General features: G+C 45.1%; 3 protein-coding genes, 1 non-coding gene and 2 pseudogenes across 5 annotated transcripts; 5 read left to right on the top strand and 1 right to left on the bottom strand.

Annotated features, from left to right (window-relative positions):
* Positions 1 to 20,172: 20,172 nt before the first annotated feature.
* On the top strand, positions 20,173 to 23,925 carry LOC136516103 (small ribosomal subunit protein eS6-like). The gene is made up of 4 exons (XM_066509497.1): positions 20,173 to 20,426; positions 23,245 to 23,302; positions 23,393 to 23,501; positions 23,588 to 23,925. The coding sequence occupies exons 1-4, from the start codon at positions 20,173 to 20,175 to the stop codon at positions 23,923 to 23,925; spliced, it is 759 nt and encodes a 252-aa protein (XP_066365594.1).
* A 627-nt stretch (positions 23,926 to 24,552) lies between these two features.
* On the top strand, positions 24,553 to 28,716 carry LOC136518304 (phytochrome-associated serine/threonine-protein phosphatase 3-like; annotated as a pseudogene).
* A 1,296-nt stretch (positions 28,717 to 30,012) lies between these two features.
* Positions 30,013 to 30,131, top strand: LOC136519314 (U5 spliceosomal RNA). Its single transcript, XR_010774863.1, has one exon. It is a non-coding gene; the product is annotated as a U5 spliceosomal RNA (small nuclear RNA).
* A 2,767-nt stretch (positions 30,132 to 32,898) lies between these two features.
* Positions 32,899 to 35,630, top strand: LOC136516916 (WEB family protein At5g55860-like). 2 transcript variants are annotated; one of them, XR_010774148.1, is made up of 3 exons: positions 32,899 to 33,470; positions 33,597 to 35,258; positions 35,500 to 35,630. XR_010774148.1 is itself a non-coding variant. In XM_066510419.1 (2 exons), the coding sequence occupies exons 1-2, from the start codon at positions 33,345 to 33,347 to the stop codon at positions 34,998 to 35,000; spliced, it is 1,530 nt and encodes a 509-aa protein (XP_066366516.1). In that variant the 5' UTR covers positions 32,899 to 33,344; the 3' UTR covers positions 35,001 to 35,363. The 2 variants fall into 2 exon arrangements, 1 of the variants encoding a protein (XP_066366516.1); XM_066510419.1 differs by lacking the exon at positions 35,500 to 35,630 and having other exon boundaries at positions 33,597 to 35,363.
* On the bottom strand, positions 35,596 to 38,597 carry LOC136516917 (uncharacterized). Its single transcript, XM_066510421.1, has 5 exons — positions 37,990 to 38,597; positions 37,542 to 37,715; positions 36,327 to 36,419; positions 36,098 to 36,247; positions 35,596 to 36,005 (listed from the first exon to the last, which is right to left on the bottom strand). Exons 1-5 carry the CDS (start codon positions 38,482 to 38,484, stop codon positions 35,874 to 35,876), a joined length of 1,044 nt encoding a protein of 347 aa, XP_066366518.1. The 5' UTR covers positions 38,485 to 38,597; the 3' UTR covers positions 35,596 to 35,873.
* Positions 38,598 to 62,774: 24,177 nt separating this feature from the next.
* On the top strand, positions 62,775 to 67,837 carry LOC136518594 (lipid phosphate phosphatase 2-like; annotated as a pseudogene).
* The last annotated feature ends 3,968 nt before the right edge of the window (positions 67,838 to 71,805 follow it).

The raw sequence follows: 71,805 nt of genomic DNA, 5'->3' as shown, positions 1-71,805 counted from the left end.
CCGAAATTATGATCGGGGATTTTGGGTTCAGGTACTTTGGGTCCGGGTTCGGGTAATTCAGAATCGAGAATCGGATATCGGGTATTTTCCCACTACAAAAAGCTAAATGGATGTATTTGAATCCATTTCTTATGATTATTCTTCATCCAATTCCATATTTGTATTTAAAAAAATGAAATATCCATCGTTACCCGTATCCGCAGATAACAAAGTACCATCTAATTTTTATACTTAATTAATAATGTAAATCATAATTATTCTAATATAACTTGTTCAAACTATTTAAAAGTTATCCCTATGCCTAATATGACTAATCATAAAGGGATAAAGGTCAGGTTTAATTTATGATAATTTTAAAACTTATAATATGATAATTTAAAACTACTAAAAGCATATATTTATGATTTTTGATAATTTAATACTACAATTAATGATATGTAACGTTTAAGTTTAACTAACTTTAACATGACTAATCATATTAATGTTAAGTACTTTAGTTTATTTATATATATTTTATTTTTATTTTTTTGTGTGTTTAAGTTTATTTGTAGATAAATATTTATGTGTATTCAAATATTTATCTATACTTTTATTGATTATTAAAATATTTATTAATAAATATGTTAAGAACATAATATTAATTTTAAGCTAATTTATATGTTATTAGTTATCAAAATTAAGTAGATACCCAAATGTAAATTTGAATTCGAGACATCCATTTTATATCATTTCGTAGTAAAATTCAAATTAAAATATAATAAAAAATCTTATTTGAATTGGGTTCTGTACGAATCCAATCAAATCCATCATTTGCCATGTTCCCTTGGTTGATAAGTCATGGCTGAAAATACTGTTGACTGATTTGTTGTGAGAGAAAAATACTATTCGTTGGCTGAAAAAGTACGACTTATAAGCCAAGCGAACAGGGCGGGCATCCGTCAACACTCATGATAGCAGGTCGATCAAAGTGCGAAATATCCTTTGAATCGAATTGCAATCTGTTCGTCTCTAATGCTCCGGGCGGGCGCCCGTCTAATTGGATGTTGTCTTTCTGGCCTACGCGGCCCACCAAGGCCTGCCTCCTCTCTTTACGTCATTCATATTTTTCTCTCAAAAATATCAACCCACTTCCTTGGCCATCGCACGTTTTACGGCGCCGTGCGGCTGTCCGTCCACTCCACGCTGCATTTATCGTCGCAGCCATCTCCCCGCACACACCCCACCTTATGTTGTTCGCTTCTCGCTCCTGCCCGTCGCACGTGCCCACCCGTGGCTCTCGCTCCTTGCTCCCGCAATCCCATCCACACCACTCGCTCTCGTGCCATCGGACGTACCGCACGCCTCTGCTGGTGCTTGTGGAGCCGTCGCACGCTTCAGGTCGGTCCCCGGCAGACCCGAGGGCACCCATGAGCGCGGGCCATGCTGATGGTGCTCGCGCCCCGAGGTTGGAATCAACCGGCCCCGACCTCCCCTCCCATATGTTGAAATTTTATGTTTCTAAGTGTTTCAGATGTATCAGAGACATGATGTAGGTGTTTTTTATGGATGTTGCAAAAGTAGATTAGGATGTTGCATATGTTGCAAGTGTTTTAGAGGCATGTTGTAAGCATTTGTTTAAAATGTTTTATCTATTTTAGACTTATATCACAAGTGTTTTTGATATGGATGGTACACATGTTTCACACATACTCCCTTCGTCCCTAAATAACTGCCATTTTCGTTTACCGAGAAATAACTTTGACTAATTTTATATAAAAATATTAATATTTATGGTACATAATTAATATCATTAGATAGATCGTTTAATCTATTTTTATAATAAATTTATTTAGAGATAAAAATATTGACATGTTTTCTATAAATCTAGTCAAACTTTCGGCACGAAAGAAAAACAACAGTTATTTATGGACAGAGCGAGTATGTTGCAAGAGTATGTTTGAAATATTGTAGGAATAAGTGTTTTCATGTTGCATATTTTACAAATGTTTTATCTGAATGTTGCATATGTTTCACACACATATTGTAATTGTATGTTCTAAATGTTTCATCTGCTTCAGTCTTGTGTTGCATCTAAGTGTCTAATGTTTCAAAGGTAGAGAGTCCTGGGGGGCACGACCCGGGCGTCGGGAGATGGGGCGCGACGAGCCGTGGGCCGGTGGCTGAGGCACGCAGCGCACCTAGGATCCTACGGATGGGGCGTGCTTGTCCTTATGTCGGCTCTCGCCTCCCACCTGCCTAGAAATAGAGGAGGGGGTCAGGGGAAGGAGTGGCGAGCGGGGCATTTCCTGTGTACGCACGGGCTTTTGGACTCGCAGTTGCGGAGAGAGAGGAAGGGGCTAGGGAGAAGGCGCGTCGCTTTTCGTGGGCGTGCGTGACAAAGGTGGCATTCGGCCACACTCTTTTGCTCGAATGTCCGCGCGCTAGTGTGGCAGAACCGTCCTAAATAACACGCTTTCGGAGACGCTTGTCTTTCACTAGACACTAAGCACCCCGAAAGTTAGCTACATCGGATAGTTCCGTCGAATCCACCCCAAGAGAGAACTCGAAACAATCCATGTTTTACATCCAGAATTTAATAATGAGTACGAGCTTATAATACTTAGTCCATTTCATACAATAAGAGTTCTTGAAAATTATTTATTACAATACCAAAGTTCAGAGTGCGATAATTAAATAGCGGAATAAAACCACACAAGAGCTACTCCTCAAGCTGCACCTGCAAGAGGGGTAAAATAAATTCTGAGTACACAATGTACTCGCAAGACTTACTCGACTAGTAGGAATAGTTTTCCGACTCTCAAGGATATGATAGGCAATATGGGTTTGTTGTTTTCTTTTTGTTTGCGAAAAACATTACTAGAAGTGCGTCCTTATGATCAAGTTTAATTAGTAGTCATAATTAATTCATTAGCTAACCATCCTAGGTAGCACATGTTCTACTTTCAAGCAAGGGTTAAGCAATCAGAACCATTTCATTATCTTTTATCTTCTAGTTCTTACTATGGTGCTAGACCATAGCCAAGTCATACCGTCTCATAAAAATGGCGATTCGCGAACCAATGTATCCCAGCTGGGTATCCTAAAACACACACCCCGTTTGTACCCTAGGCACAAACAAAACTAACACATTCTACTCCTATCATGGGGTCTAGGTCCCCATCTAAACTTGGACTTCAAGCCCCCACACTTGAGACCCGGTCTCAATATGGTGCTTAGACCTTCACCTTTTCCGGCCTCCAATCAGTCGGTCTAGAAAGAGCAGGAACCCACGACAAGAGCGTAACGAGTCTTCCCGCTCCCATAAGCAAGTATGTGCTTAGGATAATAAGTATGTGACCTGACTACCATCCATAGCAACGGACGATCCTTAATCGACACGAATAAGGAAAACAGTGTAACCAAGCTAAGCCCCATTGGCCACGGGACACAACCTGTTACACCCACCAAAACACATACCATATCCCTACTCGGTCTCCATTTTTTCTTTCATTATTTTAACCTTAGAGTAAATATAATAATCACTTATTGTGAGTAACAGCAGGTTACTCACGCTACCGAAAATCTAAGCATAGCATCTACTCAAACCTGCACTAGTAAGACCATAGGACAGATATATCTATGCATGTGGTTTTTATAAAATTCTTGTAACGTAAATGCACAACACATATATATATAGTGATTATAAAAAATATGGGTTATGCACCGGGGCTTGCCTTTGGCAGGCGCGGTGTCAGCTGAGTCAGTCGTCGGTGGTTCTAGGACTTTCTCCCTCACGAGAATCTCCTCCTCGTACTCCTCTACGATCTCCTCGAACTCGTGATCGTCGGTGGTCACTATCTCCGCCAACTCGTTCTCTATATGCATGCGATGATGATACAACACTTAGCATTTAGGTAGCAGCAACTCTTAAACTAAGAAGACACATACTAAGATACTAAGCTAGCTCTAATGACTAAGATACTAAGCTAACTATCATCTTTACCAAGCAAAGTGTTGAATTCAACTAACAAACCCTTAGCTTGGCAAATTAAGGATATATCTTTATTGGTACTAGTGATTTAATGTATATTGAAACAAAGATCATTTAAATACCCTAATGCTTAGTCTATTCTAAGGCTACAAAAATTACAATGAGCACATAATAATACAATCAAGCTACCATAAAAATTTCAGGACTAAAGCTATCACCAATTTACCACAAAAAATCCTACAATATTTAACCTAATAGTATTGAGCACTCTCAAATGATTTTATAGCTCCTAGTATCGACATGTATATATATGAACTAAATACACTAACAGATAGAGCACAATTTCAAGAACCTAACAAAATTAGTTTCACAATTTTTGGACACCTACATGATTTTATATTAATTACCAAAGATTAGCTCATAAATTAAATTAGAAAACTATTTCTAATTTCTTATGAAAACAGGAAAACGAATTCTCTCGCGTGGCCCACACACGTGGCCCACGCGACACAGTGCGCGCACAACGGCCCACAGGCGCAGCCCATGCGAGGCCGGCCCACGCGGAGACGTCCCGCACCGGGGAAAGCCCGCGCACACCGGCAATTTTGCAAAAGAGACCTCAAACTTATCCTGAATTACAACTAAGTGCTAACACTATTTTCCCCTCTCTCAAACCTTCTCACTTAACCCCCTAGATTTCCTAGAATTCCCCCATGCACACCCCCGGTGACCAAGTGCACGGCGCCCGGTGACACAGCGCGGCTGCGCCGGCCACCAGGGACCTACGGTAGACCACCTAATGGGCTGGTCAACATCTCCAACCTGAGCGGTTACGCTAAGCGACAGTGCAGGGTGACATGACTTGCTAGGGAAGGCCACAGCGGCGCGCGACCATCCACGACGACGGCGCCACTATTCTGGTGAGTTGGGGTAGCTACGGGCCTAATTGGTTAGCGCATGAGCATCATGAGGCTACCATGGATTAGGCCAAGGTGATGGTTGGGGCGGAGGATGATGGAGGAGGGCTGGCCACATACGGTCGAGCCATGCGGCGGCGCACTGTGGCGGCATTTTTGCGTCAGCGGCGATGGGGAGGCAGTAGTGGTTCCACTGGCGTGCGCAAGGTGGAGAGGGACACAAGGCGAAGCTAGTGATGTAGATGAATTGGTTCGACAGGGATGGTAGGAGGGTTGCCCTCGTCCATGGCCAGACGCGGCCTTATCGGCACAGTGGCGGGAAAAACTCCAAATTGGAGCTTGGTCGTGCTTGCTTCAAGGCTGGGTAGGGTCAAACACCGAGAGGACGTGATGGTGAATCCATGGATGCAATGAATTAAATGGAGGTGATGGCTCGCTAGGTAATTTGATGGCATAGCTCGAAAGCAGCAACAGAGGGAGAAAGAGAGAAAGAGAGAGACAGGGCGGCAAGTGGGCTTGTCTCATCCTCGCCTTGGCGGCATGCGGTTGGCATGATTGTGGAGGCCAACATGCATACGCTAGTAGATAGGCACGCGCGTACACGATCAGCGTGGCCCGCGCATCACAGTGCCATCAATGACAAGGTGACGGCGAGCCTAGCTACATGCGCACGATAGAGGCGGCATCACACTGGGCAGGCAGTGGCGCAGAGATGCAGAGGGAGGCATGGACATGACGGTGAGGTGACGGTAGTGGCTTGCGGCGTGGCATGGGGTGGGTTGGTAGTGCGGCAGCGTGGGGGGGGGCAGCGACAGCACCACCTGGCTGCGCAAGCAGCAGCAGTGCCTCCACGCGCCAGGAGCCAGCGGTGGCCAGGCCACAGCCAGGCCAGAGCAGTCGTGGCCAGCCACACATGGTAGTGCATGTGCATGTGGGATAGCCAGTGTGGCAACGCCGAGCGCCCGAGCGTGGTGACCGCGCGCACACGGCCAACCAGTCCGAGACCGTGTCGTGCACAAATTTTAAAGCGCCTATAAAAACTAAACGGTTGTTTCTAGACCTAAACCATCTTCACCATACTCAAGATGGCATATGAGACTACCAAATTGAGCTATAACACTACACCACCACTTAATCCAATCTCTCAAAATAATTTGCTAAACATAGCAATGTCTAGCTGTTGACAAACTTGGAAATTTTCTAAGTTTTTGAGTTGAGCTTGATTTTAATTTGTAATTTCTAGGCTAGTAGAAATATTAGTTAGTAATATCATTTTTCAATAGCAAGTATTTTGCTGTTATCTACAAAGTTCATATTCCAATCTTTATTTAAGCGCCACATATATGTTCTATAGCATTTTTGTTCAATAAAAAATAGTTTTAAACCCTACTTGATATATATGAGCTATTGAATCAACTTTCGTTTAACATTTTTATTAGTCATTTTAGGTTACAAGAAACTGATCTACACACTTTATCACATGCACTAACACATAAATATGATGCTCATGATATGTTTTAGTAAATGATTTAGGGTGTAATGCCGAGGGTGTTACAACTCCCCCCTTAAACAAAATCTCGTCCTGAGATTTCATGTGAGTGCCTAGTGTAGGAAAAAGGGTAAGAGTGAGCTTTTAACATAAACTATTACCTCAGCATCCTGGGGAGAAGATGGGGATAATGCTCTAGAATATAACTCTCATGCTCCCAAGTTGCTTCATCCTCAGAATGGTTTTGCCACTAGACTTTATAAAATTTCACCACTTTGTTCCTAGTGACTCTCTCTTTTTCATCCAAAATTTTGACAGGATGCTCAATATAAGAAAGATCAGGTTGGAGAGGGAGTCTTTCAATTTCCACCACTTCATCAGGAACTCATAAACACTTTTTTAGTTGAGAGACATGAAAGACATTATGTACTGCTAACAAAATATCCGAAAGTTGGAGACGATAAGCAACAGTACCACACCGTCCCAAAACTTTATAAGGTCCAATATAACGAGGAGCTAACTTTCCACGGACTCTAAACCGATGCACACCTCTCATCAGGGATACCTTTAGGTACACATGGTCACCAACTTCAAACTGCAAGGGCCTTCTCCTCTTGTCCACATAAGCTTTCTGACGGTTCTGAGCCGCTTTCCAATGACCCTAAATAACACTGACATGTTCTCTTGCTTCTTTGATAAAATCAGGTCCAAAGTACCCACGGTCACCCACTTTAACCCAGTTAAGAGGTGTCCTACATTTCTTACCATATAGGGCCTTGAACGGTGCCATTCGAATGCTCTCATGATAGCTATTGTTGTAGGAAAACTCAGCTAAAGTCAAGCATTCATCCCATTTTTTTGGATAAGAAATGGCACAAGCTCTCAACATGTCTTCAAGTACTTGATTGACCCTAGGTAGATCTTCAGAAAAGACATCCAGAAACTCACAAACCACAGGAATAGAGGCAAGGTCACGAGAGGCTTCAGTATGAGCAATTACTGGTAGGGTGGAAACTGAAGACATAAGGAGAGACATTCTATCCTCAGAAGAAGGAAGCTTCAACTCAACAACTCTCTGTCTAAGATTCAGGACTACCCCATAGTTTCTCAACCAATTCATTCCCAAAAGTGCATCTATGCCTTGCCTAGGCAACAACATGAACTAGAGACGATTAGAGTGGCTAGCACTAGTCTCACAGTGTCCGTTCGAGTGTTAACACACAACTGCACACCTAGGGTTCTGATTTTATAGGTAATATGAATAGTCATAATAGATATATTGTGCCTATGTGCAAACCCCATACTCATGAATGAATGTGATGCACCAGAATCAAATAATACATATGCTGGAAGAGAATCAATGGTGAACATACCAGCCATCATAGGCTCTCCCTATAGGATCTCCTCAGCCTTAGTGAAGTTAACCTGTCCCAAGCGGCTCACAGGCATCTTCTTTCTGATGATAGTCCTTTTAACCAAACAAGAGTTGGTTGAAGGCTGAGAAGACTGAGTAAGCTGGTTCTGGGAGCACTCACGAGCATAGTGGCCTTCCTTGCCACACTTGAAACAAGCACCTAGCTTGTTCCCCTATTGTTGACAAGGTAGAACTTGTTGTCCCTAAGGCTATTGCACCTGCTGTGTAGGTGCATGGTACTGAGTGGGAGGTGCCTGGTGAGTCTGCTGAGTCTAGCGAGATGATTATCCACCTAGAGAGTGATAGGGCACCCTCCTCACAACATGTACCTTCTGAGACTATGGGTGACTAGAAGACCCAATGATCACCCTCTTGTGCTTCCACTTAGCCTGAGAGTCATGCTGAAGTCCCTCCATAGCAATGACAGCATTCATCAAAGCACCAAAGGTCTGATAGCCCCCTGTATATAGCTTCTCTTACAAGATGCAAGAGAGACCATGATTGAAATGGTCCATCTTCTTCTCATCAGTATCCAAATGAGTCCCAGCATATTGTGCAAGATGGTTGAACTTGTTCACATACTCCATCACAGTCATGTTTACTTGCTTCAGTTCTAGAAACTCAGACAGCTTCCTATTCAGCAAACCAGCAGGAACATAGTACTAACAAAAAGTGATGGTAAACTCCTACCTAGTCACATGGTGGTCCACAGGCTGCATGGCGTTGAAAGTGTCCTACCAAGCACTGGCAGATCCCAGAAGCTACTGTGCGGCAAAACACACCTTCTGCTCGTCAGTCACATTGAGCAGCTGAAACTTCTGCTCCAAAATATGAAGCCAATACTCCACGTCTAGAGGCTCAGCAATCGGCGTGAATGTGGGCAGGTGAAAGCTCTAGTTTGGTTTTGGGAATTGATAGAACCCCAAGTGCTAACCTAGTTTATCAAGTGATCATGGTATAGGTAGCACACTCCAAGTGGTGAAGCAAATGAAGATCATGACATGATGATGGTGATGCCATGGTGATGATCTAGTCCTTGGACTTGAAAAGAAGAAAGAGAAAAATAAAAGGCTCAAGGCAAAGGTATAAATGGTATGAGCTATTTTGTTTTGGTGATCAAGACACTTAGAGAGTGTGATCATATTTAGGTTCGATAGCTATACTATTAAGAGGGGTGAAACTCGTATCGAAATATGGTTATCAAAGTGCCACTAGATGCTCTAACTCATTGTATATGCATTTACGATCTAGTGGAGGGCTAACACCCTTAAAAATGTTTGTGAAAATATGGTAACACATGTGCACAAGGTGATACACTTGGTGGTTGGCACATTTGAGCAAGGGTTAGAAACTTCACTGGTGCCCTAAACTTAGGTGAACATGGTCACTATAAGTGACCGAACGCTGGTCTCTGAAGGACCGGCATGTCCGGTCAATAGCAGCAGAAGAAAGCGCAGCATCGATCGTCGACCGGACACTAGTGCTGAAATGACCCGATGCTGACTGGCTGTGTCTGGTCACACTGACATGGTCATGCATAGGGGAAACACCAAGTGACCGGACGCTGGGTGAGTCCAGTCGAGCATGACCAGACGTGTCCGGTCATGAAAAGTCGTCTCTAGATGCTTACTAGAAACGACCGGACACTAGGGTTCAGCGTCCGGTCACTTTGAACTGCTGCGTCCGGTCGTCACTTGATCATTGAGATTGGGCGATCAACATTTGAAGAGAGGGGACACATGGCACGCATCGCATGATCGGACGCTGAGGTCCAGCGTCCGATCAATATGACCGAAGCGTCCGGTCACCCCGTGTTGTGCCTAGTGAAGGGATACAACATTTCTTGGGGGCTTCTATTTAAGCCCCATGGCTGACTTAAGCTCACCCTCTTGGCCATTTGTGTTGACATAGCAACCTTGTGAGCTTAACCAAAGCCCTCCCACTCATCTTCATCATTAATTCATCATCTTTGTGAGATTGGGAAAGAATCCAAGTGCATTGCTTGAGTGTTTGCATCTAGAGGCACTTGGTGTTCGTGTTTCGCTGTAGGATTTGCTTGTTACTCTTGGTGGTTGCCGCCACCTAGATGGCTTGGAGCAGCGAGGATCGTCGAGTGGAGGGTGGTGATTGTCTCTGGCTCCGATCATGGTGATTGTGAGGAGTTCTTGACCTTTTCCTGGTGGAGAGCCAAAAGGTACTCTAGTGGATTGCTCGTGGCTTGTGTGATCCTCATCTTGTGTTGGTTGTGTGGCACCCTATTGAGGGTTTGGCGTGTGATGCCAATTAGCGCGTGAACCTCCAAGTGAGTGAATCACCACAACGAGGAGTAATTTGCCGGCAAGCAAGTGAACCTCGGTAAAAATTATTGTGTTCATCATTTGATTCCGAGGTAATTGGTATTCATTCTTATGATTGTTTGGCTCCTTCTTTGACACGGCGGTATAAACAAATTGCTCACTTTCTTTACATTACCGCAAACTAGTTGTCAAGCTCTTTAGTGTAGCTAGTTGTGAGAGCTTGTTAGTTTGGTTAGTGTAGCTCTTTAGTTAGCTTTTGAGAGCACACTTAGTGTAGTGTCATAGCTATTGTGTGGATAGAAACTATACAAACTAGAATTGTGGTAGGTGGCATGCATTTTTAGTAGGTTAGCGCAACACTTGCTTTGCCTCATAATTGTCTAACCGGTTTGTTAAGTGTTGTTGTAAAAAAATTTAATAGGTATTTACCCCCCTCAAGCCATTAGGACCTTTCAGCAGGTGTGTCCCTGTGGGGGGTATGGCCCCTGGTATCCTTAAGACAAGACATGAGCTGCACCATCAAAGGTGATCTGGCCCACAAGATCAAGGCATGCACGGCGCTGCTCGGCGTGCACCGCAAGACATTGTATAGTACCAAATAGGATACTTTACTTGTAACCCTGTCCCTCCAGACTATATAAGGAGAGACAGGGGTCCCCTAGTGGACAAGATACATAGATCTATCTACTACATCTCAATACAATACACCAAAGATAAAGGATATAGGGTATTACGTCGATCAGACGGCCGGAACCTGTCTAAATCGCTGTCTCTACGCCTTGTGTCACCATCCGGTTCCTGATCACGCGCATCCCCACCGACAAATCTACCATCGCGGGATGCCCCTCGGTGAACTACCGATGGTATTCTATTGATAGTTGGCGCATCAGGTAGGGGTGTGTGTGAAAGGGTCGAGATGGCGACTAGAGGGGGGTTGAATAGTCTTTTCTAAAACTTAATCGCGTTGGCTAACCGAAACAAGTGCGGAATTATAACTATCGGTCTAGCTAAGACTACACCCCTCTAACTATATTCACTAGCACCTTTCAAAGATACTAATTAAGCAACAAAGGTGCCGGGCTTACTAGAGCTCTCCTAACCAATTCTAGAAGCAAGGTCACACAAACCTATGCCACTAGTACTTTAAGCGACAAGGGAGCTCCTACACATGCTAGTAAGCAAAAGCACAAAGCCACCTAAGCTCACTAGCAATGCTCAATAACAAGGCAACTAATGCCAAATTAGAGAGTGCAATTACTTAGCTACACAAACTAAGTAATATGACTAACAAGGTTACACAAACCAAATTAGCCACACAAGGAGCTACTTCTATGCTACACAAGCAAGAAGGTAACTAGTAAGCTACACATGCTAACCAATTATAAGAGCAACAACACAAGCTTAATGTATATGAAAGTAATCACAAGCTTGTGTAACGGGGATGCAAACCAACGAGAAGAACAAGGTTGACATGATGATTTTTCTCCCGAGGTTCATGTGTTTGCCAACACGCTAGTCCCCATTGTGTCGACCGCTCACTTGATGGTTCGGTAGCTAATTGGCATCACCCGCCAAGCCCGCACGTCGGGCACCACAAGAACCTACCCCAAAGGTGAGGGTAGCTCAATGACATGCTTTACTAAAGTTGCTCTTTGCGACTCCCACGTGGTGAGCACAATGCCCCTCACAAGCTCTTCTCCAGAGCGTCGCACAAGCTTCTTGCGGGCTTCGACAGAGACCACCACCAAGCCATCTAGGAGGTGGCAACCTCCAAGAGTAACAAGCACCACCGGCTTGCAACTCGATCACCTAGTGCCACTCAATGCAACCTCATGATGCAATCGCACTAGAATCGCTCACTCACACAATCGAATAATCACTATCAAGTATGTGTGAGATGAAGGGCTCCTAAGCACTCTCAAGCATGGACACAAAGTCCCCCGAGGTGCTCAGCTCATCAAAGCTACAGCCATGGCCAAAGGCCACTTCTATTTATAGCTCCAAGGGCTAAACTAGTCGTTACCCCTTCACTGGGCATTTTTTGGGCCGATCGGACGTAGCACCGGACGCTACACCGGATGCGCCGATCGCGAATATCGGACGCGTCCGGTCACTATACTGGACGTGTCCGGTAGCTGCCAGACCGCCATGTGTCCAACCGTTGCCTCCAATGGCTCTCTAACACGATGACCGGATGCTCACCCGCTGTGTCCGATCGAGTCCATTAAGCCTTCAGGGCCGATCGGACGCGTCAGTTAGAAACTAATCGGACGATGAGCCTCAGCGTCCGGTAGAGTCCAGTAAGCACCCACGGACGACCGGACTCGTCCGGTCATACTAGACTGGACGCTGCCAGCGTCTGATCGACCGCTCTACCAAACACTATCTTTTCTGCTTCACAATGGACACGTCCGGTGTGGCGACCGGATGCGTCCGATCACTGAGTACGCCGCCAAATACCGAACGTGTCCGGTCACCATACCGAACGCATCCGGTCACTCTGTAACCAGCGCGACTCACTCGTTTTCATCACCAACTTCTTCTCCTTTGCAAATGTGCCAACACCACCAAGTGTATACCATCATGTGTATGTGTGTTAGCATTTTCACAATCATTTTTCAAAGGATTAGCCACTCAACTTGCCACGCCACTCAATCCTAGCGATGATGCAAAGTTAGATCACTCGAGTGGCACTAGATGACCAATATGCAAACAAGTTTGCCCCTCTTGATAGTACGACCATCTATCCTAAACCCGGTCATAAACTTCTCTACACACCTATGATCGGTGAAATGAAATGCCCTAGGTTATACCTTTGCCTTGCGCATTCCATTCCATCTCCTCCAATGTTGATGCAACACATGCACCAACATGATCAACAATGATATGATCCACTTCATATCATCATGTGATCATATTGGTTCATCGATTTTGACTTCACTTGCTCTTCACCGTTGCCATCGTCCATCGGCGCCAAGTCTTGCTCAAGCTTCACCGCCACGCGGTCCATCACTCCAAAGCCTTCGACTTGCCCTTCACGCTGGCAACCGGTCCATCAAGCTAAGTCTTGTCTTGATCTTCTCCACCTTGATCACATGACTCAATGTCATATCTCATATGCAATGAGCTCCTTCATCATCACATGTGTGAGCTTTGCAACATCTCCAAGCCATTTTCACCTTTATGACATATGTTGCTCACACACATGTACCTGTGGACTAATCACATGTGTATCTCACATAAACACAATTAGTCCACCTAGGTTGTCACTCAATTACCAAAACCAAACAAGGACCTTTCAGTGTGCTTGATCCAATGGCGAGCTAGATGGACCTCAAATCAACAGCGTGTTCTCGTCAATAATCTTGTGGAGATCCATGTCGGTCGACGACAACAATTCATCGCTAGCTACATCAGCCCCCGCAACAGCAGATCAGATCTCAGAACCACCTCTGAGGTCACCTTCACCAACAACTCACCGCCCACTAGGTGTTCACCATCAACGCCAACCAGATAGCGCCATACGTCACCGACCAGACGCTCCGTCTAAAGCTAAGTCATGTTTTAATATTCTTTTAAATATTCTCCAATTTTTGTTAATCACCATAATGTTTCTCTGAGCTGTTTTTTCCATATTTGCTATCGAAATGATTTTCTGAACCCCTGAACAATCATGTTGATGCTAGGACACCTCCAGAGATAGCCATGTCTTCAGCTCCTCCCTACATGTGCTATGGGCTCCGCGCTCTGCGTTATGGGTGGTCGGCAGTGGCTCCTTGGTCACACCTGTTCCTCCTACACGTGCATGGGCTCCGTGCTCGATGTTAGGGACTATGGGCTAGCTAAGGCTAGAGACTCAGCTACACACTAACTGATCGGACGGTTTATATTAAATATAAATACATTTTCGCTCCAACTGATCGCCAAGCTACATATGCTATTTTTTCACCATTGCTGATGTTTCTCTAGAGTTCATTTATTTTTACATCATGTACTACCCGTTCTATATGTTTGTATTGCAGGATCATCGTCCAGGTGATCGGATCACCAGGTGCTCGGGCTTCTCCATCGATAAACTGGTTAGACCGCTCGGTTCATGGACTCCATCATCAACCAATTGATCAGACTATTCGCCGGTCGCTTCTACTCAATGCTCACTTCGCCGCCGACTAGTTGACTAGACTATTCGCAGCTCGTGCTTCATCGCCAACTACGCCGGTTACTCCTCAGCGCTTGGATTCTTTGTGCTCGAGGACTAAGTGGGCACACTTCACCACACGAACATCGTCAACTATGTCAGTGCTCGGACCTCGCCACCTATGCCAGGGACTCCTCGTTCCTCGGTGCTCGGACATCGCCGCCTACACCAGGGACTCCTCGCTCCTCGTTGCGCGGTCATCGCTAGTGATGCCGGGGACTCCTCGGTGCTCGGTCATCGCTAGCGACGCTAAGGACTCCTCGCTCCTTGGTGCTTGGACATCGTCGCCTATGCCGGGGACTCCTCGCTCCTTGGTGCTCGGTCATCGCCAGCGACACCAAGGACTCTTCGCTCCTTGGTGCTCAGACCTCGCTAGCTTCACCAAGGACTCCTCGGTGCTCAAACATCGCCAGCTTCGCCGGTGACTCCTCGGTGCTTGGACATCGCTACCTACATCGGGGACTCCTTAGTGCTCGGTCATCGCCAGCGACACCGGGGACTCCTCGCTCCTTGGTGCTTGGTCATCGCCAGCGATGCCGGGGACTCCTCGCTCCTCGGTGCTCGGACATCGCTAGCGACGCTGGGGACCCCTCGCTCCTCGGTGCTTGGTCATTGCCAGCGACACCGGGGACTCCTCGCTCCTTGGTGCTCGATCATCGCTGGCGACACTGAGGACTCCTCATTCCTTAGTGCTCGGACATCACCAGCGACACCGGAGACTCCTCGCTCCTTAGTGCTCGGTCATCACCAGCGACATCGGGGACTCCTTGCTCCTTGGTGCTCGATCATCAGCGATGCTGGGGACTCCTCGCTCCTTGGTGCTTGGTCATCGCCAACGACGCCGAGGACTCCTCACTCCTCAATGCTCAGTCATCGCCAGCGACACCGGAGACTCCTCGCTCCTTGGTGCTTGGTCATCGCCAGCGACGCCGGGGACTCCTCGCTCCTCGACACTCGGACATCGCCAGCTTTACCGGGGACTCCTCGGTGCTCGGGCATCGCCGCCTATGCTGGGGACTCCTCGGTGCTTGATCATCACCAGTGATGCTGGGGACTCCTCGCTTCTCGGTGCTCGGACATCGCCAGCGACGCCAAGAACTCCTCGGTGCTCGGATATCGTCAGCTACGCTGGGAACTCCTCGCTGCTCAAACGTCACCAGCTACATCAGGAACTCCTCGCTGCTCGAACATCGTCGCCTACGCTGGAGACTCCTCGCTCCTCGGTCCTCGGACATCGCCAGCGGCATCGAGGACTCCTCGGTGCTCGATCATCGCCAGCGACGTTGGGGACTCCTCGCTCCTCGGTGTTCGGTCATCGCCAGTGACGTCAGAGACTCCTCGCTCCTCAGTGCTCGGTCATCGCCAGTGATGCCAGGGACTCCTCGCTCCTCGGTGCTCAGACATCGCCAGCAATGCTGGGGACTCCTCGCTCCTTGGTGCTCGAATATCGCCGACGATGCCGGGGACTCCTCGCTCCTCGGATCTTGCTATGTCTCGTCGGTGTGCTATCAAGCTGCTCCATGTTGTTTGGATTAGGGTGCTGATCTTGGATAGCACGTCTAGGGTCTTGATACGCACATATCAGACAACATTAGCAAGCTTTCAGACTTCTTTTTCTTTGACCCTGCTACAAGATTCATTCTTCATCTTATAGTAGGCTCGGGGACTAAGTAGGCACACTTCACCTTACAATGAATGTGCTTGTTCTCATCTCAAGGCTATGCCCGGGGACTGGCTGCCTGCTCGGCTGGTCTTCTACTTTCTGACCCTAGCACCATGCGACTACGTCACCTACTGTCAGGCTTGGGGACTAGCTATGGGGGGTATGACCCCTGGTATCCTCAAGACAAGACATGGGTCGCACCATCAGAGGTGGCCCAGCCCATAAGATCAAGGCATGCACAGCGCTGCTCGGCGTGCACCGCAAGACATTATATAGTACTAAATAGGATACTTTACTTGTAACCCTGTCCCTCCAGACTATATAAGGAGAGGCAGGGGTCCCCTAGCAGACAAGATACATAGATCTATCTACTACATCTCAATACAATACACCAAAGACACAGGACATAGGGTATTACGTTGATCAGATGGCCTGAACCTGTCTAAATCACTGTCTCTGCGCCTTGTGTCACCATCCAGTTCCTGATCACGCGCATCCCCACCGACAAATCTACCATCGCGGAATGCCCCTTGGTAGACTACTGATGATATTATGTCGATAGTCCCTAAGAAGTCCTGATAGGAATAGGGCCTCTTAGGACCGTGGGCACCACCCCTATTCCTGCCATTGCCACCGGGGCCTCCACGGGTGAAGCACCAATAGCCTATGCTAGCATCTCTAGGGCATGGGCTGACTCATGATGAGCAGCCATCATCTTAGCATAGGTCATCGGAGGCGGTGGTGATGGCGAAGGAGGAGGACCAAGGAGTGGGGCCTCGTGGCTCTCCCAGTTGGCATTGCTATTATCATTGCCATGACCATTTTCGCCTTGGTCTTCACCAAGACCACGGCCTATCCCAGCACTAGTGCTCTCGCGACCAGACCTCAGGTTCATCTATAAACAGATAGGAACCCACCGTTAGGGACAAAGCCTCCATATTTAGAAACAAAAGGCTAGAGAGATGATAAGGCCCAATAAATGGTTACTAGCGTGACTTTTCCTTAAGAGTTAAAGCATTTCTCTTTATTCATTATCCTATCAATTTACTATCCAAAAATTATATGTGTGGGGGGGTTTAGTTTAAACAAGATTATCTTCTCATAATGCATGGGTCGACCTATTCATCCGCTCAAGCCAGAATATAGCGGCATTCGTATAAATTTTTTGGCACATCGTACTCTCACTTTTCGTAAGCTAATGATTCTTACGCAGCGTAAGTTAGTGTACATGTAGAAGATTGATTAGATAAAACTAGCACCACTATCCAAGATAGACCATATTACTAGGGCTTATACTTATTTAAGTAATTTATCGCATCCTACTTTTTGCAAAGCTTTTGTTGGTCAAATTTTAGGTTTTAAAAAGAGTTTTTAAACTCATAGACTTATTATTAGCTCTCATACCACCTATGGTAGAACCGCCCGAAATAACACGCTTTTGAAGGCGCTCGTCTTTTACTAGACACTAAGCACCCCGAAAGTTAGCTACATCGAACAGTTCCAGCGAGCCCACCCCAAGGGAGAACTCGAAACAATCCATGTTTTACATCTAGAATCCAATAATGAATATGAACCTATAATAGTTAGTCTATTTCATACAACAAGAGTTCTTGGAAATTATTTATTACAATGCCAGAGTTCAGAGTATAATAATTAAACAGTGGAATAAAAATAAACATCTAGCGGAAACGATACAAGGATCCATCTGTGCCCACCAGAAGAATCCTTCACACAAGAGCTACTCCTCAAGCTGCACCTGCAATAGGGGTAAAATAAACTCTAAGTACACAATATACTCGTAAGACTTACCCAACTAGTAGGAATAGTTTCCTAACTCTCAAGGATATGATAGGCAATATGGGTTTATTGTTTTCTTTTTGTTTGCGAAAAGCATTACTAGAAGTGCGTCCTTAAGATCAAGTTTAATTAGCAGTCATGATTAATTCATTAGCTAACCATCCTAGATAGCACCTGTTCTACTTTTAAGCAAGGGTTAAGCAATCGGAACCATTTCACCATCTTTCATCTTCTAGTTCTTACTATGGTGTTAGACCATAGCCAAGTCATACCATCTCACGGAAAACGGTGATTCACGAACCAATGTATCCTAGCTGGGTACCCCTAAAACACACGCTCTGTTTGTACCCCAGGCATAAAACAAGACCAACATATTCCACTCCTATCACGGGTCCAGGTCCCTGTCCAAACTTAGATTCCAAGCCCCACACTTGAGACCCGGTCTCAATATGGTGCTTAGACCTCCACCTTTCCCCGCCTTCAATCAGTCGGTCCAGAAAGAGCAGGAACCCACGACAAGAGCGTAACAAGTCTTTCCGCTCCCATAAGCAAGTATGTGCTTAGGATAATAAGTCTGTGACCTGACTACCATCCACAGCAATGGACGGTCCTTAATCGACACGAACAGAGAAAACAGTGTAACCAAGCTAAGCCCCATTGGCCACAGGACACAACCTGTTACACCCACCAAAAACCATATCATATCCCTGCCCGGTCTCCATTTTTTCTTTCATTATTTTAACCTGAGAGTAAATATAATAATCACTTATTGTGAGTAACAACATGTTACTCACCCTACCAAAAACCTAAGCATAGCATCTACTCAAACCTGCACTAGTAAGACTCATAGGACAGATATATCTATGCATGTGGTTTTCATAAAATTACTATAACATAAATACACATCACATATATATATATATATTCAGTGATTATAAAAAAATAAGGGTTATGCACCGGGGCTTGCCTTGGGTAGGCGCGGTGTCAGCTGAGTCGGTCGTCGGTGGCTCTAGGACTTCCTCCCTCATGAGAATCTTCTCCTCATACTCCTCAACGATCTCCTCAAACTCGCGATCGTCGGTGGTCACTATCTCTGTCAACTCGTTCTCTACATGCATGCGATGATGATGCAACACTTAACATTTAGGCAGCAGCAACTCTTAAACTAAGAAGACACATACTAAGATACTAAGCTAGCTCTAATGACTAAGGTACTAAGCTAACTATCATCTTTACCAAGCAAAGTGTTGAATTCAACTAACAAACCCTTAGCTTGAGAAATTAAGGATATATCTTTATTGGTACTAGTGATTTAATGTATATTGAAACAAAGGGCATTTAACTACCCTAATTTTTAGTCTATTCTATGGCTACAAAAATTACAGTGAGCACATAATAATGCAATGAAACTACCATAAAAATTTCATGACTAAAGTTATCACCAATTTACCACAAAAATTCCTACAATATTTAACCTAACAATATTGAGCACTCTCAAATGATTTAATAGCTCCTGGTATCAATATGTATATATTTGAACTAAATATACTAACAGATAGAGCATAATTTCAAGAACCTAAAAAAATTGTTTTACAATTTTTGGACACCTACATGATTTTATATTAATTACCAAAGAGTAGCTCAGTAATTAAATTAGAAAAATATTTCTAATTCCTTATGGAAAAGAAAAATAAATTCTCTCGCGCGGCCCACGCTGGCGATTTTGCAAAAGAGATCTCAAACTTCTCCTGAATTACAACTAAGTGCTAACACTATTTTCCCCTCTCTCTCAAACCTTCTCACTTATCCCCTTGGATTTCCTAGAATTCCCCTGCACACACACCCCGACGACCTAGCGTACGGCAGTGTGGCGGCCGGTGACACAGCGCGGCTACACCGGCCATCAGGGACCTACAGTAGACCACCTAATGGGCCAGTCACCATCTCCAACCCGAGCGGCTACGCTAAATGGTGGTGTGGGGTGACATGACTTGCTAGGGCAGGGTGCAGCGGGCGTGACCATCCACGATGGCGGCGCCACTGTCCGGTGAGCTAGGATAGCTATAGGCCTAATTGGTTAGCGCGTGAGCATCAGGAGGCTACCATGGATTAGGCCGAGATGATAGTTGGGGCGAAGGATGATGGAGGAGGGCTGGCCACATACGGCCAGGCCATGTGGCGGCGTACCACGGTGGCATGGTCGTGTCAGCGGCGATGGGGAGGTGGTAGTGGTTCCACTAGCATGTGCAAGGTGGAGAGGGGGGCAAGGCAAAGCTAGTGGTGCCGGTGAATTTGGATCTTTATCGGGATGACTCAACTGATGATTCTGACCTGGAGTTGCCTGAGTCTGATGGAGAAAACCAGGAAAGATTGAGGTTCAAGAGATTCAGAGCTGAAGACATGGAAAATCCAACCTTTAAAATACGCATGGTCTTTGAATCACCTGAGCTTCTCAGGAAAGCTATCACAGAATACAGCATCAAGCATAGGGTAGAGATCAAGATGCCTAGGAATGAAAGGAAAAGGATCAAGGCTCACTGTGAAAATGGCTGCCCTTGGAATCTTTATGCTTCAACTAATAAGAGGACTGAAGGGTTGATGGTGAAGACTTATTTTGGACAGCATAATTGCCAGAGGAAGTGGAAGTTGCGGAGATGTACTTCAAAGTGGCTGGCAAAGAAGTATGTGGACTCCTTTAGAGCTGACTAGAAGAAGGAAGCAACCACATGAGGTGGAAGGCAAATTTGGTCCCAAGATGTTTAAGCATGGTACAATCATCAATTGTTCTTATTATGGAACAGAAGGGCACAACAGGTCTGGCTATGAGATGAGGAAGGCTGGGATTAGGCCTAAATTGTAAATTGTTAGGAATCCAACTATGCCATTTCACATTGAAGAAGAAGCAACCCAGGTGCATGATTTTGAGGTTCCCTATGAAAGTCAGGTAGCACCACCTATCCCAACTAAATACATGGTGTTCTATTTGACACAATAGGACTAATGGTGTTGTACTTCCTGCTTTGTAGGTTTCAATGCAATATGGACATGGGAGCCAGCCACTTCTTTTACAAATGATAGAGACCATGCTATCTCAACTAGATGTAGAGGTAACTACCTTTCCTGCCGATTACTTGCTACATGATGCAGTTGTTGACTACATTTGCTTGTTGTAGTCCTCACAAGGCAGCACATGAAGGCTACAGCAGAAACCATTGCCAGATTCAAGCTTCATTCAATCTAACTTGCCAACCACACGGCCAGTGCCCCCTACCACTGCATCAAAGGAAGGAAAAGCAAGGATGAAGCGCATTGCAACATCTAGACAACCTAAGCCACAGAGGAAGTCCAAGAGGGTTGTAGGGTCAAAGAAGAAGCCATGATCATCTATGCTTTTGTACAGTAGTAGTAGACTGCTATGGCTTTGTGATGTCTATAAAGCAGCTTTGTTTAACTGCTTAGTTTCTTTTGGTTCTTCTAGAAACACGGGGAAGATAGTGAACACACATCATCTTTTGGTTTACCTAGATACACAGGGTATTCTGGTAGTGCACATTGTATAGTTGCAACACTACATCTTTTGGTCTACTGGTATGAAAGACAATGTACTATATGACTGCTTGATCAATAGTCATGACTGCATTACTCTGAATACTCTCAACCAAATCCATTACACATGATATCACTGCTGAATACATCATCTAGGACTACTGATTACAAAAACTTGATGGTCTCAACAAAGTGATTAGAGGACTAATTACAACACTACAACCAACTACTTAACTAGTAGCACCAATAGAACAAGGATCAACACAAATAGTAAACCAACACAGGCCATGAATATTGCCTTCAGCAAATTGACTACTTCCTTCATCAGTTCTTCTATAGCTAACAATTCCTTCTTCACTAAGCCCATGCTACTAATTCCGCCATCACTAGTCATGTTCCAATCAGCTGCTTCATCCAATGCCGTAGGAGCATTTCTTGCAATAGCTTGCACCAGTGCTGTGGGAGCATTGCTTCCACCAGCTTACACCTTTGCTGCAGGACCACTGCTTCCACCACCTTGCCCAAGTGTTGTAGTGCCAATCCTTCCACCGGCATGAGGACCATCAATAATCCATAGGAAGCCTCTTCTCTAAAGCAAGACAACGTAGTCTGCTTCCCAGTACCAAAAAGGACAGCCGGATCCATCGCGCTAGAAGAAGCAACCCAAATTAGCATCTTCACATATGAATCCTGCGCCCAAACCACGGCCAGCTAGCGTGCCACGTCACGGGCTTTTCGCGGCCGTTCGATCGGGCGCGCGGACGGCCTAGATCGGGCGAGCCGTGGTCTTTTTGCAAAAAAAAACCTCGAACTTTAGTCGAATCAACCCGCAGTCTAGACCTCCTCCCTTGAACTTTACCGAAATCAACCCTCAATCCAGGCCTTTTAAATGCGTGGCCTCCTCGCTATAAAAAAGAAAGAAAAAAAAACCGCAGCCTCCTCGCCACGCCGCCGCCTCCTCCGCACGCCCCGCCCTCTCACCAGCGCGGTTGGTGAGGCGATTGAGTATTTGAGTGCTAGTACTTTTGTTCTATGTAGTTTTCCCAACTGTTCCCTTGTCTCGTTAGCAGTCTTACTGCTTAGATTCATTTAGTTAGGTTGCTTGCTGTTGCCCACTGGAGCATCTGATAGTGTATTCATATATGCTAGCCTTATTATCCGGTTATAATGTAATGGCTTTTAGGCAATAGTACTTCAAGGACATGTTTAGCATACTTTCTGAGGTACTGAATGTTTAGAAATGCGCCATTCCCATTTTGTTGGTGTTTGAATGATCATTACTGGTGAACTTTCGTTCTTAATGATTAAAATTAGGACAGTAACATCTTGATTTGCGGTTATGGATGCTTAAATTTAGTTAAAATGTGTCTATTGTTGAATTTAGGAGCAGGCAATAATCCTTTGACTGCTCTTTTTAAATTGTGCTGAGAATTGAGATTTCATATAGGGGTAGTAAGCAACTGGGCCTAATAGTTTTAATTCTTGAAATTATACTAACTAGATTCAAAATGGTGGCAGATCATTCTGTTTTTTTGAACTGAAACAGATCATTCTGTTATATTTTATTATTTTGAAAGTGCAACTTGTTTACTATCTACCTTTTGAATTTACTGAAAAACTATCTTAATGTATTCCCTCTGTCCCGAAAAGAATGCAAGTCTAGCATACTACCGAGTTAAACCATTTTGAATTTGACCAAGTTTATCAATATTTATGATACCAAATAAATGTCGTTAGATTTGAGATGAGATATATTTTTGTAGTATGCCTATTTTGTGATACAAATATTGGTACTCTTTTCTATAAATTTCTTTGCACTTTAGAAAGTTTGACTAGAGAGAGAGATAGAATTGCATCCTTTTATGGACAGAGGTAGCATATCAAGTAAACAGATGCTATTCCTTCCTGCTATGTTTTGCTTTGTTTTCTGATAAACCTTTCTATCAATTACAGGCGTGCCTTTTATGACCGAAGGATCTCCCAGGAGGTCAGTGGTGATGCTCTAGGCGAGGTAAATTTTCTGGTTACTTATTTCTTGATCCATGACCCTTTTGCTGATTTCATACTTAAATATAGGTGTAATATGTTTCTTTGTTTGCAGGAGTTCAAGGGTTATGTCTTCAAGATCATGGGTGGATGTGACAAGCAAGGCTTCCCAATGAATCAAGGAGTTCTGACTTCTGGTTGTGTTTGCCTTCTGCTCCACAGGGGTATACAGACTTCCTACCTCCATTGTACTCTCCACACCCCTCTTTTACTGTGGTTCTTACCTGAACATTCGATATGAATTCTGTAGGTACTCCCTGCTTCCGTGGTTATGGCAGGCGTAATGGTGAGCGCAGGAGGAAGTCTGTCCGTGGTTGTATTGTGAGCCAAGACCTTTCTGTTATCAACTTGGTGATTGTTAAGAAGGGTGAGAACGATCTGCCTGGTTTGACTGACACTGAGAAGCCAAGGATGAGGGGTCCCAAGAGGGCCTCCAAGATCAGGAAGCTCTTCCTAACCTCTGCCCCACCGCATTTGAGATTTACAAAAACATGGCTTCACAATGGGAGGCACTCCACACAGGAACGTGGCAACGCCGCGCTTTGTTTTCTAGTACCAACTATCTCCACCACAACCAAATTGCTTTAAATTGAACCACTCACCTTGTAGAATGGGCAGCAGTAGAACACATCACCTCGGCTCCATTCTTTCTTTGAAACGAGCCGCAACACGATGGCCCGGTGGCACTCCGTGCACTGAATCAGCGGGAGATCCGATCACCTCGCAGATCCGAGGCTGAGGCACTGGATTCGCCGGCCATGGCGTCCACTTGAGGTCGGGAGGCGGCGGCGGCAAGAAGTGACGTCTGGAGGAAGGAGAAGGAGTGGGGATCAATTTCAAAGAGAGAGAAACGGCTGGGGAAGGTGACCTATTCTCTTTTTTTCCTAAGTCTAGGGTGCTCTTTGTTAAATTCCCAAAGCCAAAGATTCTGCCAAAACCCACTCAGCCTCCTCGCTGGCGCTGCCACGTTGAACAGAAGGCGCCTCTCAGAGGTTATAGACCTAAGTGACATAACTAAACAAGGATAAATTTCGATTTTACGAGTTTGTGTGCCCAGTCACACAGACCGCCGATGCATTTAACTTTTTTTTTTAATGAAATCAACCCAACAATTCGCCACCTCCCCAAATCTGCCACAACAACCCACGCAAACCCTACTTCACAGAGGGGCTGTAATTGGCGGCTTGGCGCTGGCGATATCAGCTGTCTCGGATTATGGATTTGGATCTGTGGATCGCTAAGGTCAAGGAGGGGCAGCACCTCGCCGAGCACGAACTCCAGTCCCTCTGCGAATACGTACTGTCCTCTCGGCTCTCTGATAATCCCTTAATGCTCTAGCCTTTTGCTTTAGGGCTTGTTCGGTTGTGGACGTACCCAGAACTGGATTCAATCCCCGTTCCTTCCTAAAACGTGTGCACTCTTAGCCCACTCGAGGATCCTGCGAAGGCCACATGCAGCACAAACCCCTTCACCTCGCCTGGAATCAAGCCCGGTCTCTAGAGTCGTGGAATGAATCCTTGCGGAGGCTACATGCAGCAGAACGTGCGGAGGCTACCTGCACAGGAACGAATCCCCACAAAGGCGCCCTGCACCTCAGCGATCTCCCCACCTACAGCTGTGTGGATTGGTTCCACGGGGGGAATTAATCCCTTACAACCGAACATGCCCTTAAGGTTTGCTTCAGGCCATTAAGGTCGAGTGGCCAAGTCTCTGGGTTTCCCGTTTACTTATTGTTTGATACTCTGATGAGTTCGGTGCTGGCCTGCTGGGAATTCGGGTCACGAGCGTGCGATGCTTGTATTCGTGTGTTCTGCACATGTGCTGTGTAAAATGTACTAATTCTATGGTGAAAATCCAGATGAAGGAGATTCTTATCGAAGAGTCGAATGTGCAGCCTGTCAACAGCCCTGTGACTGTGTGCGGTGACATCCACGGGCAGTTCCATGACCTCATGAAGCTGTTTGCAACTGGAGGGAATGTCCCTGATACAAATTACGTATTTATGGTCCGCTCTTGAGTTATTGATGCACTGGTGACTAGGTAACCTGTGTCGGAGCAATGTCACTGATTCATGACCTGAGGTTGGATTGACTTGCAGAGCGACTTTGTTGACCGCGGGTTCAACAGCCTAGAGGTCTTCACTATCCTTTTGCTTCTAAAAGCAAGGTATTGAATGCCTGTTCGGGTATTGTTTTTTTTTAATGGTAGTTATGATATCATAGAGTGGTGAGCATTTTACAAAGTACTTAATACTGGTCCAGTTACGTGCGATGTCAAGGCTCCGTTTGCTTCGCTGAAAAAAACAAGCCGAAACACTGTTCCGACTGATTTGTTGGGAGAGAAAAACACTATTCCGACTGAAAAAACAAGCTGAAAAGTACGAATTATAAGAGACGCGAACAGGGCCCAAGAGTCTTGAGCATTTTATTTTACATAGTATTTAATATCCATTTTTGGATTTGTTTCCTTGATGTCATGTATTTAACCAATCTGAGTGTCATCATGCGAAACATCCAGATTACTGCTACATAAATTAGGACCTTCTTAATTAGGTCTGTATACTACAAAATTGTGGCTTTTGAGCTTTCATGTATAGGAGTACATGTTAATTACACTATGCTTGTTTCTTTTCTCCCTATTCAAAGTAGCATTGATATCAATTTATCCTGTAGGCTGTAGCTTTAGTTTGTCAACACTGTTTGAAAAAAAATGGCCACCTGGGTGCTATACCCCATCCTATCTCACAGTTCCTTATTGCTTCCTGGACCAACTGAAGAGCTAGGAATCAAGTAGTAGCGCATAGTGCTTTCTAAAACAATGACTGCCAGTGATTTACCGAGATCTAGTTAGTGACTGGGCACATGAGATTTAATATGAAGAACCTCTAGAAAGTGTGTACCTGTTAGTTTAGCCACCTAAGTAGAGTTGTTGGAACATAAAGATGTTTTAGATATTTTTTGGTCCGTAGAATTAATGTCCGCTAAACAAATTTCCTAATAGCACCAGATTGTGTTGACTCCATTTTGATACATCAATTGTAATAATTTATTCTCTTTCATTCCAACTTGTTTCGCTAGTTCTGTAGGCTGTTTCTCAATTCGTAATTTCAAGAAGCTAAGATCATAAATCTATGTGAAGCCTCATTTAAATTTATTGTTTCATTGATTTTCTGTATGTTATAGGTATCCTGCCCACATAACCCGGCTGCGCGGAAATCATGAAAGCAGACAGTTGACACAGGTAAACTTATGTCCAAATGTAAAGATTATTTTCCCATTTTGTATTTTCTCTAATTTGCATTCACATATTTCTTTTCAGTTGCTGTCTCATTTAGTTCAATTCATTTATTCTAAATAAGAATATTGCCTACCGTGCCTGGCCAACCCAACAGTTCTATATCATGAAAAAGGCTAATGCATTTATTTATGTTTTAGGTGTATGGTTTTTATGATGTGTCAAACGAAATATGGAAATGCCAATGCATGGCGATATTGTACTGATGTTTTTTATTACCTTAATCTTTCAACAATCATTAATGGCACAGTAAGTTACCGGTTAATTTTTTTTTTTTTTTGTGATTTTATTTCATGACCAGTGAGAAGCAACAACCTGACAAGTTATACTTGCTGACATGCTGAATATCTAGGTCCTTTGTGTTCATGGTGGCCTTTCACCCAATGTACGGTCAGTAGATCAGGTTAGTGATTCTTCATCTTCATTTGATGAGGTTTTGCCTCTTTATAATGTCCTGATGAACTATCATATCATAAGATATGTTGCTTTGCGAATTATGATGCCAATATGCCATTTTAAGGCTTGTTACCCTTTTTTCTTTGTAAATTAGTTAGGGACACTTTATGCCCCTTTCAGTAGCTTTCTAGCTGTTTTAAGGGATACCTTCATTAAGAAAAGCATCAGATGATGAGTGGTTATTCTAGCTAGCATCAGAAAGTAAGTGGTTATCAGTTACTAACTTTCCACCAGTTGACTGTGTAGGCCGCCTTTTTGAAATTTAATGCTAGTTTGCTACTAGAGATATTCTTGTGATGAAAAAATGTGGAAACCACCCATGCATATAGCGAAATGCTTGTTTAGTGGAACTCATGCATCAACTGAACAAATATCTGACCCTGTGATTTCACTTTTCTGTTGGATGAGGTCAAATCTGTTTTCAGAGAATGCTGACTCGGTTTTGTGTCTCATGAATATTCCATAACTTTGTTGTTTCCAGATACAAATAATTGATCACAATTTTGAAATTCCGCATGAAGGGCCTTTCTGTGATCTGATGTGGAGCGACCCAGAAGAGATTGATACATGGGCAGTTAGTCCCCGTGGAGCAGGTTGGCTCTTTGGAACAAGGATGACTCAAGAGGTATTTTTTTCTTTTGTTTATTACTGTATATAGTTGATTTCAAGTACATGCTTACTGCTTGGCCTTTTTTCAATGCAGTTCAACCATATTAACAAGATTGAATTAGTTTGCCGGGCTCATCAACTGGTCCAGGAAGGCCTAAAGTACATGTTTGACAAAGGTCTTGTAACTGTGAGTTATCAGTTCACAACATCACTTGTAGATTTTTACTCAAAAAAAAAACATCACTTGTAGATTTGCGTCAAAATGCAGTTCCACATGCTCACTAGGTCTTTATCGTGGTCTGCACCTAATTATTGTTACCGATGTGGCAATGTTGCTTCTATACTAAGCTTCAGTGAAAATATGGTAGGTCACTTCATGTTCACTCATGCACTAGCTCCTGGTATTTGGATGGCTGCCTTCAAATGACAATACGAATATTAAAGGAATCCTCCTGATTTTGGGTCTTTGATAATTTCAAAGAAAGGTTTTTGCTAGTTTGTATATCTTGGATGTAGCCTACCCCAACTTGCTTGGTGTTAAAAGGTTTTGTTCTGGTGCTCATGTTGTATATCTAGGATGTAAAGTGCTAACATAGTAACATTATGTTTTCCTATGATGGACTGTAGAAGCTGCTCGAGTCCTAATACATAAGCATGTGGGGGAGCAGACTTAGAAATTGCTCCTCTACATCTTTTTTTTTTTTTTGTCTTCGTACAACGTACTATTGTTATATGGCTGGAACTGAACAATTCCATTATAATTTTGAAAGATTTATCTTTGTGTCAGTCATCTCAATGACGTGGATGCAACAATTTAAACTAGGAAACTAATGGTGGCTTTCATCTATTCTATTTTAACGGCATGTGAATTTTAAGCTACCAAGTTATTGCAGCAACCGGTTTGTGCTGACATGAGTTCTGGTGGTGTTATTTTCCTGTGCTTTTATCTGCTGATCTTTTTTGCTCTGTTTCCAGGAAAGGGAGGTCAAGTTTTTCACGGAGACGAAAGAAAACAACTAGATGCGAGGGCCAAGAACTGCAGTCCCATATTTTCTTTGACCCCCGGTTGTACTTTTTTTTTATTTGTGATTGTTCTTTTGTATGGGCTAAATGCCATCAGATAGAGATAGGTGTTCATAGTTATAGGTTCAGCCCAGAACGCAATCTGGTGCATTGTATGCCAGGTAACAGGTTATTTTGTCTGCCTGTACAGTAGATGTTGAAAGCAGCACTGCCCTCTTTTTGCGTCACTCCATTCTCAGTGTCACTGTCTTATCACATCCTTAATGCAACCTACTGCCATTCACCCAAAATCACAGCTAAAGCATGCTTCACTTTTTTTTGAATTACGCTGAGGACTACGATATAGAATCTGTCAACCAACAGATACATTCTGGGACTCGCTGACAACGCATGAGAGAATGGCATCAACGAGAAAATAAAAATATACAGAAGGAAAGCAGCTTGCTGTATCTCCAGAGCGCGGCCATGGGCAGGGATGCAGCATGCGTCTGCATGTCTCTGCTGCTGCCGCCGCTATCGTGGCAGCCAGGCCGCTATCGTGCCTCATTGCTTCTACATTTTTCTTACACCCACAAGCCCACAAGTAATGATTGATCGTCTGATCGACACCGGCGAGTCCATGAGCACACAACTTTTTTTAAAGTCATTTTGATGCCAAAATAACCAATACAAGTTTCAAATCTATATTTGTATACATGTGAGTGTTGTATCAATTATTCAGCACTAAGATGGCTTCAAACGAAAAAAAAAATCATGAACTTTAAAGTTGTAGATCTCGTCAGGCTACATGAATTTTGTGTTTTTTGTCCCTGTCTGATTTCATATGAAAAAACTGTGATTTTTAAGACATTGTCACAAAAAAAAAGTTTCCACCATTTGAATCGGCGGTAAGGTAGTTCTGCCAGTTTATTGGTGATGATAAGTTAATATCGCTATATCAATTGGCGATGCGAGTTAGATATGTAACTTTTTTTTTTGTTGGGAAGTTCTTTTTTTGCCAAAAAACGAGTTAAGACTTTAAATAATCGTGAGGCGTTGACTGTGCGCCAGCTCAAGCCCAGGCATGCAAAGGTTTTTTCACTTGTGAAACCGTTGGCGGGCCGGACTCCGCGGGATGCATTGCTGGACAGCCCAAGGATGGATGTACCACAGCCCACCGAATTGCTGGACAGCCTAGGGGAAAGCAAAGGTTAGACAGCTGACGATGAATTAGCACCATATCGTGCAGCTACTAAGATGGGATTATGGGGTGTGCTATAAGAGGAAGGGCAGTGTCACTGATACAAAACACGCAGCTGCGTGGTGAGCACAAAGCGAACTATTCTTTCGCCTTTTACTAAAGAATACCGTGTGCTTGCCACAATTAGCAGCATATCCTAATTTTTGAAGGGTGTTCTTCTATTTAGGAGGGCCCCAACAAACTAAATTCAAATTTTATATTAATTGATTAATTTGAAAACAAAATAAATTGAAATATTATATATTAATTAATTTAAATGTCAAAAATGCAGAGCAGCAAACTGTCTTGCCAGTCAGCTTGTCGTAAACGATCGTAGTATTTTTCTCTCACACAAATCAGCCAGCAGTACTCCTTCATAAACCAGCAACAATACGAACCAGCCAACCGAACGGGCTGCAGTGCTGTCTTCTCGCTGCATACATGATACATGCCGTCACTGCTGATCTGACAGTCTGACAGCAATTCCCAGGATGTAGCTCATGCAGCAATGGTGATGATACAGTTCCACAGCTTGTCCTCTGCACAGGTGCCAACAGCAAAGTGAAAATTCACCGGTTGTGCCTGGTATTAGTAGGTCCATAGGAGTCTCCAAGGCACGGGCATTGTATCTTGCTCACCCATATAACGAGCTCTATTAATGTCGTTAGCTTCGGTGACGCATGGAATTGCGGTTATGAGGTGGTGTGATTCGTTTCCGGGTAGTAATTTAGCAGCAGGAGACGAGAGCATCAGCTTCAGCCTATCAGATATTCAGATTGCTGAAGCTGAATACGACAGGGCCCGTTTGATTAATTTGAAAACAAAATAAATTGAAATATTATATATTAATTAATTTAAATGCCAAAAATGCAGAGCCGCCAACTGTCTTGCCAGCCAGGAGCAGAGCAGCCATGTCTTGGCATCGCACCATTAGTTCATCAAGGGCTGTGTCTTCTCGCTGCATACATGATACATGTCGTCACTGCTGATCTGACAGTCTGACAGCAATTCCCAGGATGAAGCTCATGCAGCAATGGTGATGATACAGTTCCACAGCTTGTCCTCTGCACAGGCGCCAACAGCAAAGTGAAAATTCACCGGTTGTGCCTGGTATTAGACCGTCTCCAACAGATCAGACCTAAAAACGAGAGGCATATCAGGGTTTGGGTACCGCACAGCGAAGGGTCACGGACCAAAAAAATTACCCTTTTCAACAGCTGACGCAAACGAGAGAAGCTCCCGTCGCCGCTCGCAGTCCACCGCGCCGGAGTCCCGACCCGGCCTGCGACCGCCGTCGCCATAGCAACCGCCACGGTTGGACGCCGTTGGAGCCGAGCATCGCCGGAGCCGCGCCACCGAGCGCCGCCATCCGCGACCACCACCGAGCGCCGCCATCCGCGACCACCGCCGGCGGATGATAAGTTAATATCGCTATATCAATTGCCGATGCGAGTTAGATATGTAACTTTTTTTTTGTTGGGAAGTTCTTTTTTTGCCAAAAAAACGAGTTAAGACTTTAAATAATCGTGAGGCGTTGACTGTGCGCCAGCTCAAGCCCAGGCATGCAAAGGTTTTTTCACTTGTGAAACCGTTGGCGGGCCGGACTCCGCGGGATGCATTGCTGGACCACCCGCGCTCGCCATCAACAGTCGCCGGAGCCGGGCACCACCAGGGCTGCTGCCAGTCGCCGAGCTCTGCTCTCCCTCTGTTCCGCCCTCTCTTCCCCGCGCTCTCTCTCTGAATCCGCTCTGCCCTCGCACTGGAGCCGAGCGCAGCTAGCAGCCGAGGGCCCGCCGCGCCAAAGCCCTCGCAGGAGAAATCGCTGCCGCCGGCCGTGCCATCAGAGATTTGCGTAGCGAGGAGAGAGGTGATGCTTTTTTGCGTATGGTTTGTGCCAGTAGGCAAAATAGGTGATGTGTTTGGGTCACGCGTTGGAGGCTGTTTTTTGTAGGCAAAACACCATGAGGAACGTATTTTGGGTTTGCAACTCCCCGTTGAGGTAGTCTTAGTAGGTCCATAGGAGTCTCCAAGGCACGGGCATTGTATCTTGCTCACCCACAGGGGCGGGCTCACTTGTATTCAATGGTATTCAGTTGAATACCCAAATTTTTTTGACAAAAAAATTTATACATATAGTGCATATACAAGTCTGTATATGAAAAAAACAAATATACTGCGAACTGAATACCTCTACAGGCAAATAGGCCCAATTCTCACTCTGGTTTTCTCTCCCACCGATGGCCCAACGAGACTGAGCAGCCCAATTTCTCTACCGGAGGCCCAAAATCGCGCTCCCACCTCCTTTCTCCTGTCTTGCACGCACAGGGAAGGCTCACGGAGTCGCCGTCAGCCGCGCCGCGTGGTCTCCGTTCTTTCCCCAATTCCCCCGAACCGAACCGTTGAACCTAGCTCTGACTCCGAGCGGCTAGCGGCAGCGGGCGGCGGCGGCGGCGGCGGACAGGAGGCTCGGGCGCGGGCCAGCAGCTAGGGCGGGCGAAAGCCGGCTGCCGCCGAGCGCCAGCAGTAGGCCAACACGCCAGGCACCGAAACAATTTCAATTTATGCTCAGATTTAGATTCTAGTGGAAATTCTGCTAAATTCTTGAACTATATATTATGCGATTTTAACTATATGGCATTATACATGACGAATATTAGCCATTTGGTTTTCAGAAAAAAAAAATTGTTACCCCTTTATGTTTTGAATACCCAGCTCCCAAATCCTGGGCCCGCCGCTGCTCACCCATATAACGAGCTCTATTAATGTCGTTAGCTTCGGTGACGCATGGAATTGCGGTTATGAGGTGGTGTGATTCGTTTCCGGGTTTTGGCAGCAGGAGACGAGAGCATCAGCTTCAGCCTATCAGATATTCAGATTGCTGAAGCTGAATACGACAGGGCCCGTTTGTCCAGTCAGTTCTCCCAAAATATATGTAAACAAGAACATGAAACCTCCGCATATTCGGTGAGCTTCTACTAATCTACACCATAATGTTTTCGAAGCAGTAATCTGCCTCCTGAGGCTGCGTGACTCACTCCAACCTAAAACCGCTCCTGATTTCATCGACCCAAAGTGATCTTGGGACTTGCATTTATATGCTGTCCAATGAACCACCAAGGCAACTGATTTAACAAGGAAATGCGAGCTGGGGGACAAATCACAATCACCAGCCAGATATTTGCTCGTTTCTAGAAGGAGGCCGCGACATCATGGATAATATAGCTGCGACTGCGATGTGTTGTACTGCTAGTGAGCTCCTCTGAATTCTGCCAAGCATTCAGGCTTGGAACTTCAGCGCCAACGCTTTGTCATTTCTGTTAACACACACGGCTCCAGAATCCTTTTACCTTGTTTCTGTCATACTATATAACCATAGTTTCCAGCTTCCAAGAGACCTTCCAAGAACATGGAGGGTAAAATGGAGCAGAACTCTGGAGAGATCAGATTAGGAGAGGCCATGAGCATCTTTGGTCAGAGCATCGACGTGAGGAGGCCGGGGAGGAGCAGGAGAACGAGAAGAGCCACCCACAAGGTACCATCTGATCAAATCTCTGGAAGGAAATGATGCGCTGCCTTTTTCTTTCTTTCTTTAATGTCCTTTTTGCTGCCGATTTGTACTGCTCTGTGATGAATTTGACATCGACCGTGGCGCATGTAGAAATTCTCACCTGCGAACGACTCACCGGCGAGACCCAGCCTGGAGAGGCTGCACCAGCGCAGGGCCGTCACGGAGCGAGAGCGCGGCCGTGCCGAGTCCGAGCTGTCGAGGGCAACTGGCATGGCGCAGGAACTGGAGCGGCAGATCGAGCAGGCCAACACCACGGCGAGGTCTTCTCACAGGCCGGAGCTCCAAAGAACACATGCCAGCGGCAGCGGTAGCAGCAGGAGGAAGAAGCCGGGGCTGGTGGTGGATGCCGATCAGCCTCGGGATCAGAGCAACACGCTGCTCGTCGAGGTGATGCAGGAGCTGGACCGCGTCAAGAGCGAGCTCCGGGAGCTGCGGTGCGAGGTGAAGGCCGCGAGGGAGGCCAAGGCCGAGGCTCACGGAGACGCGGAGACGCCGACGCCCAGAGCGATAAGCCCCGGTTCGCGTAAGCTCGACGGCGTTGAGCGAGAGACCGGCGAGGAAAACGAGGAGGAGCGTGGCCGTGGCATAGCGGAGCTCGCCGTGGCCGGAGGATTCCGCGAGGGCGTCCAGGTCACGAGGGCGCTTGCCGACGTGCTGCGGAGGGACAGGAGCCTCGGAGCGAGCGACCCTGACGACAGGTACGCCACCGCCAGCAGCTCCGACGTGGGACTCGAGTCCGCGGACACGGCGGTGGTGCCAGCGACGGAGGAGACGCGCCACGCCGAGTACGCACTGACGATCGCGCGACACGGGGAGCACGAACGCGACGACCGCTCGTCGCGGCAGGCTGCGGAGTCCGAGCTGACCTCGGCGAGGGTAGAGCTGGAGTCCATCAAGGAAGAGGGAGCCCGGTTCACCGGCTCCGTGGAACGCACGCGCATGGAGAAGGCGCGTGTCACCGAGGAGATCGACCGCCTAGCCGAGCAGGAGGAGAGGGCCAGCGCGCAGGTGCAGCAGCTGAACGCCAGGCTTCTCAGGGCCAGGTCCCGACTGGACGCCGCCACGGCCGCTGATGAGAGGGCCGAGGCGGTGCTCGCCGAGCTGTCGGCCGCGCTGCGGCAGCTGGGCGAGGAGACCGAGGCGGCGGAGAAGGAGAGGGCGCTGACGGAGCTGGAGAACCAGTGCGTCAGAAGAGGACGCGGACACCGTCGGCGCCGAGATCGCGGCGGTCGAGCAGTGGGTCAGGGAGTCAGTCAAGGAGCTCGAGGCAGCAAGGGCGTCGGAGGCCGTGGCGACGGTGAAGCTCAGGGCTGCCGTCGAGGCCGCAACGCTGGCCAGGGCGGCGGTCATGTCGCAGCAGACGTCCGGGAACGTGACGATCTCCAGGTTCGAGTACGAGTACCTGACCGGCCGCCCCGAGGTCGTCCGGATCGTCGCCGAGAAGAAGGTGGCCGCGGCGGAGGCGTGGGCGGAAGCGCTGCGCGCCGGCGTTAAGAAGATATCGATGCGGATCGAGATGATCGAGAAGGAAATGGCACAAGCGAGGGCCTTGGAAGCTGATGCCACGGACAGCCCGAGCGGAGAGGAGCCTGAACCGCGGGTTGGCTTGCAGCGCGCGCAGACGCGGAGGAGGCCGGCGCTGAGGGAGGGCGTGGGGTCGGAGACGACGGGGACACCGTCATCGTCGGTGGTGGTGCGGAAGCAAAGGCCGCCGTCGCTCAGCATCAAGAGCAGGAAGACGAGGACAGTGGTGTCTGCCTGTTTAGTTCCCAAAATTTTGTAAAATTTTTCAAGATTTCTCGTCACATCGAATCTTTGGACGCATGTATGAAGCATTAAATATAAATAAAAAATAAAACTAATTACACAGTTTAGACGAAATTCACGAGACGAATCTTTTAAGGCTAATTAGACTATGATTGAACACCAATTGTCAAATAACAACAAAAGTGCTACCGTACCATTCCCCAAAAATTTTCGCCAACTAAACAAGGCCCAAGTACCTGAAGGTCGTCACCAGGAAATGTGGTGGATGAAACATGCTCCCCAATACTTCATAGTTCAGACCAAGCTGAATTCAAGCTGGAGCTGGGGGAAAAAGTCTTAAATTATATTGAAATGCAGCAACTTTCCCAACAGAATGCATGGAAGAACTCATGCAGTCCGACTGTCATGCGTTGAGTCAGACAGGCAGTACTGTACTAGACACTGTACTCAATAGACCATGGAGAAAAAATTGTAAATTTTGTACAAGCGTGTATGCAGACGGCTGGGCTGTACAGCAACAAAAGAAGAACTAATCTTTTGCATTTCAATTTGATTAATTATACTCGATGAAAGTGTGGTTTAGACACTAGAATAAGGACTTCAGGTCTTTGAGACAGTGGTCTTGCAAACCGGGCAAGCGTTCTTCCGAGAAAGCCACTGCTTTATGCAATGCACATGATAGCTGTGGCCACAGCTCAGCTTCCCAGTTTCCTCGTTTGCTTCAAACTCTTCCTGAAAATTGAAATGGAATCGATGGCTACACATCAGGTGCCGAGTAGACGTGCAGGAAGTGAGGAGGGAAAAGAGAAAGAGAAGGGGCATACTTGACAGATGCTACATCTCCTATCCATTTCTGTACAAAAATGCTTGGGGTTGAAGGCGGAGTACTTGACCATCCTAAGGCTTTGAATGATCTCGTCTTCACGAAGCCCTGTACTTACATATCCAATCCGGTCCTCAAGATCGAGCAATTCCTGTCAAGTGAAATAGTGAGCGATGACGAAGGCATAAAATCTTCTGTTTTGTTTTACATGGTATGCAGTGAGAAGATACCTCATATGTCATGTTGTCAACATCGAGGCGCCAATCCTGATACTGATCATAAATACCCATTCTTCCCAATAATATCCTTGTTCGGAACATCATCTGCAAGTCACAAATAAGAAGTTCGAAAAATTAAAGAAGAAAACACAGCACCTAAAAAAACACCGACTAAAGACATCACCAGGTTCAGTAGGGGCTCCTGAGCCCCTCCTGTTCCCTCAAAAAAAAGACATCATCAGGGATCTCCCCTAAAAAATACTGCAGGATCTACAATGCACATGGATGACGGGGTGGAAGCACACCAATAGCCAGGTGTCGATCTCCTCGGTGTGTGCGTTCTACGGACTAAAATACCATGTGTATAGAACAAGTACATAGGGCTACAGACTAAAATACCATGGAAACAGTACTGTTAACTCCTTTACCTGAACACCTAAGTACTTCAACCAGTAATTGCAGCACTATAATGTAATAACAAAGAGCACCTTTCACTGACAAAAAATGCTAGTTCACATTCTATAATACCTTCTTATACAGCTAATTAACACCTACTGCTACTATAGAACGAACCTACTTGAACACAACACCTAATTTTAATCATTGGTAATGTGTGTAATCCATCGCCACTGGCTCATTCCAGAAAGCTCGGTAAACAGCAAAACAAGCATCATTTCAGCAACATGGCAGTTAACCGAAAGAATCAGCAACATGGTTGTTCAGCTCAGCACAATGATTCAACATTGATGCATATAGCCAGAACTCTGCATCTACACTCAAAGTCCCACCTGACCACCAAACTTATCTATTCCTGAGCCATGTTCTCCTATTACGGTATCACCTGCCGTCATGTGAACCCCTCATATCTGTGGCCGTTTCCTCAATGGGTACGTTACCAGCAAGTAGAGTAGAGTAGATAGCATGGGGTACCACACACTTCCCAAGGCACAGCCTGTTCTTAGCTACTGGATGTCTAACTCTAACAGAAAGTCCATGTTAGTTGACACTCCATATCTCAAAAGGATGATATCATGTGAAACACTCAACTAACAAATGAAGCAGAAACACACACACCGGAAGTCACCTATAATTATAAAAAGAGGTCCTATTGCAGGCAAGGACGCATTGTGAATTTGTAGTTTGCAGAGTTGATTCATAACAAAATTCATATCCAAGCACACGACACAGTGAGCTGAACAGAATAGATGCTGCGTAACTGTATCGTACCTCTTCCTCAGCCCGTGCTTGGGAGTGCCGGCGGGCACTCATATGTCGGATGCGTCCAGAAGGTGCACGGTCGGCATCAACGAACGGCATGTCATGGTGTGGCGGTGAACTCAGAGGAGACGAGGACATGTGCTCCCGCATGGTGACCCTCCTGGCCGGAGGCGCGCCAGGCCTCTGTCACCGAGGAATAATCAATGGTCAATTCGCAGGACGAGGTAGAAATTTGAACGGATTAATGGAGGAAACAGCTACGGGATGGCAGGACTAAAGCGAGAGACATGAATGAGGAATGACTCGTGAACATGTGACGGCATCCATCAAATCTGGGCATGCAAGGACATACAAGATGAAATCCTAGCAAACTATGAACGGTTTCAGTACGAACGAATAGATGCAGAATCCTGCATCCAGGACCGAATCCGCAACTAGCGGTAAGGCTAAGGCATACCTCCCTGCGCGGCCTGTCGGCCTCGGCGCGGCGGCGCGCGGCCACCGTCTGGTGCGGCGCCACCACGCAGTCCACCGAGGAGGCCTCGGCGGCGAACGGTATCCCCGGCGTGCACCACACGTCCCCGCCGCCGACGCCCACCCCAGCACCTCCACTGACGCCACCGCCGCCCCTCGCCTTCCGCCTCTCCCTCCCGTTCCTCCGCCGCCTCCCGCGCCACTCCTCGGAACGCCGGGGCGCGCCCACCGGCGCGTTAGCCTGGGCTGCCGCAGACGCGCACCCGAGCCCGCGCCAGTCCACCGGAGGCCGCGGGGTCTCCGGCGCGATAGCCTGCGACGCGGCCGCGGACGTGCAGCGGAGGCCGCGCAGCAGGCCCTTGCCCGGCGCCCTCGCGGCCTCCGCCTCCGCTTGACCACCCGACGCGAGGAGCGCACGCAGCGCCACCCGCCGCCGCTCCGCCCCCGGTGACCCTCCGCCGCCGCCATCGCGGGCCATTCAAACTTCGCTTGCTCTTAGCCTCCCCTGCGTGTCGCTCGTGCGCTTCTGCTTCTCGGTAGCCGGTGGGTGAGGTGACGACTCGGAAGTTGGAATTGAAGAGGACGAAGTGGGCGAGATGGGAGGGAGGGAGCAGTTGATAAAGCACGCGCGTCGAAGCGTCACGGCCGTCCGCAACCGTCCGATCCGCACGGTCGCCGTCGATCGGACGGACGGCCGTCGACCAGCTGACCGTCCAAAAGAATTAAACGTCAGTCTTGCAACTGCCGAACAACGGCACACGGATTAATGACAGGTTAACCTTGTAAGCTCGTGGACGAAGAGGCGGATAAGCATCGGCCTCCGGGACCCGACAGTAGAGTAGACACGCCAGCCTTTCGGCAACCACCGTGGCGCACAGGAAGGCGACGCTCGGAGGTCCGGCAGCACGGCAGCTCAATCAATTGGCTGCAGGTATCCTGGCAGGAATGTCAGCCTCTGAAGCTTTATTATCACACATTCACACAACGGTGCCATCTTCAGAGTCGGAGAAACACATCTGAAAGTGGAAGACAACACCGTTCCATTGCCCACGTTTCAAATCGATACCCGTTTCTGGAGCCAATCAGTGAGCGAGTGTGGAGTGTGGACGACTGGAACGGCTGCCGGGTCTTTGTTGCACTCCCGTCAGCTGCTTCGGCAGCGACCAGCGATAGGATAGGACAGTGGTGGAATGTTCGTCTTTACTGTTGGGAGTTGGGACGACGCTGAAGAAACTGTTTTGTTGTCTCTGTGTAAAATGTTCATGTGAAGGTCAGACGTCGCCGTCGTCATGGATCAGTACAAATACTACTACATGGGTCGGTCGTCGATTGTTGTCTCTGCCTAGCGTAGATTGTTTGTATGTAGGAGTAGGACAGGTGTGACTGATGGGTACTTGAACGAGACGATTGTGTTTGTGCTGGCGTCGGGATTGTCTGGTTGTAGTGCACGTGAACTGTGTTCTAGAGTGTCCTATGTTTACTGATGCAAGCATTGTGGCAATTTTGGTTTGTTTGGGCTTGTTTGGTTTAAAAGGTCATATTTTTTTAGTCAACGAATAGTATTTTTCTCTCGTACCAAATCAGTCAATAATACTTTCAGCCATGGCTTATCAGCTAAACAAGTCCAAACGAACAGGGCGGTTGGCAGTGCAGCCACGTTCTCGTCAGAAGCTTTCCAGCATCTTGGAGGGTGTTTGATCCCAAGCTAAAACTTAGCATATCTTCAAATAATGGGCTGAACATGGGCTAAGAGCTTGCTTGGATCGTTAGGGCTAGTTACTAGGTATGACTAAAAATTAGCCTAAATTAGCTAAGATTGGCAGCTTGTTGATTAACAACTAGTTGTATGCTTGGCTAACAAAGTAGCCCACCTATTAGCCCTATTCTGAATAGATTAGGGCTAATTTTAACTAATTTTAGCTAGTTAACAATTAGCCCTTATACCTAAACAAGCCCTAATTATAGAATAATAAGAGCTAATTGGTTTTACGGACCAACTATTAGCTTTGTTAGTTCTTAGGGTAAAGTACATTTTTCAAAGTTCAACTTGCATGGGAGTTCGATTTTCAATCCTAAATTATGAAACTAGGTACTAGACACCTTACAAGTGTTGAAACTTGACAAATTTGGTCCTTTAGCTAGTTTCAAAGGTGGTTTCTATTTTCTAAAATAATAAAAACTTGTTTTAATCTCAATAAATTCATAACTTATTTATTTTAAAAATGTGAAACTAATACCATTTTTTTCTAAAAAATATCCATTGGTGCTCTATTTGGAGTTATTTGAATCTTATTTGTTCATGTTTCTAATAAACCAGACCACAAGCAATAAAATAATAGAAACAAAAAAAATAATTCTCAAATAACTATAAATTGATTACCAACAGTTAAATAATATTTTTAGAAAAAATGGTATAGGTTACATATTTTACTGATTTAAAATATATAGATTAGTTATGAATTTTTAGAGGTTAAACCAGATTTTTATTACTTTTGTAAAATAGAAAACCATCTTCGAAACCCGCTAAAGGACCAAATTTGTTCAAATTGAATAGTTGCAGTGTGTGTGATACCCGACTTTATAGTTTAAGGTTGAAAATCGAACTTATGTGCAAGTTGAGGGTTGAAAATTGCACTTTACCCTCGTTCTTATCAGCCCATAATTAACCTATGTTTAGCCGGTATCCAAAATCCATGGCTAATTGTTACCCCCATGATATCCAAACACCCCTAGCTTCTAATTGTTAGTGTTGGTGAACGATGATGAACCGAGTGTTTAAAAGATGGTGTTGTATATTGCTTGGAGTTCTAACTAAATTTATGTAAGTCAAATTTCTTGTACCGGCATAAAACTGAGGATAGAGATAGATTCATTTATTTTTAAATCGATCTTTGCCGAACAAGATCTGTAATTACCAATGGATATCCCCTTCCTGAGAGTTTTCAATGCATCTATCGTCAACAACCTCCTCCTCCACATCAGGGTTTGCTATGAACCCGTTGTTGTGTCTCTCTATCCACAAGAAGTTGTCCAAGAACTGCTAAGGGCCGAACTAAGAAAAACAAGTAATAAAGGAGCCCCTCTACATCATCTCCTACCTCTAGCTTTCCGTTTCAAGCTTCCACGTCTCTAAATTTGTATAGGGCTCAACTATGGCAAGTGCAAGTCCCCATATGGATATGTGCGGTGCACACCTTGAAGGATGTTTCACCATTGTTGTTTATACTCCCGAAGCCGATACTGATGGCAAGCAAGAAGAGAAGGTAAGCCAACAATCCTAGACCCAACATTTGATGAGTGGAGCACTTCGGATGAGTAGGTCCTTTGTTTTCTTCTTGCTTTTATTTAAGCGATTGTCTCACAGGTTGTGACAATAAACATGTGAACAAAGCCTAGAAAGCTACTCCCTCCATTCTAAATTATAAGATATTTGGGCTTTTCTAGATACATAGTTTTTTCTATGCACTTAAATCAAAATGTCTTATAATTTAAAACAGAGGGAGCATTCAAGATATCTTCTTCTTGTAATGGGCACCACTACAGATGCACCAAGAAGGATCCATGCTAATCAAAGGGCACTTCATGGAGTCATTAGAAGCTAAGATGGCGTCGGCTAGAAGAACGCTAAACGATGAAGAACTTGTTCGATACATCATGGAAAGGTTGGATTATGAGCTCACCCCATTTGTTTCTACACTTGTGGCGCGATCAAATCATATATCAAAATCTAAGTTTCATGCATAACTACTTGCGCTCAAGACTAGGATGAAACTTCTTCAAGGCGAGAAGCTGCCTATCCGGAAATGCTCGACTTTTGGAGCTAGTGATGCTACTCGGTATAGAAGTGTTGTTGGTGCTTGGTTCATTGCATTATCTAACTTTGACTAGAACTAATATCGCTTTCTCTATTAATGTTAAGGTATGTCAACTTTTGCATAAGCCTACTATAGATCATTGGGTATATACAAAGAGAATTTTGAAGCATATCAAACAAGATGTTGATCTTGTGCTTAAGATAAGTCAGTCATCATCAATGGTTGCGAGTGCATATTGTAATACACTAGTACGGTGGCGCGCGCATTCGCGCGCCCGTGTGGGCTACCGGTATTTGGTTTGGGCTTTGTCGGTAGGTGGGCCTAGTGTATGAACGGTCCATACTGCTGGATCACGGACTGAATGTGTTGGAAATGCTGATTTACTATGTCTCGATCGTTGATCTTAGTTCATGTATTCATAGGAATGGTTTAAGGTGCTGATCTGTGGTAGTAGGGAACACTATATTAGTGACTAAGTAATAATGTGTTGTTGTGTGGCTACTCGAACATGCAGTTTGTTGGGCTATTGTATGCCTTAGGGAAGACTTTTGTAGGAGTAACAATGCAGTGTTATCGACCTCTTTTGTACATTGAATCGTAGCATGTGCTTTATTTTTCTGCTGTTTGTTCACGAACCAAGGTATGATATATATTTGTGGAGGATTAGTAAGTAAGATTTGTGTGCACTGTGTGGTTATGGGCTGTGATCTATCTGGAGATCAATCTGTTGGTTGTTCCTGGGATTCAATTGGGTGGTATTGAGACTGAGTGTGAGTGGTTCTAGAATGATATGTATTTAGTATTTAAGTTTTGCAAGGCTGTTTACAGCTGTTGCTGTGTCTGATTGGCTTCAATTTTGTGGCAGTGATATATTACAGTATTTATATGTAAGCCATGAAGTTTGGTAATGATTAGTATGTTGTACAATTGGTGAGTTCATGCTATCATTGCGTCAAGCCAGTAGGATGCGTGAATTTGTAGACAGAAGTGTGGAGCCAGTAGGATGGGTGAATTTGTAGGGAGAAGTGTTGGTGGTACAAGATGGTGCTTGTTTATGATTTGTAATAGTATTAAATGGTATCATATCAACCATCAGGTGTCATATATGAGAAAGTGATGACCTGGCACATTTGTTGTTTGATATGGTACCGATAAGGAGCACATACGATTGATGATGCACAGTTCATATATTGGTAAACTTGATAGGTCAGTAGGTGCTCAAGCACTGTGATAGGAAGCATTAAGATACGATATATTACAAGGACAGCAAGTGCTAAATTTACTTGTTTCATGACCTAGTGATAAGGAGTACATATTATACAATATAGGGTGTCGATGAACTACTAAAGTTTGGCCTACCGAGAAGGAGTACATATTATACAATATAATTTGCTACTGCATTGGTAATGTTCATAGGTGGATAGGTAGGTGCTGGTGGTGCTCATGATGGACATGGATCAGTAGGCATCTGTGTTATCGTTGGAAGTGTCGAGCGTAGAACTGTTGTGTACACCTAGAAATTTGAACGCGTTGAGGCTGAAGCGGAGGAAAGTTTGCTTGGTTGCAGGATCAATGTCTGTTGCCTTTGTTGGAAATGATTCTTCATTCAGAGGCTGAGGCTGAGGTGTTGTTCAGTGGACCTGATACAAAGAAGAGTATAATTTGTTGTTTGGTTTGGTTCAGGCGGAAACAAAATTGTATATTTCTGATATAATAGTAAAAGTCTGGCATGGTTCATGATATTGAGTTAGTACTAGCAAAAATAGTACTGAGGGGGGTCTTTGGTTGTACCTCATAGGCGAGATGTTGCATCGTCGTCATCAGAAGAACAGAACAGGCGCTCGCAGTCTGATGTGTTGAGTGCTGAATATCCTGTGAAATAGGAGAAAAGGTGTGTGAGTTTATAGTTTAGTACTGGTTCTGTACAAATGCATCATGGTATTAGTGTGGTACGTATAATTACCTCAAAGTTCGGAGACGCGGTCCTCAGGTGGCGTGTCTCTGCCTTGCATTTGGTCGGTCAAAGTTTCATATGTTAGTGGCCAAATGTGCACAATCTCACTCTGTCCGTTTAGTCCTCTAAGACCTATGTGTGTTGTGTTAGGAATTGTAGAGAGCTGGCCATGGGCAGTAATGTCAAAATCAAGCTCTGCTGGTATGAAGTGGATTTTGTTGATGATACATAGGTTGTCAAAGAGTTTGTCAACTGTTGATGCACAGTACAGTTGTGGTGGTGTCCCAGAAACCTGGATGGTGAGTCTTTCATAAGGATCTAATAGGCGTTTGTCTCTAGCTAGGTGTAGGTTGAATGGAACAGAGGTAAGGATGTCTCGAAGTGGTACTATAGTTGATCCATAGTCTGGTTTCCATGGCACAAAAGTAATTATGAAATTGTGGACATACACAAAGCCATGTCGGAGCAGATAAGCCTTTGCTGCTGATGTAGGTAGGCGAAGAAAGTAGCCTGGTCCATAGTATGACACATGCTGGACCTGAAGTGGGATTTGATGCTGGTTCTGGATTGCTTCGACCAGGTCGTAAGTATTGATTGAGGTCTGGATTTGTTCTGGAACACTTGTAAGGACTGTGTTGCTTAGCACAGTGGTGTTCAAATCTTTCAAGTCGCTGATGTCGATAATCTTGAGGTTGGTGAATCGACGAGTTGCCATCTACATAGAGCTGAACGTTTTAATTAGTACGTATAATAGCATGAGTGTCAAAGAGAGTTCAATATGTAATAAGTTGTCGTTATATGCGCTGTGTCTATAGTTTTTTTACATAGAAGCAAGTCAAGTTTAGATTTATTCGCATGTGTACGGGTATGGAGCAGGCAAAGGCTTGGTAAGTCTTTGTTAGGTTTGCATCTATGAAAATCCAAAACAAATCTAGGGGAAACCATAGTGTACTAGCCGTTGGCTGTACAGTACTGTAGCGCGGGGTGTGATTACGGGTGGCAGTGAAGCACTAAAAGAGGGAGTTTGAGATTACCTGTGCGAGTAGGGGTCTAGGTTAGTGCTCGTTCTTCTCTGTGGAGCTGATCTGCTTGATTGGTGCGTAGGTGGACTGTAGAGCGTTCCAATGGTGGAGCTGACGATGACGGTAGAAGCGAAAGTGTGAGCGGAAAGCGATGAGAGGTTGGCGATGAGGATAAAGGTGAAGAATTTATGACGGTGTCTTCTTTTTTTCTGTGAGTGTTTTCTTTGTAATCTAGATAGGTGGGCCGACGAAGAAGAGGGTTGAGGATGGCCCGTTCCTCTTTTTTTTATATTGAATGAGGTGGTGTGGAGCAAATGCAAGGGACCAGACACTTTTGGAAGCTTCACGGCCGGACCATCTGGTTCATGTGCGGCATATTCATCTTCTTTGTGTGCTCTCTCTTCCTTCCTATAAAAGAATTGGATCAGGCGAGCTATGTAGATCGTGTATGAACTAAGAATCGGATCAGGCGAGCTGTGTAGATCGTGTATGAATCATGACGAGCATGAACGTATATAATGTAACATAAGTGCTCAGATCGGTGGGGTTTGTTTTTTGCTGTGAGTGGAACAATTCTGTATACCACACCGGAAGAGATCAATAGCACGATAAACAGGTGGTTTCATACACATACGATAGATTTTATAAACATTGGCTGACATAGTATCCAGCACGATATGTCTGATGGCAAATAGTAGACAAGAGCTAAGGTGTTTTGAAGCTACTTAGGGAATAGGTACGCATTGAAGTTCTGTGTACACACAAAGTGGTTGAACGCAGTCCACCACTGTACACATGAACAGGTTAGAAGCTATGTATTTGTTGTTCATCCTACATTTCTTTTGGCAGCAAAAGATTGTCGTGTTTTGGTGACATGTCCGTACCATCTATCTGGGAAAAACAAAGAGAATTAACTCAATGTAAACTAATTTTGTAAGGAATATCTGGTTGTCATATGAATCTTAAGTGTTAGGTGTGGTTTTGTGTGTTTGTAGGTGCTTGTATTTTTTGACAGCAACAACCGTACCTCAGTTCTTTGACCCATCATCTCCATCATTGCTGTGCGCAATGTTTTTTTGCCTGCATAAATTTGAATTATTATGAGATAGAGCATATATGTTTAAAACATCTGAGTGCAGATTGTGTTGATGTGTAAAATGATTATGAGGTCATGTCTGGAATCATACCTCTTTGATTTTGGTTGGGACGAGTGTGCGCTCAGGTTGTCATTATGTGCTTCTTCTTCACTGTCTCCACCAGCTGCTGAATCAGTATGTCCAAATAGGTTTTTGCGAGCACTGGATCATTTTGTTGGTGATCTTACAGGAATTCGAATATGGATCAGATATATATTGTGTGTGATGAATAATAGGTTGAAATAAGATTTGCAACAGAGACCGATCAGAGAAATATGATTAATAGGTAGTTGGTTATGGCTTGCACAGTAACTAAACATAGAATTATAGGTGGTTGTGTACCTGTCTGTATCATCTTTGGAGGTGTCGTGGTCTGTTGCAATGGCAGGTGCTGGAGTCTATAATGTTGAGATCATAGTGAGCAGAGTTTATGGTCAAATATGTATACTTCAAGAGATGTAGAAGTTGCTTATAGATTGTGTTGTCGATTCAATCAAAAGGAGTTCGCTTGAACGATGTGGGCTTTCAATGACTGGAGTTGAACTTGTGCCTTGTGTTGGATCATAGTGAGATGTGGAAATTGCCTGTGTGGAACCGTGCTTTGCTGGTCTTTCTAAAATTGCTTTTACCTGGTACTGCCTCTTTTTTACACTTACAAGATTCATTAGTAAGATCAACTGATAATATAAATTTCTTGTTGAGTATGTTCTACAATGCCTGAGGTAATGCATCCTTTGCATACAATGGGTTGATCAGCGCCTGACAATCTTTTTGAATCATTTTGGTTGCTTCGTCGTCAAACGCAAAGAAACGTGCTTCATCTGTGGAATCCTTAGCCATAAATGATAGTAAGTACCTGCTCATGTTATACAGAGGTGAAGTTATTATTATTTTTTTGCTGGAAATAGTACATTCATGTCTGCATTTGAAAGAGGGGTATCATGAATATTAGGTACCTAGGAACTGTGTTTGTGCCATCGCATTTTGGGCATCTGTAACTAGCATCTAGCTGTTGTTCTGCCTTTTTTGCATGGCTTGCAAGCCATGTACCACCAGTTTGAAGTATTTATGATTGACACGATTGTTACTGTAACTTTGTATGGACCTGTTTCCTGTAATACAATATAGAGTTAGGAGAATGTTATAGTATTTCCATAGATGTTTTGGTACTGAACTGGTAAATAAGGTAAATAGTATAGTATAGTATAGTATAGTATAGTATAGTATAGTATAGTATAGTATAGTATAGTATAGTATAGTATAGTATAGTATAGTATGAGACATAGAATCAGACATGAAACTACATGGTGGTGAAGAGGGAAGGCATAGAAATGTAAATATGCACCTCATCATCAAAGGGATCGACATTGTTGAGCTCTGCTATAGTTTTCTCTAACAGCTGGACATCTTCAATCGCAGTTGGGGCTGGTTCCTCCTCTCGTGCAGGCTGCTCAATATAAACTGGAGTATTCTTGAACCTAGTGATACAATTGATGGTACGATTAGAGCTGAAACATGGGAAGTATGTATGATTTTTGTTGTTATAGATTTGTACCTAGAGTGAAAACCACGGGCTTCTAGAATGCTGGGGTTAAAGTAGTAAGTGCAGGCTGAGGTTCCAGTCAAACATGTTTTGTCTATAGTTTGAACATGTAATTGCATTTGATGACAAACAATGATAGATATATTTAGTAATGTTCGGTGTAATTTTAGAAAAGGTAGTACCATTATTTTTAAAATCCTCTTGTGCACTGCAACCAACGATGAGGCAAACGATGAGATTACCAGCTGTGGCATCGTAGACATTGTCAATATTGAAACCTGTGGCCTGATCACCCCATAGAGTAATTTTCAAAACATTTTCTCTGCATGAAAATAAGATGTAAGGAACATGAGGTAGCTATTACTTTATAAATCATGATTCTTATGTCATATACAAACCCTAGATCTTTGATGTAGATTTCCCTGAGTGTTTTTGCTTTCTCTGTGTTTTTTGGAACAAATGTGTGAGCTGCTTCGTACTTGATGAGATATCCTAGAACATCTTACAAGGCAACAATTCAAATATTCTAAGTATTAGGACCTTGGCATTATAGAATACACAGGAAAAGTCATGCAAGAACAGTTCAATGGAAGAATAGTTTACCTATCAAATTGCACACAACACGTGCTGGTTTGATAGATCGTAACGGAGTGATTCTGTAAATGTATTCTGGAATTGAGCGCGGGGGATTTCGTACAAGCTCAACTGATGTGTAGTCAGTGACATATATCATGAGGTTCTTATCAACTGGTCTGTAGCTTTTTTCGCATTGTTAACTATAAATTTTTTGACAACATTAACTTTGCCGATACCGAAAAGATGGGCCTTGTCTTTAATCAGGTCATCTGAGATTTCAGCATATATAGCATTTCCCTGTTGGTACAAGCATGAACTCAATTAGATCATGTTTCAGATGGTGATATAGGTGTATTTTTGCACTGCACATAGAAGCATTGTGAATAGTGTATTGCAAAAAAGCGAAGCTAATACCTTTGCATTTGCTAGAACCATGCCGACGTAGAGAGGCGGACCCTGACCATTGTTTTCATAGTGGATCCATTTTCTAATGACCCGAACAACAATGCCATGCGAGTGGCGACCTTTCTCTAGATTATTAAGAAAGCTTGGTTCCTGCATGGTGCACCTGTCATACATGTAGCAACAATTTAGTACTATATATGTATGTATATATGGTACTATAAAGGCCTCATCGCAATTACAGAAACAAAAAAATAAAAAAGGTGTGTAGGCGATGTTGCAAATGTAAATTAGCAAAGGTAACCATTTCATTCATTGGGTAATAACAAAAGGGGTGCAACTATATTACACTGTCGTATATTTTGATGGATACTATTTACATCTGTTGTACACGGTAAACTTTGCCTAAAATAGAGCACATACAGCTGGCCCTAGGTACTGTACATATGTGTTTATACTACCTCAGAAGATTACTTTGTTCGTATATGCAACCGCGACACCAAAATATTAGCAGCAGCAAAGGTGCCTTCATTATCAATATATAGGCACGAGGAACAATCTGCATGAAAACTATTAACAGGAACAGGATACATTAAGTCGCTAAGATAGATGCTGCAGAACTTCTCTGTAAACAACGTTCCTTGTCTCATTAGTAGGCATGGCTTCGTCATCTTCTATGTAGATTTTGAGTCCTTGTTTTGTTGTTACCCTTGAAACCGCTACGTATAACTGACCATGTGTGAAAACTAGTTTTTTTAGATAGATGTCGACGGTAGACAATGTTTGACCTTGACTTTTATTGATTGTCATGGCATAGCAAACTCTTACAGGATACTGACGCCATTGCAGTACAAATGGATATTTGTTACTTTTCAAAGATAGAGTAATGCGTGGTATGGCAAATGTTTGATTTGTATGACATCCATTCATAATCATAGCTTCAATTGTCCATTCTCCAACTGACGTAACAATCAATCTTGTACCATTGTAGAGACCCGCTCTTTGATTTAAGTTGCGCAGCAGCATTATAGGAACTCCTTTTTTTAGTACAATTCTATGCTGTGGGAAATTGTTACCACTAATTGAGTTAAGGAACTCAATAGGATATAGGAGATCGTATGCTTCATGCTGCGCAGTTGATTTAGCGATACTATCCGAACTCAGATATTCCTTCTCTGTGCCAGGAACCAAAGGAACCATGTACTCATTGACTGTGTCTGTAAGTTCATTTGTTGGAGCTAGTATAGCTCTCTGCGAAAGATACGCGGGGTTTTTGTATCTACTTTCAAAGTTAGGATACATTGACTGTACAATAGCTGCAAGTTTATCATCAGCAGCAGGTAAGAGTAATTCGTGTGGTACTGTGATCCAGCTTGGTTCATCTTCACCGTCCTTTGCGACAGATGGTATTTTGCCCTCACCAATATCTAATATCCATTTACTAAATGCAGCAACCTCTTGTTGTTGGTATGGATCATCCACTGAACATATCAACCGCATATTCTGTTTTAAGCTTAATATCTCTACATGAACCCAGAGCCGAGATGTGATTACGGTCGCACTGATAACATCTTGTTTGGTTCCTCCTTCGACCACAGACAAGATTTGTCTGAGGTCTCCTCCTAAGATGACAACTTTGCCACCAAATGCAATGTGTGCAGCTTGAGGATTTTTCACTTTTTCTATGTCGCGGAATGTACGGTCCAAGGCTTCAAAACATTTTCTGTTAGCCATAAGTGCCTCATCCCAAATAACTAAACTTGTTAGTTCAATGAGTTCAGAAAGCATGGTGCCTCTGCTAACATCACAGATCATATCGTCCTCTACCTCACAAGGTATTTTGAATCTTGAATGAGCTGTACGACCTCCTAGTAAAAGCAAGGCTGCTACTTCCGATGATGCCACAGCCAAAACAATTTTGTTGTGTGCTCTAAGATAACCAACTATTCGATTCCATAAATATGTTTTACTAGTTCCTCCATACCCTGATACAAAAAAGAAACCAGTTTGCTTCTGCTGCACTCTGTTAACAATTGTATGAAAATCATTTGTTTGATCTTCATTGAGAGAGGCAGTTGGATTGTTTATGTCAATCAATGGATCGATTGGATATGATAGCTCTTCTTCAATGAGACGATTGTGTAGAATAGGATATTCAGCATGTGTCTTAGGAGGTAAGTTGAAATCAGTTATGCTTCTACCACTCTGTGAGAAAAGAGCACAAAGTTCATCTAGCAAGTAGTCTTTGAGCCTTGAATCAGGCAACACATGGTTAGGATCACCGATCATATCTCTGTACTGATAGATGATATCATCAGCTAGATGACGCCATACTTTTTCAAAGAAGGTATTTTCGTCACTCACTTCACAGAACAGTAACATGGTGACAAATAAGCTTCGTAGCTATGGTGAAGTGGCCCAAGCTGCTGCTTCATCAAAAGCATTATACCATTCTTGATCATCATCAAGGAGCCCACGGGATCTGCATGCTTCTTTGAATGTACAGTGGTATGTGCCATTATGGAACCTGAGGTGTTCATAACTTGTTGCCCCTTTAACTATGAGCAGTAGCATCCGAAGGTAGTACCGGTCTCCAGCTGATGGATGCACATAGTGAAGATGGCCTATCTTACCATGCTGTTGCTTTCATTTTGTCCAGCTTCGATCTCTCTGATCCCATATCCATTTGGAGGGAAACTCTGGATAGGTTAATGTCCTAGCTTCAGGGAATATTTCATTGCATACAAACCACTGAGTCAGCATTGTTCTCCTCAAAAATTCTACGGACACTAACTTGTCCATTTTGGCTCGGGCTCTAAAAGTTATGAAGTTTTCATTGGGAAGATGTACGGGCATTCTTTCTACTGCTGGATAATGCCTGTGAATATCATATCCAAACATTCTCCAACACGCATCTTGCTCACAAATATATCTACAATCAAGATATTCTTTTACTTCATTTATAGTCTGTGTTCCATCGTCATATGGTGCATGCTGACCTCTTTGGACCCTTTGTAGATAAGCCTTACTACAATCTGCTCCTTTGGTCACATATTTGAAGAGGTACTTGATAAAGGTTGTTTTATTACACCACTCAACATTTATGTGTGCCTGATATTTTTTTAATAGAAGCATGTTATATGGTACGACCCATCTGTTATCCAATTGAAGACCACTCTTGAAATACAAAGAGGCTATTTTGAGTCCTTTTATACACAACAAAACCACCAGAGGTAACTGTAGTCTCTGGCTGATATGGTTTGGGAAAATGTTTTGAGCACTTCTTGTTTTTCATGCATGGACACCTAGGATTGTCTTTACCGCAAGGTCCATGTATCATATGTTCTGCAACCAAGGCATAACCTAATGGGTCTTGTTTTGGATTAGGGATCTCTATAGATACATATGTGTCTATCATTGTGGGAGTCGGATCAGATGTATCTTTGCAAGTCCAAAGAATTATATGCGCATGTGGAAGGCCATGTTTCTGAAACTCGACGGTATGAAGCACTGCAGTTAAATAGAAGGATCTTAGTATGTCAATGAGGACGTATGCACACAAACATAGGCATGAAGGTTTATACGGAAGAAACGAAGGTTATAATACCTGCATTGCAAGGTCCAAAGGGTGTCCCACATCTAAGGTCATGCAGAAGCTCTTCTAATTTCATGTTGAAGACTCTGACAATCAGATCGTTTCTGTCGCTTGGTTTTTGACCAGGGTCAAAGATAGCCTTGCTGATCTCTAACCACTTAGGATTACATGTAAATGTGATGAAGAAGTTAGGAGGTCCATATTCTCGGAAGATGGCTATACCATCATGATAGTTCTATATCATGTAACGCCTACCACTGGTATACGACGCCGGTAGCACAGTCATTTTCCCAACCTCACTACCTTCCTCTGATCCTCTGCTTATTGTGTCGTAGATTCCTTGGATACTCTCCATTCTGATATCAGCCTGGTGATCTACTATGTACTGGAGTCTATTTTCATCGACGCAAGCACGAGCATCAACCTTGGCTTGAGTAGATAAGGCTCCATAACATAGATAAGGATTGGGTTCATTCTTTCTATAGTGAAACATGTAGCAATAATAATCCTGCATTGTTACTTTGACATGAGCATTTTGTGATGACTGAGTAGCTCCAGTATATAACACACCAGTCTGCCAACCACGTTTAGCATATGGGAACAACAAAGGATATTGGAGCGCCATGAAAGCGGGGTGCAAAGCAGAGATTTGATGGAGGTCTCCTGTCTATTTTTGCACAATAATGTCTCGCTCAAATGCGTCGAGACTAAAATCACCAACTACAAGCATTGCTAATTGGTCAGTGGTTGGTAAACTATATTGGAGTGGATCTCCATCTTTTGGCCCAACAATGCGGATAACAAAATCTTCAGCATCATTATCTGCCAATCTATCTCTAGCCATTCTGAACTGTTGCGCAAATGAGTTATGAGTATCAAGCATGGTAGCCAAGGACTGCACAATTGTAGGATCCAAATCTGATTCTCTTCTGTCCTCATGATCTAAAGAAGCAATTATGTTATCAACTTCGCTGGATGTATCATATACATATAACTGAATAAACTTTGGAGAGTGGCCATCTGGAGGCAGCATAGCACCAATGCGGTGATGGATCTGTCTAGAAATTTTGAAAACCGGTGGACCCCTGCCATCGTTCATGGTTCGATCTATGTTGGCTCCCATAGAGGTGAATGCAAAAAGGCAATTGTATCGCCTTATGTTTTTCATAAACTTATTAGAAACAGATCCTCCATCAAATGTTGCTAAAGATGCCAAGGGTTTAGGTCTAGGAAGAAAAGGCGGAATAACAACTCTGCCTCCTTTACAACATTTGTTGTAGATAATAGATCTAGAGGTGCTTCAGGATTCTCGGCCAATCTTCTCAGCATGCCAGAAAATGGCACGACAGTTGCAGCATTCCTGGGTTGGTCCTCCATAGCAGGATCTACCAGGATATGACACTATAGGTTGTTGATGGAAGAGATAGGTAAATATTGATAATGTAGGAATAATTGATTGGGGCTGAAAACAGCGGTGAAGGTAATGAGGACATAAGGAGATAGGATTGTGACCTTTGAGAGCCTCTATGAACTCTTCATCAAATTGACCGCACTGTAGGTCAGAACTGTGCACGGTAGCAGCACCTGTATAGGAGACGTAGGTCTAAAACACGGTGGCGTCTAAAGCACACTGAAACAACAGGTAGTATGAAGACTGTAACAATACCTCCCCACACACAACGATGTTGGTTTAGGAGCTTTCTTCTTTTTTTGTCTATAGGTTGTTGCATCAGGGCTCTGTATACGAGAAGAGGAATTGTTGGTTGATTCAAGAACAACATAGGTAAGAAGCAGATCAATATAAGAGTATCCCTAAATGTATTAGCCTATAGGCAGGAGGATACATACGTCCTCTTGCTCGGCGGCGCCTCAATGTGCCTGCAGCAGAGGCATCTATATGCAGTGAAGCATCCGCTGACAAATATAGGCATACATTGTTAGATATAATAAAACAATATAACAACCAGGCCTTTGGATACACCTCTGGACACTGGTCAGACAAGAAGGCGAATGACATAAAAAGCAGTGTACATACACGAAAGCGGAACAGGCATTTGAACTTGGTATTCCATACACGATGAAGGCTGCGCATCTTATCATAGACATATAACAATGAAAGTAGGTCTTTTGACGGAAAAAATAGATCATAACCAATTGCTTATCTAGTGGGTCTGGTTCATGAGGTTGTCTCGGTTTACCAACAACAAAATTACATGATCATGCATAAGGTAACAGACCAGGAACGTGGAGCAATGATTTCCTTTTTTTGTTTATAATGTAAGCACATAAGAATGGAGAAGGTGTGGACATATCTTAAGTGGTAAGAAAGAAACAATAAGGTGGCCATAAAGAATAAATAAGGAAGAAGAAGATTTGGAAAGCAACAAAATAAGCAGCATTACCTCTTTATTAACATAGCTGCACATACAATAGGGAGAACTAAAAAAACGTGAAACCTAAAAGATAAATGTAAACTTAGAAGCACCCTAATACTCAACCATGGTAAACTAACAGGTAAGCTCATCTAGTAACTGCTGCGCAAACATTGCAACATTTGAAAAAGACACTGGGTCCTCATTTGACGCTGCAACGACCAATCTGGTAAGCTGGGCCCCTCTATTAGCAACAGGAAACAAATAATGAGCTAGATCTCTATATAATTGCAGCCCATGGATGATGTAGTCAATAACCAGAAATCCATATATGCTCTGTAAGACTATAAGAGTCTGCAATGCTACTGCCTCATAGGCGAAATTATCATGTAAAGCATCCTGAGCCCAGAAAAATAGTGTTTTAGAGGTTGTCTAAACTACATTGGCCGTAAGCTCAACCTATATCCCATATATGTGTTCGCCACCGTCACCTATTTCATGTATACAAGCTACATAAGGTAGACAGCAGCGGCGAGCAACCTCGCGCAATATACAGAGATAGGAAAAATTGAGGGAGAACATGGTCACAATTTTGAACCAAATCAGCAGGCACAGGAGGCTCGTTCTGAAACAAATCGATTTCGTTGAAACAAATCGATTTCATTTTATTTTGAAAACTGATTCACCTGTGGAAAACTACAGGCGTTTTTTGAAAAAAATTTAGACACACTCTATTTTTTCACAAAAAACACCATGGCCAATCTCCAAACAGTTGCAACAACCGTTTGCGTCCCTTGATTCGTGTGGCAAGAACCCAAAAACAACAGTAACATATCAGTGTAAGAATCTACATGAATCAGTAACTGGAACAGAGTGTATTTGTGGTGAAGGAGCGCCGTGTTACCTCAAGCCGAGCAGATTTGAAACGGCGCAAAACAAAGCATAAGCAGGTATGGAACTCCCTGGCAGCAGCCCCTTTCCCCCAACCGAATCCACCAAGAACGGCACACTCGGCGGAGGAAGGAGCAGAGCAATGGCGCAAATCAAATATTCCTCCATGAGATCCACCAACGAAGCCATTGGCAGAGGCGAACCCAAAGGCAAAACGGCGGAGCAAAGCGGCGTCAGTGTAGGGGCGGACGGAAGGCACTCAGGCGGAGCAAGCAGGGGAAGACGATGTGCAGCGAAAAGGGTGTTGGGGCGGATGGAAGGCACTCAAGAGAAGCGAGCAGAGGAAGACGATGTGCAGCGAAGAGGGTGAAAGGACGAGAGGAGGAACGACCGAGGTCGTCGGGCCAAGAAGGCCGATCGGGCAGAAACCGAGGCGCTCCGGTAAGCGGCAAGAAGCCGAAGCAAGTGACATAGGAGACTAAAGCCAATGGAAGCTAGAAACTAAGCACCATCTGAAGCTAATTCAAGGAATCAGCACCCTCCATCCCGCGATCGAACGACGGAAAAAAGTTACGTCGCCGTGGACAGTGCTTCTGGCCGAGGAGCATGCCCCCCTTGTCGGGATAAATATAGGATGGTAGCTTGGATGATAGAAGGTCAGCTAATGGATTTATTGTATTTTTTGGTCTCCAATCTTGTACCATGTGGTGTGTTGTATGTATTGTAAGCTAGCTACACTTTAAAGGTATAGTACTGAGTCTAAAAACCCTTGCGCTAATGCAACTCATGAAAAATATGTGGATTAAATTTTTTTGCAAGAATTTGGATTTCAAGTCCTCGTGCTATTTCATTATAGTGTGATAATATTGGATGAAATATCTTTGTTCAAATCCTGCTTATGCATGGAGCAAACATAGAATATGTTTATTAGCATTTTGTTAGAGAATGAGTGACTAAAAATGTCGAAAACTTGATTTGTTCTTTCTGGTGATCAAGTGGCAAATGGATTCACAAAACCTTTTAAATGTTCGGCATCTAGAAAAATTCAAGAGCAACATAACAGTTATGAGAACCAGATAGCGTGCCAGCTTGACTCGTTAGATGGTTAGAGCAAGGTCAATAATTTTTGAGCCAAGTGTCTTGGCTATAAGTCAAGTTATAATTAAGAGCCAAGTTATACAATAATTGTTCCCTATTTGTCTTCAAAAAGTTTCTCTTTTCTATTCCTCCTCACAACACTTGTTACTTGGGCCCACTACTGCATAGGCTCTTATGCCCAGCTTATTGCTTGCATGAAAGCCAAGCTCTTGTTGCTTCAAAAATAAAAAATAAAAAATAAAAAGAGAGAGCCAAGCTGTCATCTCTCTCCTCTCTTCTATCATCTCTCATCCACATCATCATTATTAGCTTGGCTGTAAAACCATTATTGTACTTGCTCTCGTTAAGTTACCCAGATAGTCCAGCTCAGCTTGTTTGGTGCGTGAGCTAGCTCATTAACAACCACATCGAACACATAAATTAGCAATTGCTAACTTGTTCTATACAAACATAAAGCAAAAATAAATATATAATATTTTTTATGAAATAATATGCATAGAATACATGAGTTTCAGACTTCAATATCATGCATACATCATAACTCATAACATCAAGTATTTGGCTTGTTTAGTCTGTGAGCTAGCTCATTAACTTAACAAGTTAAAATGCTGGCTTGGCTCATTTGAAAAATCCGAGAGAGCTAACAAGCTATGGGTTTTTTGTCTGGATCTAGTTATGAGTTCTGAGTTCTGACTAAGGAGGCGATTAAAGATAGAGTTGTATGCCTCTTGGAGTTGTAACTGAATTGATGTAAATCTTCTTGTACCAGCATAGGAATAGGGAGAGTGATAGGTTCTTTTGTTGAGACCTATCTTTGCCGGACAATACTTTGTAACCACCGATGTAATAACCCCTTTACCACGGACTTGGTGCTATATAAACACGCAACTAATCGCGCGCTCCACGGAGTAGAGAGGATTACACCAACGCTCATTGCCCTCATATCACTTTGCAATCAGATCACTGTTGCCGATCCAGTCCCGCACATGAGACGGCATCAGCTTATGAAACCCGTGCCGTCCTTTCAGATTCTCTGAACGCTGTTTGGTCTCGTAGCTGACCGTGGAGTCGGTCAATGGAGGAGCACGATCCAATCGTCTCCACATGCTTAGTCACGAAGAGTAAGGGCGACAGGCTTAAAGCAACATTCATTTATGTCGAACAGAGACGCGATCATGGATCTCTTCTTCTTGGTTGACGATTCCAAGCTACACGCCACTGATGCAGCTGTCCCTGCTTGCTCGTGTTGCTGCAGCCGCAGCACCAAGGTTCAGCCGTCGATCACCCAGTGACGAGACGACAGAAGCATCGTCGGCGTAGCTGAGGTCCATGGATCGTGACAATGGGCCGATTCGTTTCGCTGAAAAAAAACTGAAGCACTGTTCCGACTGATTTGTTGTGAGAGAGAAAATATTGTTCTGGTTGAAAAAAATAAGTTAAAAAAGATGGATTATAAGAGAAGTCAACAGGACTGCGGGAGGTGGTGAGAAGGCCATGGTGGAGAAGGGGAGCACGTGCAGGAGCTAGCCGAAGCAACAAGCAAGAGCTTTCCTCGCTTCGACCGACGATCTCCACCCCTACACGCAGCAGGTGTGCGGGGTCGATGGATCGGCGCGGCCGTGCTCCGGCGTGTCAGTGCACGTGCCCTGCTTCTCCAACAGGGACCTTCTCACCAAGCACAGGAAAAACACCGGTAGGTCGGATTGACGCATGCATCAAGTGCTAACGGCGGGGCCTGGACTACATTGCAGCAGTACTCTATGTGTAGCTTTAGAGAAGAGTGGGAGTGGAGAATGTACAAGTAGCGAACAACGTCTATTGGTGGGTTTATATAGGCGCTGAGCGGAGACGCCGGCCTGGATGGCTGGATGCGAACATGTAACACACACACAGAGGACACGCAAGGGGGAGCAGAGTAGGGTCGAGTCTTCAAGTGAGTTTGAGTGAGAAAGTGCAAGTGTGTGTCCATCATGTGCAAGGGTGCAATAGACTGCCTACAAAAATAAAGTTGTTTAGGGCCCGTCGACAAAATATCATCGACAGTCCACCAAGGGGCATCCTGCGATGGTAGATTTATCGGTGGGGATGCGCGTAATCAGGAACCAGATGGTGACACAAGGCGCAGAGACAGCGATTTAGATAGGTTCGGGCCGTCTGATCGACGTAATACCCTACGTCCTGTGTCTTTGGTGTATTGTATTGATCTGGACGAAGTAGCTTGATGTAGCCTATCCGCTAGGAGACCCCTACCTCTCCTTATATACTCTGGAGGAGGTAGGGTTACAAGTAAAGTAGTCTATTTGGTACTATACAATGTCTTGCGGTGCACGCCGAGCAGCGCTGTGCACGTCTTAACCTTGTGGGCCGGGCCACCCCTGGGGGCGCAGCCCATGTCTTGGGGGCCATACCCCCACAGCTAGTCTCCGAGCCTGACAGTAGGTGACGTAGTCACGTGGTGCCAGGGTCAGAAAGTAGAAGACAAGCCGAGCAGGCAGCCAGTCCCCGGACGTAGCCTCGAGATGAGAACAAGCACATTCACCGCAAGGTGAAGTGTGCCCACTTAGTCTCCGAGCCTGCTGGAAGATAAAGAATGAATCTTGTAGCAGGGTCAAAGAAAAAGAAGTCTGAAAGCTTGCCGACGTCGTCCGACATGTGCATATCAAGACCCCAGACGTGCTGCCCAAGATCAACACCCTGATCCGAACAGCATGGAGCAGCTTGATAGCACACCGACGAGACGTAACAAGATCCGAGCACCGAGGAGTCCCCGACGTAGCCGGCGATGTCCGACCAACCAGGGAGTTCCCGGTGTAGCTGGCTATGACCGAGAACCGAGGAGCGAGGAGTCCCCAGCGTAGGCGGCGATGACCGAGCACCGAGGAGCGAGGAGCGAGGAGTCCCCGGCGTCGCTGGCGATGACCGAGCACCGAGGAGTCCCTGGCGTAGGCGACGATGACCGAGCACCGAGGAGCGAGGAGCGAGGAGTCCTCGGCTAAGGCGGCGATGACCGAACACCGAGGAGCGAGGAGCAAGGAGTCTCCGGCGTCGCTAGCGATGTCTGAGCACCGAGGAGTGAGGAGTCTCCGGCGTAAGCGGCGATGTCCGAGCACCGAGGAGTCCCCGGCGTCGCTGACGATGACCGAGCACCGAGGAGCGAGGGGTCCCCGATGTAGGCGGCGACGTCCGAGCACCAAGGAGTCCCCGGCGTAGGCGGCGATGTCCGAGCACCGAGGAGTCCCCGACGTAGGCGGCGATGTCCGAGCACCGAGGAGTTCCCGACGTAGGCGGCGATGTCCGAGCACCGAGGAGTCCTCGGCGTAGGCGGCGATGTCCGAGCACCGAGGAGTCCCCGGGGTAGGCGGCGATGTCCGAGCACCGAGAAGTCCCCGGCGTAGGCGGCCATGTCCGAGCACCGAGGAGTCCTCGGCGTAGGTGGCGAGGTCCGAGCACCGACGTCCGTGCGGTGAAGTGTGCCCACTTAGTCCTCGAGCACGAAGAATCCGAGCGCTGAGGAGTAACCGGCGTAGCTGGCGATGAAGCACGAGCGGCGAACAGTTCGATCAACTAGTCGACGACGGAGTCCATGAACCAAGCGGTCCGACCAGTTGATCGGTGGAGAAGTCCGAGCACCGGTGGTCCGATCACCTGGACGATGATCCTGCAATACAAACATGTAGAACGGGTAGTACATGATGTAAAAATAAATGAACTCTGGAGAGAAAATAGCAATGGTGATGAAACGGCGTATGTAGTTCGGCGATCAGTTGACGTGAAAATATATTTATGTTTAATATAAACCGCCCGAACAGTTAGTGTGTAGCTGAGTCTCCAGCCCTAGCTAGCCCATAGTCCATAACGTCGAGCGCGGAGCTCGTGCACGTGTAGGAGGAACAAGCGTGACCAAGGAGCCGCTGCCGACCACCCATAACGCAGAGCGCGGAGCCCGTAGCACGTGTAGGGAGGAGCCGGAGACAGGGCCGTCTCTGGAGGCGTCCGAGCATCAACAGGACTGTTCGGGGGTTCGGAAAATCGTTTGGAGAGCAAATATGGAGAAAACAGTTCGGAGAAACATTATGGCGATATACGGAGATTGGAGAATATTTAGAAGAATATTAAAGCGTGACTTAGCTTTGGACGGAGCATCTGGTCGGCAGCGTATGGCGTTGTCTGGTCGGCGTTGACGGCAAGCACCTGACGGGCGGTGAGTTGTTGGTGAAGGCAACCTCGAAGGTGGTTCCGAGTTCGGATTTGCTGTCGCGGGGCTGATGTAGCCAGCGATGAATCGTCGTCGTGGACCGGTATGGATCTCCACGAGATTGATGACGAGAACGCGTTGTTGATTTGAGGTCCATCTGGCTCGCCATGGGATCAAGCGCACACCCCTACCTGGCGCGCCAACTGTCAACAGCATATCGTCGGCAGTCCACCGAGGGGCATCCCGCGATGGTAGATTTTGTCGGTGGGGATGCACGTAATCAGGAACCAAATGGTGACACAAGGCGCAGAGACAGCGATTTAGACAGGTTCGGGTCGTCTGATCGACGTAATACCCTACGTCCTATGTCTTTGGTATATTGTATTGATCTGGACGACCAAGTAGCTTGATGTAGCCTATCCGCTAGGGGACCCCTACCTCTCCTTATATACTCTGGAGGAGGTAGGGTTACAAGTAAAGTAGCCTATTTGGTACTATACAATGTCTTGCGGTGCACACCGAGCAGCGCCGTGCACGCCTTAACCTTGTGGGCCGGACCACCCCTAGGGGCGCAGCCCATGTCTTGGGGGCCATACCCCCACAGGGCCACTTTAGTAGAGCTTCACTTCTTATTCTTGAGCTTCACTTCTTGATTCTCTTAAGGAGTGATTCTAGTAAGAGTAAGGTGGAGAGCAGTTGAGAATCAATTCTAAAGTGATTTATGTGACAAATGAATAGAGAGCAGCGGGAAGCGGTGGAGAGCGTTTTTTAGTTCCCAGCTTGTAGTATAAATGGAGAAGTGATTCTCGTCAACTTCCCACCAAATTCAAGTTGCATTTTAAGTGTTTGGCGGGGCTCCACGGAAGCTGAGAGTAAAGCTCAGGCTAGGAGCAGTATCAAAGAGGCCCTTATTATGACATCATGGTTCCCTTGTATATTCTATATCAATTTAATTTAAGTAGGTTACTCTCTGGAAGCTGATGCAACATGCCGTGACGTTACTACCTCCGTCCACAAAAGGATACAACTACGTAATCTATGTAAGGCAAACTAGTTTAACTTTGAACAAGTTTATAGTAAATAGTATTAATGTTTAGGTCTCCAACTAGATTTACTACAAAATATCTTTTATAACTAATTAATTTAATGATACTTAACTTGTAACATAAATGTTACTATATCCTTTTTATATAACTTTGATCAAACTTTAAATTGTTTGACTCCTCGCAAAATAAGAATTGCATCTTTTTATGGAGAGGAGTAACTAAAAAGAAGAAAATGTCACTCGTAGAGAAGACTAAAAGAGGGAGTAGTCTACCTCGGGTCAAATGCAAAGTACTTATTTTCTCTGGCGTCGATGATTTTGCGCCCTCTGATCATGATCCAACGTTAATTAAACTTCATTTCTTCATTCTCAAATCATCCCCCATTCGTAAGAGAGGATGTAGTAGCTGAGCAGGGCCCTCGAAAACTAGGGCGTGGGAGGAAGAGAAGACATTATCATAATAAAATCCTCTCCAAAGAGATATCCTAATGAGGTGCCTAGTATCAAATTAATTCAATGGCCCTCAGATGAGAATCCAACGGTCCTTGAGTCTTGTTGAAGCAATGGTGTGCTGTGGCTGATTCCTCTTCTTTGCGAAAACTCCCTTGTCTCTACTCATCACCCATCACTCACTGAAACTCCTGTCGCCCTTACTATGGCGGATTAGGCTCGTGCCATAGATGGAGCCAAGTTGGAGCCACCGGCCGGCCTAGCTCTTTGAGGCAGGACTACCTCGTCATGCAAGTTTTTGGCCCAGTTTATTGGATCATCTAAAGATTGTTAGGATCTATCTGATCTAAACGTACGAGGTTAGCTTTTGCTCCTGCTTTTTCTTCGGTACACAAGCTTTCTCCCTCTCTTGTTTTTACCACCGTACCATGTACCTGTTCGCAGCTAGTCTACCAGTATTTTTCTCGCACAACAAAACAGCTTCAGTCGGGTTATATATCAACCGAACAGAGCCAACTGGGGAACAAGCAGCCCGATCGGCTGGGGCGGGCTGGCTGGTCAGCCTCCTCACATAGATACTATTCATATAAACCAACCAACAGTATTTCTCTCTCATATAAACGAACCAGCAACTATACCAACCAATCAACCAAACAGGCTGAAGCTCGGGGAGCAAGCCTGAAGCAACCAACTACCATCCCAGGTCAGCATTCAGCCTTCTCCCTGCAAATCCGCCTCAGAAAGCCCCTGCCCGATTTCAACTGCCCTGGTTGGCCACCAATTTCAAAAAAAAAAAAACTGCAAAACTCGCATTATATGTACTGCCATCGTGCAATCAGTCTGTAGTCTGTGCAGCTGATCTGTTCATCTCTGCTGTCATGCGGGGCGCGAGGATCGGATCGGAGGAGATCGTCTCGTCGCGGACGCCGAGGCCGTTGACCTCTGCAGCTGCGCAGCTGCAGGACCGCCAGGACGCAACACGCAACGCCTCTCCTGTCTCCTCTGTGAGTACTGCGCGTTCAGTTCCATTTCCATCCGTGTCGTCTCCTTCCCCTGTGCTTGCCATGTCCGGATCACGGCGGTTGCAACCTGTCGCGCCAACAAGCTGCTGCTCCCTCTCCTAACCGGCCGTTGCAGCTGCCATGTAGGAGCTGTACCAGCCCGCCTCCGCCTTGATTTCGTCAACTGTCCTCCTGTCCTGACTCCTGTCCATGCGATGACGCGATCGTTCGTTCACCATCTTGTTCTTGGATTGCCATGCCAGAGCCAGACCAGCCAGAGGAGATGCCACCGCCGATGCTGCCGCCGGCCATCCGCCTGGGGCCTCCGCACCCGTACCTGAAGACGCACGGGGGCAAGGTCGCGAGCCTGCACCGGTTCGACTGGGCCGTGCTGCTCCTCCTCGTCGCCGCCGACGTCGGGCTCAACCTCATCGAACCGTTCCACCGCTTCGTCAGCGAGGACATGCTCACTGACCTCCGGTATCCGTTGAAGAGCAACACCGTGCCCGTCTGGGCCGTGCCGGTACATACTATATACACACACAGCTAGCCTTTAATCCCTGCGAGAGAACTTGCAGAATTACTCATCTCTGGTGGATTAGTAAAAAGATTGTTGCTTTGGAATTAAACCGCGCAGATATACGCGGTGATCGGCCCGATCATCGTCTTCGTCGGAGTGTACCTGAAGAGGAGGAACGTGTACGACATGCACCACGCCATTCTAGGCAAGCTCTTGGGCATTGGCCCTCGCGCCATCAGTTTTTTCAGCTGTTCTTCTGCAGGCTCTTCTGACTTGTGGGTTCGGTTCACGTGGGGTGGCTGAGCAGGGCTTCTGTTCTCCGTGCTCATCACCGGCGTCCTGACCGACGCGATCAAGGACGGCGTTGGCCGGCCGCGCCCCCAACTTCTTCTGGCGATGCTTCCTCGACGGAGTGCCGGTGAGTTCTCTGTTCTGATTTTTTGCTCTTGATTATCACCGCATCGTGCGCTGAAAATGAGTGATTCGCTCGCTCCGTTGCAGAAGTACGACAACATCACAAGAGGTGTCCTATGCGACGGCGTCGCGAGTGTGATCAAAGAAGGGCACAAGAGCTTCCCAAGCGGCCATTCTTCATGTAAGCGACCAGAGACCACCTGCAGGCTGCAGCTCTGAAACCAAGACATTCAACAGTCTGCTGACTGATCCTGAACATACCTTTCCTTCATGTCCTCCACTCCAAAATTCTATTCCAGGGTCCTTCGCTGGGCTAGGCTTCCTGTCGTGGTTCCTGGCGGGCAAGATGAAGGCGTTCGACCGGCGCGGCCACGTGGCCAAGCTCTGCGTCGTGCTCCTGCCGCTGCTGCTGGCGGCGATGGTGGCGGTGTCGCGGGTGGACGATTACTGGCACCACTGGCAGGACGTGTTTGCCGGTGGGATTCTTGGTAGGCACTCTCCCCTGTTTCAAGTTTCAACTGAATTAGTCCATCTGCTGCCAACTACGGAGTACTCTTCTCTTCTGTTCTGAATAGAGATGAGATCTCAGGCTCACGCGCTCGTTTGGTTTGGTGTGGTGTGTGGTGTGGTGTTGTCCCTGCAGGGTTGGTGGTTGCGTCGTTCTGCTACCTGCAGTTTTTCCCACCGCCATCCGGTGTGCATGTGCAGTTGCTACACGAACGACAATCCAGCCTGCATTTGTTTATTTCCAGCATAGTACAGCGCTCACGTACACATTACATAACACGTAACGTAACACCCCCGTACTTACCTCTATAAACATACGCAGGCGTGGGAAGCTGAGTTAACTCAGCTGGAAACATAGCATGCATAGGAAGCTGAACTAATTCAGTTGATCGAGAGTGTAGTAAATGTATGCATAGACCATTTAGATTCAACTTCTCATCAAGATGAATTTAGATGTCTATTTTCTTCTTAATTGATTATTAGTTATAATTATGATTATATATAATTAATATAAAGATGCTACCTGCTTCCGTATAGTTTTTTTTAACAAGTTATGGTCAACGGGTACATTAGGTCACTAGTAACCTTCTTACTTATTACTAGTTCGAGGCTTGAATCCAACACAAGACGCAACAAAAGAGATAAATCCTTGAAGTTATAGCAAAATTCAAAAATATCTAGCCAACAATTTGGTAGTCTTTAATATTCATTGATAATAATAGGTATTTATCTATTTTGTTTTTTTAAAGATACCCACCTATGCTACTCTGCCATTATGAAACAACATAAAATGAACCCCTAATTCTGTTTGTGCATTGCTCACCTCTACTATGAAACATACTCATAATATAAAGCGACCCTTTAAATTTAAATCTATATTACCCACATTGCCATTATGACAAATCATTTTAGTAATACCATAGCTTTATTTGCATCTAAATTACCTAATTTACCGCTATAAAAAATAAACTAAACTATCCCCTCAAATTTACATCTAAATTTCCAACATATGTTATTATGGAAAAAGTTTAAATAAATATGTATGGCATTTCTGTATTGATAGTATAATTGTAAGTATTATATTTTCTTATAAAAGTACAACCACAAATATAATTCTTTGATAGAGGAAATTAGATACCGGCCTTGAGCAGCGGAGGAGGTGAGTGTAGAAGAAAGGTGGCCATGGCCTCCATGGATTTTAAGATTCATTTGGAGCAACACAATGGTTGTTAGATTCAAATATTAATACATTATTTCTTGAGGGTAGCACTGTTGGCATCTCCTAGAGCTGAGTTGCATTGTAGCATTGCCGTCAATCTTAGATGTCATGGAGTACAATCTAGAACATATAGTCCTTATTTTTAATGAACTTCAAAACATAGTTGTAAGTAAAAAAAACTATAATAAACACAACAATTTCATCTTAACATGCAAATAAAAAACTTAGCAGCTAATAAGTTTGAAGGTTGAAATTTTGATTCATAAGGCAGGCTGCAATAAGATTCATCATAACTTAAGCTAAGATTTCAAGTAAATACATATTGAAGACACATGAAGCCATGAAGGTGCTAGGGGTGGGGGGTGGGTGGGGGGGGGGGGGGGGGGGGGGGGATGAGGGAGAGCAGTACCGATATTGTTGAAATAAAAATGTAGATAATCGATAATCTATCACAACTGAAGAGAGATTGCACAGTATGTATTAATATGACATTAGGAAGGGTTACATCAATGAATGCACCGTTAATATGAAAAGTGTGCATGTAAATATTGTCTCGAGGGCGAACACAAGAATAATGGCTCTTAGGGGCTCGTCTTCCTTCTTCCTCCAGCCCCCCTCTTCTTCTTTATCTCCTTTTTCTTCTCTCTTCCCCTCTCTTCTCCCTCTCTATTAACTCCATGGAGCTTTGGTGGGTAGGGGGCTTGAGCCCCCACAGTCCCCACACTAGGTCCACCCCTATGTGTACCATATGCTGTGAGAACCTCTTTGGTTACTCATTACGTGTATTTATCTGCACCATCAGTGGACCAAGGGCTTGCATACAAATCATTCTATGCCATTTCGGTTAATTCATAACGGTGTCGTGTCAAAAACGTTAGTTTCCCTATCACATGTGTGACCTGGTGCAGTCTAGGTTCTGCTGTCACTATAATCTATTGATGTGTTACACCTTATGCACATGCGCCGCTGGGTCATGTTGGCATCAGTTGTTCACCAATGCTTCGAATTAGAAAATAAATAAATAAAGATAGCATAGAAAAAAATTGTTTAGGTATAGTACTAAACACACACTTTTAATAATTACATCTACTAAGATTTTAGTCCATATATAAGAGTAAGGATCGATGGGCTAGCTAGTTTGTCTAAAAAGTACTAAAAGAGAAGAAATGTGCAAGGGAAAAAAAAACCAAACGTTTTTGTTTATCTGAGCTTAATTAGGTCTGGGCTGAAATAGGCCCAGTTTTTTTCTTTAAGAAAAAGGCCCTGTTTCTTGGAGCAGGCCTGATGTCATAATGGGCCAAAGTGTGCTCTGCGTCTGTCTCACAGTCCATCTATGATGTCTTTTTCCAAGATTTATTTTTCTTCTCTTTTACAAGAGTACAAGACTAGTTGGCTTATGTGTGTTGCCGTGGAGTTGCAGGATTTTGGCCCCATGCGTACTTTGAGCACGTTCTTAACCCTGAATGCGAGGGCCAAGCGCAGTCAACAACCAACTCGAACCACCACCGATCCCTGTCCACCAGAGAGCCTGTTGCGGTGGAGATGAGCACCACGAGCCAGGAAGCATTAGATTCCTTGGAAGAAGGACGCAGAGCTCGGTGACAAATCGGAATGCTGCCTGCTTTATGAACAGCACTAGCTAGCTTCAGTCTTCAGAGTCGGTTCCTTCCTTCCTTCCTTCCTTTCTTTCTTTCTTTCTTTTTGCTCGCTTGATTGATAGATGTTCTAGGTGCTATTTTGTGTCGTCCTGTAAAGGTAGGTAGGTGAAGTCGAATGAAGAGATTTTCGTCCACCACAATGTTCATATGTTTGAGGTAGTACGATGATGATGATGATGATGGTCACCGGCCGATAGATCAGTGCATCTGCATGATTAGCACGACGGAAGCATGCAATGCAAGCGACAGATTCAGATTCCTGTGTCATGGATGAGCACATCTCACCTAGGAGTAGTTATCATTGCCAGAGTATAAAAAGGAAGTGGTTTCTTCCATATTTTCCTCATGGTTCAGTCAGTCACATGCTGGGTGTTTCATCAGTAAAGACAGCTGGTGGGCACGCCGCGGCATGACACCACAGATGGCATTGGCATGTACTGTACTGTATCACTGTTCTAGGTGCTCAGCTACAGATTAATAAATAATACTAGTAGAAGAATTACAGCTCGTGTGTTTTGACTTGCACAGCCACTGTAAAGGACAAGTCCACCTGACCATCTGGATCATTAGCAGTAGTAAGTAGCAAGTCGATATTATTATTGTGATTTTGTACTCCAGAGACGACTTGGTTAGTCCAAGACTTGAGTCTAGTACTACTGGACAATCGTACACGGGGTACTATTCTTGATGGGATATTGCTGTGCTGTGAATTCTCCCGGCCGTGCCGGGCCGTTGGAAAGGCTATCTCCTGAAAACTCTGCATGGCAATGGCATATGGGAAACGATCGGTTTGGACGCAGGTGGGGGACTTGGAGATCAGATCATTCACAGCTGACAGCTACCTAGCTCACATGTTGCCTCTGCTTTCTTCTTCCACGTGATTTTCCTTTTGCCCTTCCCCTAGCTAGCAGTACTCTGTCTCCGACGTACTCTCCGCCATCTGCCTGCTACGCGATTCGGACATTCAGGTGATAAACGTTTCCAGCAACCCCCAACCAGCCATGTTTGCTCGAACTTATCAGCCATGGTACAGTATTTCTCTCTCACGATAATTAAGTGAACAGTACTTTTCAGCCTAACTTTTCAGCGCAACAAGCCTTCCGATGGAAAAGAGACGATGATCAGCACAAATTCACTGAAACATTGAACCCTGCAACTGCATGCATGCTCCATCCATATACTGCATATATACGTGTGCAGTTTATTCTTCGCTGTGATAGAAATAAAACAGGATCACGAGCCATAGATCTAGCATGCGTATTTGTATTTGGAATAAACAGCGAGTCCTCGAACATCTACTAGTGCGGGATTAACAGATAGAGTGAGAGGGAGAGGGGGTGGAGGAGGTGCAAACAATCGGCCGCCTTCATAGAAGACAAGCTGGCTATGGGGTTGCTGATGGTGGCGCGGGGAAGCCCGGCGGCGAAGACGCTGTCACGGTGGTGACGATGCAGAGGCGGCGGTGGCCGGTGGCGGTTTTTCCGTCGCTGACAGCACCCCCTCTCTCGATCGGTTAGGGTTTAGGGACTGTAGGTGGGGCGTCTGGCGGCTCAGGTGAACCTCGTGCCTTGTGCCCTGGCCCCCACCTCCCTTTTTATGGCGCTGTGTGACGAGGGCTCACCAATTATGGAACGGTTGGGCGTCCCGATCAGGACGTGGATCCAAGGATCCAATTGGTCTAGGTTGGTGGAGATCATCAAACACGTTGTGCATGTGGTGTGTATTGTGTAAGTAGCTGGTCATCATGGTCCATGGAGACGCATCATCAGCCTGCAGAGAAAGAGACACATGCACAGCACACTTGCTCCTGTTCTGTGGCTCTAGGCTGTTCAAACAGAGTAGAAATCCAGCAGAGGTTTGAACACAGTGATAAGGTTTGAATGGATCCATCCATCAGGCCACTTGGCTGCTGTGGTGTGGTGGTGCTAGTTCCATCGTCCCCCACATGCAAGCAGAGAAAAATGCAGAGCTGATCTGAACCTGACACGGTGACTTGACTGTTACCTTTCTTTGCCCCCAAGGCTGCGCAACGTCGTCCCTGCAGAAACTTCCGTCTCATGTCATGTGCAACCTTGCATTGTCTGGGTGAGCGGTGACCAGTTGGTGATGTTTGTGCCGTCAACGGGTGCCATTGAACGCTTGTGGAAAATTAGCGCTCAACTGCATGCTCAGCGTAATATAATGACCATCAGTATTTATGCATGCACTTTGTATATATATATGCCGGCAGATATCACTCCTGAAACAGCATATTTCAAATAAATATATATAGCCAAGTCACTAGCTAAGCAGCTATATACAATCTCTAGTGGTAACTAACGACAAATTTTACGTCAGACATATGCTTAGATCGAAGTTTGCGTGAGCTCAACATGCTCGATCCCTTATTTGCTTGCAGTGTCAGGGGTATCTTTGGCAACATCAAGTTGCACTGCACTCTCGCTCAAGCTTTAGAAGCAAGAAACCATTGAATGATTCCTCGCTCCATTTTGTCCCATTTGAGGACCGACCTCTCGATCCAGCGATTTAACGGCGAAATGACGGCATGAGATATAAATTAAAATAAGCACACGTACTCCCTCCGTCCCAATTTATCTGTCGTTTTCGGTGTCCGTGCCACGACTTTGACTCAATTTGTACAAAATGTGTGCAACATTTGTGTCTCTAAATAAATTTGTTAAAAACTAGATTCAAAGATCTTTTCAATGATGCTAATTATGTATCATAAATAATAATATTTTTTAATATATATTTTGTTAAAGTTGTTTCTCGAGAAGCGAAAATGACAGATATTCTAGGACGGAGGGAGTACTTACTTGGTCACCATCTTCTCCTAAGTCCTACCTGTCAGTCAGTCTCCTAATAAGTAACAGTCGTTGTCTTGAGCTCTCTGAACTCTCTGACCGGCACCTGATGCCATCTAGCTATAGCTTGTTCAAGCAGCAGTGCGAGCATCCAGACAGGACAACGCGGCCAGCACATGGGTTTAGGCCCTGTTTACATCCACTGTGTAACACATCGGGTGTTACATGGGGTGTCGTATGAGATATTTGGATACTAATAAAAAACAAATTACAGAATCCGTCGGTAAACCGCGAGACGAACTTATTAAGCCTAATTAAGCCATCATTAGCACATGTGTCACTGTAGCACCACATTGTCAAATCATGAACTAATTAGGCTTAAAAGATTAGTCTCGCAAAGTAGTCGTAATCTTTATAATTAATTATTTTTTAGTCTATATTTAATATTTCATGAATGTGTCTAAATATTCGATAAGATAGGATGTAAACTTTTTGGGAGGCTTAGAGATTGGACGAACCATCCAGCCAACTGGATGGCCATGGCCTAGCTACGAATAGTGTGGAGATGGCTACCCATACATTTGAAAAGTCCTTATTTTTTGATTCGCAAATCCTTAGGTCGTCCGTCCATCCTTCCTTCGTTTAGTATTAGTACCCAAGATGCCTGTTAATGCAGATAGGTACCACTGGAATTGTTTACGACTTTGAAGTCTCAACCGACGACCTGATTAGGCCACCCTTTTAATTTTTTTTCTTATTATTAGGTTAGAAAAAAGAACGTGCTACAGTGGCGTCGCGAGCGGGGCTGGCCAGCGCTCTCATGAAAATACTGTTCACCTATACAGTATTTTCAGATAGACCAGTATTTTCTTCACAGTAATCAGCCGGAACAGTATTTTGACTTATTTTTCAGTTCGGCCGAACAGGCCGACAAGTTGTGTGACTATTCCTTATCATGTGTCATATCATGGCTAGATCATATATAGTAGCTAGCAGAACATATCTGCAGTGCGGCAACAGAGTTCTCTGAAGATGACAGGCACAATGCACTCTCATGGTTATCAGTAAACAGCAAACTGAAGTGTATGGTTAACTGAAAAGTCATCGTTGGACTTGGCAACCATGCATGTTGCTTTTGAGGTACTATTGCTTTTTCTGAAGACATGTGGATTCCGTCATCTGTTGTTGTATCAGCTTGAGGTTGAGGGTCATTATACTCATTCTTTTTCTGAAGATTAGTGCTACAAATGGGGTCTGAGCTGAGCACTAGCTGTTGGACTAAGCTCGGTTCTGATGCGCTAAGCATGGGCTTGTATATCTATCTATATCAAGTTGACGTTTGCCTAGCACCCACCGATGGCATGGCATGTTCTCCCAGCTTACAAAACACACGTAGTTATCCATCCTCCCCCTATGCCCTATCCATCAATTTTTTAAACTACCAGTGACAGCGTCGGTGGCAAAGTGGCACATGGTGTATTTTTACCGCGTCTTCCCGTGCTCCCCAAGCAACAGCAAAATTTTTACTCCAACTTGCTGTTGGCTTGTTGCATGCACATAGGTCCAACTTCAACTACAGGCT

Source organism: Miscanthus floridulus, chromosome 17, assembly GCF_019320115.1.
Source record: "Miscanthus floridulus cultivar M001 chromosome 17, ASM1932011v1, whole genome shotgun sequence".
Lineage (NCBI taxonomy): Eukaryota > Viridiplantae > Streptophyta > Magnoliopsida > Poales > Poaceae > Miscanthus > Miscanthus floridulus.
This window is presented reverse-complemented; position numbering and strand designations above follow the sequence as displayed.

Bases quoted from the DNA above. Each gene is read 5' to 3' on its own strand.
- LOC136516103 (XM_066509497.1), top strand. From the start codon at position 20,173: ATGGTCTTTGAATCACCTGAGCTTCTCAGGAAAGCTATCACAGAATAC. The intron at 23,303-23,392 runs GTAAATTTTCTG...CTTTGTTTGCAG, and splicing joins GTGGTGATGCTCTAGGCGAG to GAGTTCAAGGGTTATGTCTT. The intron at 23,502-23,587 runs GTATACAGACTT...TGAATTCTGTAG, and splicing joins TTGCCTTCTGCTCCACAGGG to GTACTCCCTGCTTCCGTGGT.
- LOC136516916 (XM_066510419.1), top strand. From the start codon at position 33,345: ATGGAGGGTAAAATGGAGCAGAACTCTGGAGAGATCAGATTAGGAGAG. The intron at 33,471-33,596 runs GTACCATCTGAT...TGGCGCATGTAG, and splicing joins CGAGAAGAGCCACCCACAAG to AAATTCTCACCTGCGAACGA.
- LOC136516917 (XM_066510421.1), bottom strand. From the start codon at position 38,484: ATGGCCCGCGATGGCGGCGGCGGAGGGTCACCGGGGGCGGAGCGGCGG. The intron at 37,716-37,989 runs GTATGCCTTAGC...CCTCGGTGACAG, and splicing joins CCGACAGGCCGCGCAGGGAG to AGGCCTGGCGCGCCTCCGGC. The intron at 36,006-36,097 runs GTATGCCCCTTC...TTCAATTTTCAG, and splicing joins GGAGATGTAGCATCTGTCAA to GAAGAGTTTGAAGCAAACGA.